The sequence below is a fragment of the Phaethon aethereus genome (assembly GCF_964289735.1).
Source record: "Phaethon aethereus genome assembly, chromosome: 6".
Lineage (NCBI taxonomy): Eukaryota > Metazoa > Chordata > Aves > Phaethontiformes > Phaethontidae > Phaethon > Phaethon aethereus.
The window spans coordinates 32,007,020-32,062,530 of NC_138580.1; the positions used below are offsets into that span (position 1 = coordinate 32,007,020).

General features: G+C 38.7%; 2 protein-coding genes across 3 annotated transcripts; one reads left to right on the forward strand and one right to left on the reverse strand.

Annotated features, from left to right (window-relative positions):
* Positions 1-2,498: 2,498 nt before the first annotated feature.
* Positions 2,499-33,473, forward strand: RFTN2 (raftlin family member 2; the record flags this gene model as incomplete). Its single annotated transcript, XM_082001327.1, has 9 exons — positions 2,499-2,637; positions 7,794-7,977; positions 10,067-10,178; positions 12,263-12,575; positions 15,570-15,770; positions 19,871-19,992; positions 21,123-21,226; positions 27,889-27,967; positions 33,204-33,473. The coding sequence occupies 9 exons, from the start codon at positions 2,499-2,501 to the stop codon at positions 33,471-33,473; spliced, it is 1,524 nt and encodes a 507-aa protein (XP_081857453.1).
* A 7,730-nt stretch (positions 33,474-41,203) lies between these two features.
* LOC309406109 (MOB-like protein phocein) lies at positions 41,204-49,821 on the reverse strand (the record flags this gene model as incomplete). 2 transcript variants are annotated; one of them, XM_082001144.1, is made up of 8 exons in its annotated part: positions 41,204-41,518; positions 42,448-42,559; positions 43,377-43,456; positions 45,013-45,099; positions 45,356-45,398; positions 46,955-47,055; positions 47,572-47,634; positions 49,762-49,821. In XM_082001144.1, the coding sequence occupies 8 exons, from the start codon at positions 49,819-49,821 to the stop codon at positions 41,387-41,389; spliced, it is 678 nt and encodes a 225-aa protein (XP_081857270.1). In that variant the 3' UTR covers positions 41,204-41,386. The 2 variants fall into 2 exon arrangements, with proteins under 2 accessions (XP_081857270.1, XP_081857271.1); XM_082001145.1 differs by lacking the exon at positions 47,572-47,634.
* Positions 49,822-55,511: the final 5,690 nt, after the last annotated feature.

The following is a 55,511-nucleotide window of genomic DNA, read 5'->3' on the forward strand; positions in this document are numbered from 1 at the left end:
CCCAGAGCCTTTGCGTTTTGGGTCACTGGAAATGGACTTCCAAACTTTATAAACCGGACTGTAGTTTATATCCACTTTGCAACAGGATACTGTAGCTATTCAGGCAGTTCCTTAAGCAGCTCTTGAATCCAGGAATTTTACAATCCTTTTCTTCTCCCAAGACATTCTGGTGCTCTGATGCAGTTTTGAACTCCTGTGATGGACACTGCTAGTTCTTGATTGGTTTTGTTTTGTTTTCTTCTGACCTGTGGGATCTTTGGTTCCACTGGTTCAGTCTACTGAGTTTTGAGTCAAGTCTGCAATGGCAACTGTTGACTGAAGCTTATAACTACTTAACAAATCTTGGGTTACGCAAAATAAGAACCATTGCTTTTATTCATAACAGTGTTTCTGTGTTGATTTCATGAGAGTTTGTTTATACTATGACAAATCCTGTCTTGGTGAAAGCATTGAAATATTGTTTAAGCCGTATCACAAAGAGTTCAAAATACAATATTCTGGCCTCAGTAAAAATGCAGCTATCTTTAGTTTCAAAAAGTAACCAGCTGGCAACTGGACTAGTGCTGCAAGAAGTTGTTTTACTTGCAGCTTAGTTATGCAACAGCTTTATACAGGTGGATACAGTGAATCTCAATGACTGTGTGGAATGAAGCAGCAGGATTCGCAAGGTTGAGTGGACAGTTTACATGTATGTCTGGTATAGCAACAATTCAGGGATGACCTTTACTGAGGGGGGAAAAAAAAAATAGTGTTTGGGAGCAATTTCTGCATAAGCAGATGTGCGGGAAGCTGAAGAATTCTGCTTATTTGGTATGTTTTCCTAAATTTTAATCAAGACAACACTGAGGGTTTTCCTCTTGGTTTCAGCAGCTGGGAGCTTGTCTTAAAGGCTGTAGTATTGAAGTTGTAATCATTGCATAGGCTCCGCACTCAGTGATTTTTAATTTTTTCCAAAGTTAAGTAACTTTAATGTGGATTTCAAAGGGGATATAGACTGCAGACTAATCATTCCTGGTAAGTTACTTAAAAGCTAGACCACTTTGCTTGCAGTACTGCAGGAAGAAAACCACAAATGGTTAATGCCTAACTTGCAGTGATTGATTATAGAAAGCGTGGGCATTTTTTTATAAGTTTAGTATTCTTCAGTGGCAAAAAAAAAAAAAGAAGTAAAAAGCTTTTCAAATTTAAATGTGCCGTTCCTTTAATCCAAAATGGTATTATGAGTCTCTGATTTTCCCTAGATGACTTTTAATTTGTCTAGATACAGTCTGAAAATAAAGAGGTAAATTTTTTAACTGCCCACCCTGACAGTAACAGGGCCTTAGAAAATCGATCACTGTTCCTTTGTTTTCCCATGCATTATCATGGTCTTGCATCAGGTGCAATACAGTTACAAGTGACTTGCAGTAGTTAATGTAAGAGTAATGAGAGCCCTTAAAATTATACTAAATTTTCAGGACTTAAAGAAAAAAAAAAAATTTAAGAAACAGTGTTGAAAGTCTGTGGCTATGCTGACTGAGGTCAGCCTGACAGGAGAAGAGGCTTTCAGTTGCTCAATACCCATGAAAACTGGGGAATGAAGTCTTGTAACTACATTCATATATAACATTGAAAAAGTCTTTCTCGTTTGAAATGAGGAATATTTCAGTGTCGGTTTTTTGGTGTTTATCAAAACCAGTTACGTAAGATGACTAGCAATGTAGATTCTTACTGGTTTTCTTGACATGAAAATTCTCTACTACATATTCTGACATTATTACAGTATATTACATTATGTTCATGGTTTTTTTCCTTTGGAAGAAAGTTCCTGTGGAAAGGAAATAGGAACCTAACTTTGTGATCTAAAATAAGGACTAAACTGCTTTTCATTTACTTTTCTACCCTTTGAGATGCCAGAAGCAATTTCCTCTTGAAGCTGACTTCCTTTCTGGAAATGATTTTCGTCTCCAACCATGTTGAGGCTCTCTTCTCATTCTTTCATTCTGACTAACTTGCTTTTTTCTCTCTGACTTGCTACTGCAGTTGAGTAGAACTTCTGGAGGTAAGTAATTACAGACTAGTTTCTCTCTAACTTTCTTTTTCGGTTGTTCTTCCCCCTACTGCCCCCCCTTACCCAGTCTGTCTAGAAGAACAAACAAAGCACTATTGGTGTCCTCTGCAAGAGAGCACTGATAGGGGGCTGGCTGTAAATTGACGTGGCATGGAAAAATCTCTGCTAGTTTGTAGCAGCTCTAACATTGCTGTGAAATCAATCCTAATCTTAACCAAGTTCGTAGCTTGAAATCGTCATGGGCTTACTGTTTTTATACAAAAAATGAATGGAAGTTGCCTTTGCTTTTTGATTTGGGAAACGGACTTTTTCTGTGCTTGGATTTATGGCTAATAGAAAACAAAATCGAAGGGAATTATTTGGTTACTTTTTTCCCCTGTAGTGAGAGCGACAGATCTTGCTGCTCCCCCTACCTCTTCCTGTGACTTAATCATTTGCAGATCTTGCCATGGGGTGCGGACTGAGAAAGCTGGAAGACCCAGATGATAGCAGCCCTGGAAAAATCTTTTCTACATTGAAGAGACCACAAGTTGAAACAAAGACGGATTCTGCTTATGAATATGTATTGCTGGATTTTACTTTAGAAGGTATCTTTTTATGTTATATCTTTACTATTCTGAGAAAGGAAGGAATAAGATTTAACTTAGTTCTGTCTTGTTTGACTTACAGTAAATTTTAGATACTTTTATTAAAGCTAACCAAAATGTAAGACTTTTATTTTGAAACAAAAATCATCACGAAGGTCCTCACTTAGATAAAATTACAATGGAAACTACTGAAGTATTTTTAACAACCAAACCCTCCAAATTACACAACTGTCCTTGTGAAGGAAGCTGGCTAAAAACTGTTAGAGGTTTTCCTAGTTTCCCGTGAGTCAGATACTACCTTCCGTACCCGCTTTGAGTAATGGTTGTCTGATTGCAGTGTGATGGTTCAGAAAATACACTGTGCCTGACCATTAGTTGAATAACAATTTTTTAAAATGCGCTCAACTTCTGAAAACAGGCTGCTGTTGTCCTTGTTACTTTATGCAGAAGTAAGTCTGTTGCTTAGCTGTGTAGCAGGAGTAGTTTTCCCTCTTATGCCCACCCCAGTCTCTTGGCAGATATCTCAGGAGTCTTACAGTTTCATCTTACTATTTTTTTCCAAATACTTTACTCATAGTTGTTGAATAGTCTTTTGAAATCGGGACCAGAATGAAACAAAATTTGTATGCGTAGCTAGAGGCAGACAGTGCTCTGTGGGATACTTCCTTCCCGAGGGTGTCCCGTCTCTAACAGAGCAACTCCCTGTTCCACAAAGTTAAAAACATAAACAAGCCCAGATGGCTGCCCTCTGAGAACAGACAGCTCAGTTTTGCAGTCACTTTGTAGTAGCTTGCATTTTTTAACAACCCAATCTACTGGAACTTCTTAATAACAAGGATTTGAAGTAAATGCAGTTGCTAGAAGGGTTTGATAAAGGGAGAAAGCATAAGTGCGTGTCTTGTTACATTTTTAGGAACTTTTTCATGTACAAAACTTGTTCTCTGGTTAGTTTTAACTCTAAAGGACTGTAGTAGTATTTCATGTACAAAAGTATCAGTCTGTTCACTGAAAAACTGCAAGATGCTAATAGAAGCCACATTCTACTAAGTTACAGTACTTGACATCCAACTGTATTTGTGGTTCTGTTGATTTACAGAGTTTCTCACTGGCTTGTGCTTTTTGAAGAAGCAAAACTTAGAGTAAGCAATACTGGTAATGTACTGGAAATAAAGCTGGGCTGCCTAATGCATACATGAATTGCCTACTAATCTACTGATAGTAGAAAAGATAAAACTTTTTTTGAGACTGAAGAGTATTTAGTGTTCTTAGATAGTCTGTGTTCTGGATAGTTTTGCTGTGTTTTAAAGTAACAAGTTTCTGGAAGTGTTGTGTAAAGGATGTGTTGTAAAGATGGCTGTGCCTTAAGAAAAAGCACATTAAACAAGTGCAAATAAAGGTGCATCTCTATTATTTTAATAACCTATCAGTACAGCAGTAAAGATTAATTTTCTCCTGTGTAGTCTGATATTCAAAAGTGCTTAACTTCAGTGACTTGCTGTGGAATTAGGAATGCTAAATAACAGTGAGATCAGTTTCAGCTAGTGGCCTAACTTTTTTAGGTTTCTAACTGTAAGCAATTGGATTTGTAAACACAGGTATGTTTCTGTTGAGTGGTTCTAGCTGTGTCTGTATTTGACCTTAAAGTATCTTTTGTATGGGGTCTTTACTCTTTAGAGCTAAGATAATGAATACAGGAAAAAAAAAAGGTATATATACTATCTTGGAGGTGTTCCTGAATTCTGTTTGCTTATGAAACATGCAGATGGCTAAAGTACTGTGGAGAATATGTTGGGCTTTTTTTTTTTCTTCCTTCTACCTCAATCAACTCGCTGACATACTTGTTGCAACTTGAATATCCTTTGGCTATATGAAACTTCAGTGAGAGTCTTTTATCACTTTAGACCGAAGTTAGTTTTCACTCTGCTGTCAAGTTGTGTTATGTCTTCATGGCACTCTGTGTCTTCTGATTTCAAGAGCAAGATCTTCCCTACCATCTGAAGATCTCTGTTTGCCTGAGTGACTTGTTACCACTGGATGTGGCACCAAATAAAAGAGAAAATCTGCACGTAGCTTACTGTAGGATCATATAAAGGATACTATGTCCTGCATTAAGATAATGCATTTATGCTTGTTATACTTTTATTTCAGTTTAATATGCCTTATTCTCCGCTTCCTCAGATTTATGCTATGTGAAGTTGAAATGAACCTGCTGGGGAGACTTTTAGGAGTCCCTGATCTTCTCCCAGGCTATGATGCAGATTAGGTCAGCCATGCTGTAGTCTAAATTTGCTGGCTGGAGTCCCTGTGCATCTTAACTAGTTATCAGCAGTGTGTTGTACCTTGGCTTCTCCCTTCCTGGTCCGTAAAATACTCCCATCCCTACTGTAAAAAAATCAGGTTTTGAGTTCTGTAGAGGTTCTTGTTCATCAGGAGAATGCCAAACACAAAAATTAGACAGTCTTTTAGCCTATAAGGTGTCCCTGTCTGTGGCAGGGGGATTGGAACTAGGTGATCTTTTAAGGTCCGTTCCAACCCAAACCATTCTATGAATCTATAAGACTCTGATTTTTGGTGGGATTGGATAGTAAAAAGGAGAGGGAGCAGTGGACTCTGAAGTGTAATTTTAAATGCCTATCAAAGATTGTAAGTTCTATGGTCTCAATCATGAGTCATATCTCACTTACAGAAACAGCTGGTATTTTTTGAGGTTAGTTTAACCATAAGGTAGGGATGGTTTAAATGCTCCTACTCAAGCAGAATGCTTATGCCTTTTCCACATCTCTCCTTAATAGGGAAAAGAAGGCATGTTGATGCAGCCCGTTAAGATGATGTGCTGTGAGGTTCTTGACACCCTAAATAACAGTATGAATACATATAAAGTAGCTGTTTTGTCATCATCTTCAATATTGTGAATTTGAAGCTTACTATACAGCTAGCAAATTAGCTATAGTTCTGTTATTGGTAAAAGTATTTTGGCTACCTGCTGACAGCCCATCAGGAAGGAAATTTTCTTAATAAAAAATGGTTAAGATGTTTGCAAAGTGCGTGAAGTGATGATCACATTGCATATATTCCTGTTTTTTTGGCTTGTGGGCTTTAGAGCAGTTGTTTCATCAATACATATGTACTGTCTCCTGGATTTACTGAGAGTGGAATCATGGGTTGGAGACATTACAAAGGGCAAAATACCATCTGTCTATGAAAGGGAGGGCTGTGATGTACCGTCTGCTTAAAAATAAAGGCAGGTAAAGTAGCATAAGAAAGTGCAACAGCCCAGAACCTATGACTGAGAATGGCAGAGTTTACATTAATGGGTTGAGTTTGCTAGTTACCAGCAATAAGCCATCAATATATGTGTTAGTGATACTTTTTGGTAGTGTACATTTCCCATGGTACATGTTATTCTGCTTTCTCTTGATAGCTTTTCTGAGCTGTTAAGGCTCTTACACTGACAAGCAAAGTAGGCCTTCATTCTTTTTTCCCTTTAGTAAAAGTTGGTATTTAAAAGCATTTGCGTGTTACAAAACATTAGTTTCTGGGTTGTTGTGTTGTTTTCCTTTTTTTAAAAAAAGTACTCCATAATGTGTGTGTATATATCACTGTTATCCCCATTTTGTAGTGGGAAAGCAGTAGGGGTTGAAGCAGTAGGGGTTCATCAATCATGAACCAGCAGAATTCTAATTCAGTTTGCTAGAATGCAGGATTTAGGCAAACTAAAGATGCATGTATCTGGTTTATGATACTTTAAACCAGTAGGATAGGTAGACTTAGTGACTTGCTGTGTCTTTGATAAAGTCTATAAATTCCTTACTATTGCCCACCTACGATATAGGGCAGGTAGGTAACAGGATGTAAGAACATGAAATTAACTCCTAAGGAATGCATTTACAAAGTGGCAAATGAGACTTATGTAATTGCATTTGTCTATTTTCTGTAATTTTTAAGAAGTGATAGAAAAGAATCAAAAGAAAATTAGTGTATTTAATTGTTTTCAGTTTATTGTATGGTTTGAAAGGCAATGTTGAAAGCAGCCTTTAAAATGTTCGTCTGTTAGTGTTGTGAGATCTCTTAATTCCAATCGAGGTATCCTTTAATACGGTTGAACACTGGTCTAAGTGCACTGAAAGTCTTGCAAAGAGAGGGACCCATCAGAATACAAAAAGCATGGCACTTGCAGCAAGGATCACTGATAGACCATCAAATTCCAAGCCAAGCTGTCTTGTCATAAGAGTTCATATCTGTAAAAGATGAAAATTTTGATGATAACAAATATATGCTGGCAAAATTACTTCTCAGTTACTGTCTGTATATAAATATTGATTTCCTGCTTTGTGGAGGCTCTTAGAGCATCTACAATTCCAGCTGGAGTTGAGGGGAACAGGAAATACTGACCATCAGACATACTGTGACGGAATATGATAAGCTATTACTAGTGAGGAATCTCCATTTTCTCTGTGCAAAAGCTGTGGATCAGATCATTCAAAAAAGGTTCTCCAAAAAGTTTTCCCTTTATGTAGTTTCCCCCAATAGCTATGTAGTACCTAGCTGTTGCCTATTGATTGGAAATGCTTGCGCATGCCAAGAGGGATGCTCCTTGGAAACTAGTAACACCACAGAGCTTCTTTAGATGACGTGCTTAGGTCTACTGGAAAAAGGAATTGGGACTATGTTAAAATTTCAATCTACAATCCACAGATTGCTTCTAAGAGATCGAAAAAAGTATTTAAGAACAACAAACCAATTGTTTTAGGCTTAAATTCATTGTATGGGAATTTACGTCACAACTAGGGTTGAAGGATACTACTTTACTATGTTTAAGGTTTTGGCTAGGCAAAATAGTTGCTTTAAGTTCAGACCTATTGTGTGTTTAGATGTTGATGTGCAGCTCTTAAATTATCTTGGCAAAGCTAGATCCAACAAAAAGTGTTGCCAAATAGATTAAAAATAGATATTATTAACTTGTAAAAATATGTACTTCAACGAGTTGAGTACTGTTGAATCAGCTGTGAATCTGCTTTTTCTTGTACCAATAAAACTGTAGCTTTTTTAGTAAATGCCTTGGGATAGATTTTGTGTGGTTTAAATAAAAGGAACTCACCAAAAGTATACGGACATACACAGTATGATGTGCTTCTCTTCTGCTTTCATGCTTTTAGCTTCCTCAAATCCAGAAGTTATCAAGATCAGTTCTGTGTTGGATATAGCATCTAAGGTGGAAGAATATTACAGCAAAGGATATGTTGTAGGAGCTGTTCATCCTATTATACTGCCAATTGGACATAGAAGGAATTTTCCTGCAAGTCACATGTATCGAGTGGTACTTTCACGACTAAAATTAAGGTAACAGTGAAATAATTTGAATATTTGAAGTCCATTATTAAAGCCATTTGTAAGTGGATTGCTCAATGTGCGTAATTTAATACCAATTTGAAATGAGCACCTCAGAGAATCAAGTAACTGTTCCTTGCCTAGAAAGGTAAGCAAGTCGGTAATGTTTTTTCAGTAACACTAAGCACACAATAGGCTAATTTTTACTTTGCCTTAGTAAATGTCCAAACAAAAATCCAAAGTTGCTTATCATAATTTTTGGGAAGATAAATTGTTAGTTTACCCTTTTATTTTTAAAGCACTTTTATAACTATTATCTGTCTAGAACGTGCAGCGAGTACAAGATTAAACAAAACACTAAGTAGTAAGCTGCTTTAAATTCTCTCATGTCTGGTTTTTCTTCATTTTCAAAACTTTCATGATTTCTCTTTTCCCATAAAAGAGAGCATTATTCAGGGAAAATTGCCTATAAAGTGTGAATTAGTTTGTCAGAGTTTATCTTTCCTTCTTAAGAAGGCAGTAATCATTCTGTGATGGGGGGCATCAAAAGCTTGGTTTTGACACTGAGGGAGAGTTAAGAATTTGTTTGTGTTCCAGCTCCATAGTCTTCATTACTTTTGTTTTCACAGCATTGTGATCACCATGTGATCATAAAGAAAATGTGCAAAGAATTTTTACTATTGGCTCCTTTGAATGAAAAAAAATAACCTTTTGTTCTTATTGTGAATAGCTAGAAAAGTGGATTTCTTACTGCATTAAGAGCTGTCATGCTTCCTCTTCTCTCCTGAGTCCTATTGCAATGCACAGAGGTTCTTTCATTTTCTTTTGGAAAATGAGAAGGGTGTGAGTTGGAAGATGCGCCTTGCCACTCCAGTAAAGCTTCTGTAAAACATGGTTCATTTGAGGGAGCTTCTTAAACACTTTGCTTAAACAAGCATTGTCCATGGTATTTGCTGTTCATACAACTTGCCTTTATAGAAGTCATCTGCAAACAAAGTGAATGTTGTCCGTGTGGGCAAATGCTTGGGTAAGAAAAGCAGAATACTTGCTCTCTGGAGCTGAGGTTTCTAAGAGCTTATATTGCCAGTGTGCAGCTCCCGCAACTCACCTTATCCCTATAGATGTAGGATCCTTATGAAGTGGTGGTTTGAACTTCTAGGCCCTTGAATAGGTGAAGGGCAAGACTGCAGCCTGCAAGTAAAACTGTTGAATGTAGGTTGCCAGTTTCCTATGCAGGTGCCATGTGTACCTGTGTTGTTTTTTCTGTAGACAAATACACCTTTTCTCCAACTGCTATCTGGAAAGTAAACTTTTATATTTGTGTGTGTCACTTTGATGTTTCATTCTAAAGCAAAAGATTGCATGAGGGAAACATCAAATAAAGTCCCATTATATTATTGATATACTGATATATTGTGATATATATACACACACAATATATGTATATTGTCCAAGTAACAACCGAACTGGCTTTAGATAAAACATGATTAATACTATTCTTCAACTTTAAATGGGAGTTAAAGCTTGTTGGATCCTCAAATCTGAACGATTTAAATATTACCTAACCCAAAGTAATTGTTGATGTATTATATTTCTAGTATTTGCCTACATTGTATTTCATACAGTAGCTGCAACTCTGCTGTAGTTACGAAAACCGAACAGCAGCATGTTAACAGTGTAAAAGTACCATTTCTATTCAGAGTGTGTGTTTTAGAAAACTGAGTCTGTTTTGTGCTTGCTACATTTATAGCTTAAATTTCTATTTTTTGCATTTTCAGAGATTTTAGGGTTTGTTTATTACAGAAGCGGGGCTGTTTGTCAGTAAAGCTTAGTTACCAAAAGATATCTATTGATAGTCTTCAGATTAAATTCCTTTAAATACTAATATTCTTACCCTGACATTGTAATACACAGTACTTGCCACTTTGTAAGAAGCAGGACAAAATGCCAAAAACTGCCGCGTTATAAATAAAATATAAACGAAGAAGCATTGCCAGGATTTCATTCATAACTATTCCAAAAGAAAAAAATTCTGTATGCAAGTATTTGCCCAAGTTAGCAGCAAACTACTGACAAAGACTGCTTTCTTTCTGTGTTCTAGCCAGAAGCATGCAGCACCCAGAGGACAAAGGCACCCCAGGCTGGTGATTGAGGAATGTCCTTTAATGTATGAAACACTGACAAGTGAGGTGGTGAAAGAACTATTAGAAAAGGTAATGGAGAGTTTTTTCAAACTTCTCTTCAGACTTTTATTTTTATCTTACATATAAGTTTTATATTTAGTGGTTGATGGTTTTGTTAGTTTTGAGTTTTAACCTTGGTTTGTTTTATAAGAAGCTACAAAGTCTTTTCTTGTTGCGAAAGTAGTCACTTTTCTTCACTAGTTGCTTTTTCTAATTTAGGACTTACAGGACTTAAGCCCTGTAAAGCTTTGGGAGACTGGCCGCTTATACCACTGAAAGCAGAATCAGGCCCAAACTCTCTGTCAGTCTTTACAAGATGCTTGTATGATAGCTTTTTCTAGAATTAATATAAATATTAATAAAATAATAAAATTAATATATTAATAAAATTAGACATCTGAAGTTTTGTGTTGTTCTGGGTTAAGGAAGGCATTCCTAATGAACAAGACATATTACTTTTCTAAGCAATTTTTTTCATTCTTTAGCAGAAATATCAAATACACAGTAACTGTATTAAACATTTGGCACAGCTTTTGAAAATACTGTGTAGTTTAAGAAAACTAAACTTCCATTGGAATGCAAGTTCTAGTTCTTTTCGTGTTTAACTTCCTCTACAAAATTAAAAACTTAGTGAAACAGGAAACCATTGTTATTACAAGAGTTGGAGTGATATCTTTTACATTAGTTGCCACGGAAAGAAGTCAAAGAAAAAGCTTATTGGAGATGTTTAATGTTCTTTGAAATTATCACAGAGTTGTTTTAAATTTCTAAATGGCTTGTTCTGAAATCTTCAGGTGTTTCAAGTTTAAAGGCGGATTCCATTACACTATATGCATATTGCCAGTTTGGTTGTATAGCATACCAACAAACATTTAAAGGAAAATATACTTGAAATTAGCAGTGATTGTCTTGCAAGGAAATCTGGAACAGAAGTAGTATGTGAAAATAAAATTATTTTTAAAATGCTCCCAGTGTTTTAAAAAGACTGAGCTGGTAATCCAGTAGAAATTTACTTTTTTTTCAAAGATCTGAACCCATAAGACTATGGCATATCAGGAAAAAGATTGTGGTCATTACCTCTCTTTATGCATGTTGCTTGTCACATTTAAAATTATTTTGGTTGTCTTGGAAGCAGTAGCTCTGTATAATCAGTGATTGGCATATCATGTCATTACTGTACATACATACTGATGGTAGATAATAACACTTCAGTCTATCACGGTACTAAAAAGGAGTTGTAGTACCATCAGCTATTTGAGTGTTATTCACTCTCTTGAATAACAGTTCGAGTTAACTGGGTAGAGATCCTGCTCTCCCTGCTGTCACTAATCCAGTATTTCCCAAGTGATTTCTTCTTTCTGGGCTGGGTTTTCTGTATTTTCCTGGAAATGCTTTATTGCACAGGGGAGCTTGTTGCACGAGATGGCAGTGGGATCACCTTCCTAAACAGCAGCACTCCTTACGCCAGCAAAAGCCCCCTCTCCAAGAACAGACACGTCCCATAGGTGGCATGTATTCTACAGTTGTATTTGGAAACTTGAGTGCAGAGAAGAAGACCCACCACTGGCTGAAAGCAGAGTTAAGAGGATTTTAATTTGCTTCTAGCTCCCTCCTTTCTCTGCTCCTTCACTATTCTCAGTAATAGTGAAGCTGAGTAGCCTCTAAGGGAACCAGGGGATAATGAATCATGATACATGACAAATGGATATTTCTGTAGTATTTGTGGCCAGTAATTTTAATATGACTGGTATCACATGTTTAGAGAAAGAGTACCAATTCTTGCACCAGGCTATACTGCTTATCACTATGACACAGCAAGTAAAATACTTTGGTTTTGTTCTAAATGAAGGATTTTGTATACACTGAAGTCAGTACCAGTGTTGCCCACCTCATTTGGCATGAGTCCAAAGACATACTGGAAGACTTCCATTTACTTTGAAACATGGGCAGTGTACAAAGACAAGCCATCCTCCTATAGTAGAGTGTTGTGTCTCTTACACTCTTGAAAATCAGTGGTTTAGTTAAACATAACATGTATATACAAGTTTTGGGGTTTTTAAAGTTACGTGCAATTCTAAAATCACTTTGGAGATAAATTTCTGTTATAAATACAGGTTAATGAAGCTGCTAAAAGAGGAAAGAAGTTTGTGGGATTCGTAATGCAACATTTTCCTCAACCTAAAGCCTGTAATGGAACAAGCACAGATGGAAGTACAGAGCTGGAATCAGTGCTGGGCAGAAGAAACAGGGAACACAGAAGAAAAAATTCTGATGAAAACTATAAAAACTGGAATGAAGGGACATTGAGTGGTCACTCATCTGAGAGTGGGATAGAGGAAGAAATGCAAGGAGACAGTGGTCTGTTAGAGGATGCAGATTTCCAGTTTGGAAAAGAAGTCAGCCCTGTTAAACCACGAAAAGGAGACGGTAATAAATGTTGCTTGTTTATTGCAGAAAATAAGGTATTTTACTGAGGTGTTGTTTTAAAAAGGTGTTGGAAAAAATAACAGAGCAGCATATTTTATTGTATCAAATAGTGGGTTTGGAAGATGAATCTTTCTTAAATGCATACATATTTCTAAAAAAGTTTTCAGTTGAGGAAACAGAAGAAATATTTACCTTTTGCTCTATGTGTGTGTGAACTGTGGTAATATATTAAAATGATATTTCAGTTTCATATAGACTTACTAGAATTATTATAAATGCACTGTCAAAATTCTAGTTTGTAATTTAAAGAAAAAGAAAAAAAAAACAAAAAAAATCACCCATGGTGGTGTTCTGATTTTTAAATGTGGTGGTGTTTTGCTTTATGTGTGTACAACAAATATGTGACATCTTAGAAGGATGCAGTTGCTTTAAAACCTTTTCCTAAATGCATATAACTTTCACTTACTTTTAATATTAAATTGTAAACATGTAATGGATTTCCAAGAATATGTTATGATTCCAGTTCTCCTGCCTATTTCAAAATTGACAACAAAGAGAGCCCCTTCCAGCTAGAGCTGTAATTTTGTGTGCTTCTAGCCAACTCACATAATGTAGAGCAAACAAATCCGTTCATAATGGATTCTTTCTGGTTAACATGCCTTCAAGAAGCATCCTGAAAGAGATCACTTAAACTAATGCATTGACCATGAAATCAAAGAGGATAATTGTTACAAAATGCATTTACATGAGAGAAAAGTAAGCATTAAAAAGTTGTATAGGAAGGAAAAGTATTGTTGAAAAATGTTGGTGCTGTGGTAGAAAACCTAGTTGTAGAAGAATCTGAGGTAGTTTAGTCTGTGTGAGAGATTGCCTGAAATAGTGTCTCCTGATTCTGAAGCACTAAGGCCTCCTGGTTTGCCTGGAAGAAAAGGTGAAAAGGAAGAAGAGAACTAATGCAAGACAGTATTGTGTAGAAAGCAGGCAGCATGAAACTCTCATGTTTTGACATAATAGGTTATTCCCTGATGGACCGAGATGTTTTAATTGCTCTCAAAAGCAAACTTTTCACTTTCCTGTTAAGTTAAGCACCCTCTCCAGTTTGTAGGCTGTCAGGATAATGACTGTAAGCACTGCGATAATTAATGTCCCTCTTATTTTTAACACGTGAATTAAAGCAGTTCTTGTACAACATGCTGAGTCTTTATAGCATGATCTATTAAAGCTTAACTCTTTCCTTACAGCCTGAAATAGTGGGTTTGCTATATGTAGCAGAATAGAAATCCTGTAAGTAAAAAGCAGGAAATTCTTGGTTCTGTTAAGGAGTTTTGTTCATGCAGACTGGTGCAACCAGGTAGATTAGCAGCCAGTGTATCCCTTGCATGCAGTGCTCTCCAGGAAACTTCAGAAAGCTTTGGTAAGAATATGTAAGGCTTCTCTACTACTAGTTAAATACTCAGGAAAGTTATTTGAGTTCATAAGACAAAACATCTGAAAACCTAACCATCTTTCTTTGTAAATGTTCTATATAATCATAATTTTTAAAAAATACTGATGGGAACTTTCAAAGAAAGTCTTACATGCATGTAAATGTGTTCTGCCACTGCAGTATGCCATTTCTAATTAGGTCTGCTCAAAAGATGCAAAACTGTGCAAACCTCTAGATTTGGAGGTCATAAAATATGAATTTTGGCTATTTATAAATACACCGCTTGCAGAGGCAAATTTCTGATACACATCAGCAATTGAATTGGGAAACGTGATTATTTTTTTTCTGAAGAACAAATCTAAAAGTGATTTCACTTTAGTATATGGGGAAGGAAATCAAGGTTTGTGAGGATAAACACATTTATGCTACTGCAACCACCTGCGGAGGTGAAAAAATAAAACTGCATAGAAAGGAGTCATGTCTTACTGATAAAATTCAAAATTTTGTCCTGAATTTACCTTGTTCCAGGCACCTGATATTACTTCCAGGGGGTGTGGTAACACTTCTCAAAAGTGAGAGGGATTCTCCCAGAGTTAGGATTTGGACTGTAAGCAGTCTGAACCAGCTTTGGAAATCTCCCCCTATTTCTGGAGCCTTAGAGAGACTAGCATCTTAAGGCGGGGTGGGGGGTGTGTGTGTGTGTTGTAATCTAAACAAAGCTCCTTTGTTTTGGCAATGTGAATACTTCTGCTTTCTAGAGGTTGGTTTGTGTTGATTTAGGCTCCTCAAATGTTGAAGTATTAGACAATGTGAGAATATTTTTTGGCAACTGCTTTGTGTTATTTCTCCACAGCAGTGACACACATGAGTGTATTTGTAGAATACATTTCTATAGCTAGGACTTCATAACTTGTCACCAGTGATTTCCTAAAATACTATGGATTTGTGAACTTTTAATTTTTGATGAATGCTTGTTTGTTTATATTAGTGCTGTTAGAGACTATGTAATGTGTTAATGCCTACATATAAAAAGCATTTGAGGATATATAGGTTTTGTGTGCTTAACTCGGATACTCATCAGTTATTGTGTGACAATATACTGGTACTTAAGTAATCTTTAGAAAATAATGGGTAACAATCAATACTGTACAACACATTCCTAATATTTAAAAATTTAGAAAATTACCTTTAATCTTCAGTTACAGTATTTTCAACTATTTGTAGTCAGAAGTTCCATGAGTAGTAGAAACGAAGCCTGTTTCCACTGGGTTTGTTTTTTCTTAGCTCTAGTGTATTTTCCTAATGCAAAACCCACCTACCTAACAGGTCCAGTGACAACCAAGTGCAATATGTTCAAATTTTTCTCATACTGCAGGTCATAACCCCCTCACACCTTGTCCTGAGTGTGTTTAGGGCTCAAGATGAGTGCAGTCACATCAGGAAACAATTTTTAAAACTGTTGCTTAGAGTTAGAAAACTATGTTGAAATAAGGGATTAATAATATGTTTTTTTAATTTTGGTGTACTGTGTTCCAGGGGTTCATTCTTCCTTTTTTTTTTTTCCTCAGACAAGCTCTACACAGTCTTCAATGTTTTTGATGATGATTCTACCTGCTGGACCTATCATGAAGGTGTTTTGTCTATGAAAGTAACAAGAAAGGGGCCAGTTATTAGTACACTGGAAGCAGACTGGCTAGAATTAACCACATTTTATTATAAACAAGGATTGTCTTTAATTGATTCTTTTGTACACTGGGAAACTTCTAAAGGTGAGTACTGTCCCAGGATATCATGAAGCTTTTACTTGTTTATGTAGAACTACATAATTTGAAAAAAGTAGATCATGTTCTGTGTCTTGGTGTGAAGGGTAATGTGTAAACATGTTTGGATAGTCATTGTAAATTTATAGAATCTGATACCTGAAAAGGGAATAACTTATTTCCTGGGCATTTATAGCTCTGAATAATTGAAGTTTCTGCTTTGTTATATCAAACTGACAATTTCCAAAGCAGAAAAGTAGTGTAGTGTTATAATGAAATAAATGTTTGTGCTAGTTAGTTCTTCTTTAGTTTGAGTTTTTTAAAAGAAAAAGATAATAAGAGGGGAATCCTTAGATCTGTGTTTCCCTGATGTTCGTGTTCTGCTGATCACTGTAGACACTGTGCTGCATTCTGAATATTTCTAATGAGACAAAAAAGCACCCTGAGAACTCAAGGTGCTCATTTACCATTAAATCCAAGTCAAACTTCCCGTGCTTCCTGTTTCTCAAGCTCTTTGGGCTTAAAAATTCTTTCCAAAACACCAAACCATTAAAATTTGACTGCTGATCCTGAAGTTTCAGGATGTTTCTGCAGGTTTTTCTGGTCAGATGTGGATATATGCAGAGAGTAGAGAAATCTGTTTGTCCTTACCCTCAACTGTAGGCAGATCCTCCAGAACCTTTTTATACAGCTGGGAGAGAGGTTTTCCCTGGTCCCCTCTGCTTCCTGCACTCCTCCACAGGTATCTGTAAGCTCAGTTAACACTCAGACTGTTACAATGGTAGAGGTTCAGGCCACAGCATTTTCAAATTTCCTTGTTTGTTCTGCCAGTTTCAGTTCAATCTCAGTTTTTGTTCTGGAGAGATCCTACTACCTCTCTTGGAGTTCCTAGCCTTCATCTTCCTGATGAATGGACATGAGCCTGCTGTCAGCAGTGCTGCTGCTGGCCCAGGCCCATCGCTGCGCACCCTGCTGTGCCCAAAAGCCTGTGCTATGGCAGAGCTGTGAGACGGTGCTGTACCGCTGCTGACAACAGGAGCAGCTGTTGTGTTGGCTGTATGCTTGGCTGAAGTATTTTGAACTCTCAAACTCTGTTGTTGGCAAAATATGTAATTGAGAGATTCATTTGTATTTGAACTGAATTTGTCTGAAAGCCAGAAATTGAAGTGTTGCAATAAATAGTATGTAGCTACTGTTGTGCAATTATTTAAAAATAATGTGAAAAAAATGGTAGTACTCCAGTGTTAGGGGAATAGACCAAAAGAGTTTGACATAATTGTTTCAGAATATATTAATTATTGTAATAAATGTTTCTTGACACAAACTTAGAATTTTTTTCCTTGATGTTCTGATTTAAAATAATATGCATTCAGCAACCCCTTTGCCAGGCCTGGATTAGTGAAAGGCTTAAATTAATTAATTAAAAAAAAAGAAAGTTAGATTTTTGTGGGTTCTTCAAAAATCAAACCCTGAAAATAACGAGAACTCTTCAGTTTTTGTTGTTTTCAGTTTAGTTTTGAATGTAGCTCTGCAGTAAAGTACAGTTAGTGATTGTCAGAGGAGCACAAGTGCAATCAACATAACTATATTTACCTCAGACTGAATTTGGCAGCTAGTCCGTCTGAAACTGCATATTTGGTGCACATAAACAGTCTAATGGCACAGTTCCTGTTGGCCATCTTTTTTGCTCTTAAGTTATAATTCCTCTCTGTTGAAGTCAGTGGAAGAACAAAGTTTCCTTTGGGGGAGGAGAGGTGAGAAATCAGACTCCTAGTTTTCAATACAGATTTTTTTATAGCTGGAAAATAACTCTCTAGAGATATGTTACGATTCACTGAGGGGTGTTTTTGGCAGCTGCTGAAATTAATCTTTGCAGCTGTTGTCCAACAACAGTTTTGCAGTCTTCCCATTCCTCTGTAGCTGTCTGCTCTTCTCTCTGTGAATAGCTATCTCATTTTTAATACACGGGTTATGACTTACATAGGGATTTCATGCTGCCCCTTTGCAGCAGTTGATGCTTGTGCTTCAGCCCCACTTGACTGGTATGTGTTCTGGTTAAACTCATGAGTGGGACGCTGCTGAACTAAACTGGATAAATTCAAAGGTACAGCCCACTACGTGGATGGAATTCTGCAGCTGATCAAGTGTCTGTAACCACAGTAATAAACTAGTTTACTACTGAGTTCTTAAGCTAAAATGTTCGTTCTTGAGGTGAACGTTGAAGAGTTTTATAAGCAAATTGAAGTCTGGCATTCAATAGAGAAAAACCTAAAATGCTTTTTTTGGGGGGGGAAAAGTATTTAAGCACTTGTAGTCATTACTAGAGCTACTTCTTGTATGTCTGCATGTACACCTAGTTGTCATCTTCACCTCACTTGTTTGTTTGCTTTTAGACTATGACATGTCTTTAGCAGTAGTTGTCCTTTTATACAGCTTTGACATGAGCAAATTTTAACTGTTGTTTCAATAAAAACACTGGATACAAGTCAGGCAGCTGCAGAAATCCTCCTCTGGTTTGGACTCTTAAGTTTGCAGAGTCAGCAGAATTCTGTTGCCACCAAGATGAAAATCCAATATCAAATGTAAGGCAGGAGGAAATTTTATTGTAAACAGAATTTTTATAAAAAATCATTGCCAATTCTTAAAAATTATTAACTTATATATTCTGCTGCCAAAAGAGGATGCAGTCATAAAAATAATCCGGGTAAGTTCTCTTTTAGCAGCCATTTGGATCATTGTAGTGTTTCCTACATTTGTAGCTGCCTTGGAGGCTCTCATGATCATAGAAGTACCTACATTTTAAAAATAATGGAAAAAAGACATATTCTAACATGTTGTAGGTGGACTGCCCGTTTTAAGTATCTGCCTGAACACTGAGGAGAGATCAAGGTCCATGGATTTATAAGATTGAGTATTCGTGAATTATTAGGAGCTGTTCAGATATGAATATGTTTGTGCCTGAAGCCATATATTCAGTTCCATGTACAATCACATATTTATGTGTAATCTAAAAATAAAGGTACATGACCAATATATCTATAAATGCATGGAAGAGATATATGTATGCAAGTGTCTAAATAGTCATAACTCAAACTACACAAACCTGCTACATGCACTATAGTAAAAAATAGTATGAATAAGTAGTCAGTATTCTATGGTACATTAACAAGCGTGCTCAAAAACCAGGAATTCCTGGTTTACGTAGTACAATTTCTATGCCAATCTGGTCAATTTTTAAACCAGACCAGTTGTGTTCCATAAGCTTTCTTTGTTTGCTAGGTGGTTTGGGTTTTTTTCCTCTAAGTTACCTGGCTTCTCTGAAGCTGTGGCAAAAGCTTGCATCTCTTCAGATCTGTGTGTGCAATATTGGAGAGGATTTAAATCTGATATTTTGAGGATTACATAATTTTACAGTTCAAATTTAGTTCAAGACTAGGATGGTTGGCTGTCAAGGGACATCTGCGCAAAAGGCTTCCCGATGGCTCTTAGGAGAAGCAAAACCAGAAAATGAACCAGTATTTAATGCATAGCTTTAGTTTGGGCCAGCCAAATACTGTCAGGCTTCGACAAGTGACTCATGGAGTTGCGCTCTGAAACTTCCTTCCCATCAGGAATCTTCCTACAATTACTTCTGTTTCAGGCTCTTCCTGTAGCCATTTATGTATTTACTTAAGTAACAGTAGTTGGGCTTTGCGCTTCATACTTCATTTTTCTCTGTGCTCTCTCCCACCACACCAAAAGCCATGTTTATTGTCAGGTGTACAATATTGAAGTTGAATAAAGATGGTTTGTGCCCATCTGCTGCAGGGAATATGTTGGAATATGGGAAACTGGAGTTCAGATTCGAACACGGAAGTGGCTAATGCTTTTGAGAAAATTAAATGGTTCATCGTTTAATTTGTATAGAAAATAGGGGTTTGAATAATAAGTTGACTTGCATACTTCATCAAGTTGTAACTAGATGGAGATGCAACTCAAATTTGAGTTGTTTCTCCTGGTTTTATTTTAGAGGACTGTTCAATGAGAAAAAACAAGCCCATGTGAACATCTCAGTAAGATATCAACGTACAACTTTATATTTCAGTTCATATTTGTCTTTATGTTCACAGGGGACTATTTGCCCAAATCTTTAGAAGGATCATTTATCTATGAAGAAGAAGGTGCTGGGGTTCCAGGTTCTAACAGGAGAGGAAATGATGCAATAGTTGTTGAACAATGGACAGTCATTGAGGTAAATCAGTGATTATTTAACAATGCAATTTCCTACTTCTAGTTTTCTTTTTTTTTTTTTATTAGAATGCTTGTACTAGTGTTTGATAAACATTCAGGATGTTTTCTTGAAGCCACCTGCATAAGCTAAACTAAAGCCTTGAACCATAAAAATGAAGTCAGGCCTGTGGCTATTGGTCAATGTGTGTAAAAGAAATATGCCACAGGGGTTCTGGCTTGACATTTACAAGTATTTGTACCATCAAATGCAACCACCAAAGAAAATGTTGTGGGTTTTTTTGATGTATGTGTTTCAGACCAATTTAGACATCATTTCAGCAAGTGCAGCTCCACTGACAATGTGCTGCAGTATTTAAAAAAAGGGGGGGGGGAGAGAAAAGTAGCAAAAACTAGAAACAGAACAAGAAAAAAATGATAGTGAATTAGTGTGGTTTTCGGATGTATATTCTTAATAAAATTTTACTGCTAAATATGAAAGACTTCATTTTTCCTAATAGATTTTGATGTACTACTGTAGCATGGTACAGCAATAAAATTAATGGATTTTAATATTGTAAGATTTGTGGTATGAATTAATGACATCTGAAAGTAATCGTTGTTGGAGAATACTTAAGGGTTTACTTTTTATATATTCAGTGACAAATACTTTTACTGAAGTGAAAAGAAACAGCATAAAACTAAGACCTTGTATTTTTAAAAACAAAACAAACAAACCACCAAAACAATGACTAAACCCCAAAAACTTCAGTATATGGCTAGGTGAGATGCTTATTGTCATGTGGAGTAAAAATGTAAATATATCAAGGTGCCTATCCTGGTGTTTAAAGAGTTGTAGGCATTAATTTAGCAACATGACAAGTTTGACAAGTGCAAAGTGCTTTGAATGTCTTGCTGAATCAGGGCTCATATGTAAAGCGAATATGCTCTGTCAGTTTTCCTAGTTTTCTGTAGTCTTGAACTTTTCAAATTGTTTTCTATTTGAAATAGTGAAACTCCACCAAACACAATTCAATGTCATCTCAAAGGATTATCTCATCATAAATAAGAGAGGATAGTCATTGTAATTTGTGTACAAATGCAAATAAAACCTGTACAGAGTCTCTTTACTACTTTTTATAATTATTAATGTAGGGGTGTGAAATTAAAACAGATTATGGACCTTTACTGCACACGCTAGCTGAGTTTGGATGGCTTCTGACCTGTGTCCTGCCTACACCTATTGTACGACACGACAGGTACCCAAACAATAAATTACAGCTTTTTTGGTGCGTAAATCTCTGAGAATTATCTAGTGATTACTGGTGTACTTAAATGTAAAAGGAAGAAAAAATGCTAATATTATTAACTGCATATAAAACTTGATGTAAGTAGCATTATGGTGGAATCTTTTTTTTTTACCACACTCTTAGGGCTGCTGACTTCAGTGAGTTTCAAACTAGACCAATAATCCTAAACTTAAAATACATTGTTTAGAGCTAAACATTAAAGATTTTATTTAGGAAACTGTTTCTTATCACATACCTGGTCCTCAGCAATTGGGCAGTAATGGGGTTACTTATATGCTTCAAGTTTAAACAAATGTTGAAATGTTTCGCTAATTTAGGACCTTGGTTGAGACTATGTGAGAAGTCATGCTGTCACAAGACAGTCATGCAGTGTTTATTGCAAATTAGGGGGAGAATGTGCTAATCCAGCAAGTTATTAGGCTGTTTCTCTTCAATGTAGACGTTATGTTTCACCTCAACTATAGTACCAAACTACTGAATTTTAGTTCTCTTACTCTGATATTTATTTAGATGACTGAAGGGGATCTATATATCTAGGAGGAGCTAAATAGTAGACCTGGATCCCCTATACGGTTCCAGATTTTCTTCTTTTTTTTTAACCAAAAAAGTGTTGTCATTTTCTTCATGGCGTTAAGCTAAAAAAGGCAAATGAAACAATGGATTAAGTATACACCTGCTCTTTTTTTTTTTCCAAATTCTCCTCTCATTAGATTAAGATTGCCAAGGTTTGAAAACAAACAAATGTACTGAGACGTGGCTTAGGGCTCATTAAGGACAATGGAAAGAGTGGGTGACTTCAGTAATCTTTGGAACCAGACCTCACTATATTAAATCAAGACAGCATGAAAAGTTCTAAGAGAACTGTTCCAGGAAAGTGGAATTTTAGTCAAATGATTTGACATAATTAAATCCACTCACCCATATGAGAAGGAGTTTTTTCTGTCCAGGACGTAGGTGTTGGGGTGGTTTTTGGCTGTGGGGTTTTTTTTTAATTTTTTTAATTGACAGGTTAAATGGAAAAACAGAAGAAATTATGGCAAAACTATGTGGTATGTTCCACTGTTTTGTTTAGGGATCTCTATATGTTTTGTTTTCTTCTGAACTGAACTTGTAAGGCTACCAGCCCATAGAAGAAGCAGTTTTCAGAATATGAAACGAAAAGGTTATCCTTCATTTCTTCAAACAAAATACTGTTGTCTAAATGCATTAGCTTTGAACATGGCAACTTGTAAGGGTATGTGAACCACTGAGCCTGGTTTTCATAAACAGCTGAAATTTTTGGCCAAATCTTAGAGCTTGAGAGTAATCCTTCAGGATCCAGACCTAATTCTTGAAGGACGTGAGTGGACAATGGGAGAGAAAGATTTTAGTAGGCATGGTGTGCTGTGGGTCATAGGATGAGAGAGAGGTTTTAACCTCAAACTTCTTCTGTCCCATGAGCAGTGTAACTGTACCTGTTACAAACCATCCCTGTAGGGTTTGGACAGTAGGAACAAAATTGTCCTGAGCAGCTGCTGGTCAAATGCTCTGTGAGTATCAGTCTCTGCTTGCAGGGGGCAAAATAATGCTATTTTGTATCCTGTAGATTGCAGAGCAAAGGCAGGGCCACTTAAAGGAAGCTAAGTGCTATAAAGAGAAAAAAAAAATAGGAAAAAGTGCTGGAAGAAGTGTTAACAGATTCATTAGACTGGACCTGCTCCTTGAATTAGTAAGAAGGTAATATACTACCAAGATATTTAAGTTGTATTAGATGTCTGAAGTAATGTTGCTTCTCATGTGAAACGACCAGTCCATTAATCATGCAAAAGGGGGTTGTACCCTGGCGAAATCTGAAGTTGGCTTAATTTTTTATCAATGCTAGAATAATGCAAACTAATGAAAAGCATTTATTTTCTGGCCTAAATGGTTGGGTGGGTGTCTGCATGAATTGTCTAATACTTGTTGTCCTAGTGAAGCTTGTTGAGATACTTTTGGAAGAAATAGGATAAATCACATTTTGTGTGCATGTAGTGTATCTAATATACAGCTATTCAATTTTCCTTAAAAAAAAAAAAAGGAGGAGGAATCCCATGAACAACAATTCCTAATTAGGAATCAAGAATTCTTAAGGGTCCAAAAAAGAATGTTTTTTTGATACTGATAGGCTAAGTAGTGATTGATAAATACTATTTTTAGGCATTGATGTTGATATTTAAAGAAGAGAAGAAATTCCTGGATGGTTACTAGGTGTCCGGTATGAAAGATGCCATTACTGTGGTGGTGGATTATCCTAGGAATGCAAGTTAAATGTCTCAATAAAGAAGGACACTTTATGCTGCTGAACAGCTGGACTTTTCCCAGGCTTGGAACTCTGACCTCAGAACCCAGCCTGAATATTAACTGGCTTCAGAAACACTGAAAAAAACAAATGAGCAACATTTTGGGATGATCTGGAAAATTCATGTCTTTGTATTTTATTTTTTTAAAAGTAGTTTGTACAAAGTCTATAAAGAAAATTCTATCTAAGAATAAAATGTTAGCAGGGCAGCCTGCTCCCCATTTTTATTCACAATAATATTTTTGCTCTATTCTCGGTCTTTCTCTTATTGGAATTTATAGCAAAGCTTTCCTTCATCTCGCATCTCTGTGATCTGTTCCTGGCCATTATGCGCACTGCTTGTCTGCAGATGAAGAGTGTGACCAACAGGCTCTGAGGTGTGACGGGATTGTCATGCACTGATGTGTTCCTTTTTTGGTTTTTACAGGGTAGGGTTTGAAACGGTTTAAAAAAACACCAGGCTGTCATGCCTGTTCCTGTGTGGTTTTGTTGCTGTTGCAAGTTTTTCTTTTTTATAGGTGTTCCCCTCCATAAAATAAATGTCCTGTGCCACATGATAGCTGAATGTATTGGATCACTGCTCCTTCCAGGCAGGGGCAGCACTCTGTACACTTATTTAGTCCTTTAACTCCTACCACAAGGGCGAAGTAATGTTGGATGCAGGAAGCATTTGTTTGAGAAATGTTATCTTTGCTGTTACAAGTAGAGGAGTGGTAGCTGTCATATTCTTGAAACATGCGGAGTTGCTTTTTTTTGTGCAATGTTGTTGGAAAAATAAGCACTATGGGCTTTTGGGGTTTTTTTTGGTCAGCACACTGTAAAACCCACAGAAACTCCCTTCTTCTGTCAGTTATTCTCTTTGTTTCAGGGATATGAGAAAACAGAGCAGGAAAAATGAAGTGCATATGATACAATGGTAGTTGTATCCATCCATATTTTGGGTATTTAAATTTTGTCAGCAGTCAAAGAATTTTTTGATCAAAAAAGAATATAAAACAGACCTATAATAATATTAGTGAACTAAAGAGCCTCCTGCATTATATACAACTCTTACTTATAGGTAAATATCTTTAGGACAAGAATTTGACAGTAATTATGCCAAGTTCAGAAGCTATACAGGAAGGATAAAATTTATAGGCTTTTTAGGACTTAAATCGGGGGGGGGGGGCTGGGGATCATTAGAAGCTACTTTGCTGGTAACTTAGTGATACTGTAGTTACTAATATGGTATTATCATGACTTTGTAGAATTTCATACATGTTGGAAATAGTTCTAATTTTAGACTACAAAGGTTTTTAAATGTTTCGTTAAATAGATCCTTTAAGCCAGCAGTCTTATATCCCAAGCTGGTGACTATCTTGTAACTGAAAGTCTAGATGCAGTACAATTCTACAGGAGTGCAAACCTTTATTTTGAGAAAAGCAAAAAGAACTGAATGAGTAAAAAAATTTTATGACCTTGCTCCTTTTGTTCATTTTTCAGGAAACTTTGTCTAACTTTAAGTGCTTTGTGTAGAAAATGTCTATGTGTATGCATAAATAAAATAGACCTGTAAAAATCAGAGCCATTGGCAGCAATAGTTAGCTTCTAGCTTGATGATTGTTTTGAGGGACTTTTTAAATACATACATATAATAAGAGGACAAATTTATTCCCCATACAGAATAAACAGACAAGCAAATTGCTGGTGTTTTAACAAAAGAGTCTCTGTTGCTCTCATCCCTCTTAAAAGAAGAGACAGAAAAAAGGCTTCAGCAGCCTTACTCTGTCTGCAGTGACCTTTATTTCCCCTCACTGATTGCTCTAGTCCCTGAAAGTGGGCAACACAGGCTGTCTATGAGCACCAGAAAGCAGGCAGGCAAATACAGTGCAAAAACACCGACTTTGTGGTTATTAATTTATCATGACAAACTACTTAATCTGAGTTTTAAAAATGCCCTGACTTATGAGGCAAAGAGGGGGCATGGAAATGTGAGGGAAGCTATGGAGTGGCTTGCTCTAAGCACTTTTTCTCATTTAAATTCTGTGGAAATTCCACTGTCGTTGAGTTTTTTGTGAATTAAGCTCATAGCTGCTTTGTCGTGTGCAGCATTTTAATAAGGTCAGACTTAGAAAATTGCTAATTTACTTATTGTCTACTCACCATCGCGTCCTTTCTCTTTCTAGTAGAATCTCTACAAGCTGTAGCTTAATGTTTGGGGTTTGTTTTTTTTCTCTGAAGGAATGCAGACACTGTTACAAAATAAGATGTAGGCTCTTCTCCATGCCAGGGACTGTGCTCGGCCTTCTCTTCTAGAAGAGAGATTTTCCAACTGATACTATCAAAACAGACATAACTGAGGCAGGGAGGGATGCCTAGCCAAGTGGAATAAGGTTGCTGGATTGCTGTTTTCCTTGTCATGACATAAAATTGTAATACTTTCTTTTAATGACAATAGGTAGGGACTCTCAGGAAACCTTGTTGGAAGGAAACTGAGTTCATTCTCCTGCCTGCTTGTTTTCCCCACAAGCTGGAGCTGAAGATGGTTCTCTGTCCTCATCCAAGGAAGACGTGCAAAGATATGCCATGACCTAAGTTCAGATGGACTGAAAAGAAGATTGTGAGGGGCCAAACACCATCACAAAACCACTGACTACTGGTTAGATGTAGCTCAGTACACTGGGGATAGTGTCTTTAGTGTTCTTCCTCAGAGCTTACTTTCAGAAGCTCTACTGGGGCAGGCTGTTAACAAGCTCTTCCTGATCTCATAGGAACTGGTTTAATCTCTGATTTTTCTTGGAGCAAGTCCCTCATGTTAAATGAACTCTATCAGTCCTAGCCCTGGTGTGAAACATGAACCAGTTATCTGAACTTGATGTGGTGTTAAGATTGTGACATACCCATACTGAAGTACAAGCTTACGTTATTTTAGTGGTTTTTTCCATAACGTTATACGTAATAATACTGTTTTATGATTGATAAAATAGGTAGAAGCGTAGACACTACAAATGAACTCACTTATGTCTGTTTTGTGTTTCTATTTTGCCACTTTTCTTTAGTGCACTCTTACATCTGCAGTCACTCTTCTGCCAAAGTATTTCAGTGTCTTTTCTTTGTATGCATAAAAATCTCATTGAATAGCGCCCAGAAGTAGGAGTTTGGGGTAGAAGAAGAGTTTATCAAAATGTAGTATCTGATATTTAGAAGAGCACGGGAATTTTGTAAACCTGCCAATCCTAGAGATCTGGTCTCAAAATTCTTGCACTTCTTCAGTGCCACAGAGTTGCGCTTTGTAATACACAAGCAATCAAACGTGCTGACCTGTATTTCTGATGGAAAGGTAATGAAAATAAGTACATTCTCTTGAAGTTTTTATGTACCACAGTACTATAAGTGTGTAACACTTTTGAAACATCATATCCGTAACATCTGATCTGGTTTTGAGGGACAACTTTACCTTTTCACATTTATTTTTCTAAAAGTGTTTCTTTTTGAAAAAAAAATCAACAGTGCTTCTTTGAATTGTATCTACCACAACAGTATCAACATCTGTAAAAGTTTCAGGACTAAAAACTGAAGTTCCTCTTTTTTTTCCTATTTTATTTATCTTACTACTATGTTCTCTTGTCCTTCCTTTGCATGTACCTCCCATGTACAAAACAGCCAGTGTCACTTAATCTCATTGTGCATGTAGAGCTTATAAAAACTGAGCTGAGTGCTTTTATTCACAGTTGGTGAGACAGCAAGCTTTTCCTGCTGTGTCAGATGTTATATTACAGGAAAAAGGAAGACACCTTTCAGTTAGCAGTAAATAGTGTTACTTCCCAAGTTTCATACCACAGTGTTGAGATATTTGTTGAAGCTGTGGATATATTGAGATTGGGCCTATTTGTTTTGGCATTAATAGGTGGGAATACGTTACTGTGTTGACAACAAAGATTAGATGAAAGAAATACTCTTTGAGGTTTACTTCAGGCATAAAGGTGCAGACTTTGATTAAAAGTAGAAGCTCTGGTACTTAAACTTTCAAGACCAGACATATTTAGTAACTCTAATCATAGTAATACAAATTTTTATTGTATACCTATTTTCATGTGTGACACCCCAAACCAGCTCTAGGCTTTTATTTTTTTTCAAAGTGTCATTACAGAAATGTTTAGGAATTAATAAACTAGTTAATGCTTGGTAGTCTGTCCTCTTCTTAGTCATGGACTTACATATAGATACAACTTAGAGTTCACTCTGAAAGGTATGAACATGTTACAGTGACTATTATTGCCTTTAAAATATTGAAAAGGTTTTCTTTAAATTTTAGTGAAGGGAATCTGGCCACAAAGCAAGTTGTTTTTCTTCAGAGACCTGTTATGTGGAATTCTGCTGTCCAGACACCAGAGGTGAGTAACATGTTTATGGTATTAATATAAACAAATTAATATTTCACATAATGGCTAGGTACAGAAACAAATTAAACTTTAAAATTAATGGGGGGGAAAAGTGACAGAAGAGGGTCTCACTTGAGACAAGTTCAAGTTTGTGGAGGGCTTTTGCAGCTGAACTCATATGTTTTTTTTTTTTTTCTTAGCCGTATACCTCTTAAATTAAACCATAGAGAAAAGTATAAGCATGCTAAAACCTTGTTTTGTGCTAGGAAATTATTTTGTCTCAGGTGGATGAGGTTGGCTATGCTGTAAGTATTCCTTTAGAAGTCTTCAGGAAGTCTTAAATGTTCTGATTCAAATCCTGGATCTGTTGCACATGAAAAAGAAAAGATTTTATTTCAACCTCCAAAATATCTACTTTCCTACTTGTAGAAGAATACAAGTGTCAAGCTGTGCTAAGGGATACTGTAATCTGGAGGTTAACAGGGTTGAAGGGGTGTTAGCTGTTGCTGCATGAAAATGTGTGACAGAAATAGAGGATTTAAAATTCCTGCAGCTGGAGTTGTCCCTTTTGAGTGAGGCTCCCACGATAGTGGTTGTATAAAAGTGCTTTGAGGATTAAGTAACTGGCAGTTGCTGCATTCTGCTCAGAGTCAAGGTCACAATTATTGCACTGGTATAGGGCTATAGTAAATCCTGTGGCCAGAGAAGGGTGAGCTGGTGTCCTTTTTCTCTCCCAAGTCTTTCAACATCCTGTAATGCATTTTTAGCTTTTATTTCTGTTGTTCAATGGCCATTCAACCTCTCTCTAACTAACATGGATTTCCTGTGATAGTTTTAAGCAGCTATGAAAACTATGGATGTTTTCACTCACGTCCAGCACCAGAGAAGTAACTTTACGAACTCTGTCATTCATGGTAGTATATACTACTATAAGGCAGTAACACCTTGTCTCTTATTTTTCCATCTGTATAAATAGTTCCATGAGTCTCTAAACTATTTGCATTCATATTTGATCTTTCTCTGTCCTTTTTACCTTCTATCCAGACTGTTACTATCACCTGTATTTTCTTCTGCTTAGTGTTTTTAAAACATACTCTCTGTTTTTTTGTCCTTCTCCAGGCTTTTGCTTATCTCCAGCCTAACTTCCTTCTCACTGTGTGCCCTGATAATTACTACTTCCATGCCTGGAAGAACTGCATTCAATATGGACAATTGATATCTGTATTATTTTTCATCTCTACTGCAATCTCAATTCCCAGCTAGTTCTTGTACACTATCCATAATTTATTTCCTCATTTACAAAATTTTAGCTCCTTGTTTTTTCTCTTCAGTGTTCTGTGTAGTCTCGCTTGCTAATGTCTTAAGCTCCTCTTCCGTTCATAGTGTCTTCTAAATTCTGCCAGTTCCTCATACATTTTTTTCCCTTCAGTTTCCCCCTGTGTACCATGCATCTTCAGCTTTTAGCTTTCAAAGCTTCTGACCCCTGCTGTCATTCATGACTTTGTAATCTTTACATTCTTCCCTAATACATTTCTCAAAGTATGTTTTGGAACACCCTTTTTATATCAATTGTAAACATACAAAACCATACTGTTATGTCAGTTGTTATCAAATAGTCACACTTTTCCTGATGTTTTCCCACTTTTTTTAATACTCTGTATAATAAGGGCATAGACTCCTAAAAGGAACGCTCTTTCCTTGGTAAGGCACGTTATTTCTAGCTATATAATCATCCCTTAAAAGGCAGCATAACTGCATGACACAAGTTAGAAGGGATAAGACTGGATTCTGCCAAGAGGTGGAATAAAAGCAGTTCTGTAAAAGCATGTCTGAGGAACTGATGAATCTTTGAGATGTAGTTTAAAATAAAAGTAAGAAGCATTATGCTCAGTTTAAATTGTCACCCGATGGTGAGGTGAATGACCTTTACTTCTTTGTTTTAGACAACAGGAATAGTAGTGTGTTTTGTAGTCATTATTTTACCTTGTTTTAGTGGGAAACCTTTGACTTGAGCACTAACATGCTGGAAGTAAACAAGAAATAACTCATTTGTACCCATTTACATCAGGATTACTGTGTTTAAAATCTGAGCACACTTACTATCTAAATGTGCTCCTTAAGTACCAGTAAACGTTTTACTTCACCACCAGGAAATTTCAGTATGCTGAGGTCATTTTAGCATGGAATAAATAGGTAGTTCAGGCTGAAGCTGAAATGTTTAGCAGACTAATATTTTTCCTTCTGTCTTTCCAATTATGTTGTTTTTCCCCTAAATTTTAATCTTTTTACTTCATTACATTTTTTACAAAAATGGCTGAATTGGCAAGCAGCTATTACCTTCATGACAATTTAAATTCACAGATTTGTTAGCAATACCTAACTGGTACAGAATGTCCTGTGAGCTTTGCATTGAGTAGCTAGATCTCGGGTGCAAAACAAGCTACTGAAATTTTAACTTGTGCTCTAGAAATTTTAATAAATACATGTATCTAAAATGTCCCCTGGACATTGACAACAGAGCTGTACAAATTTATCAAACCCTTGCAAACTTTATAGTAAAAACATTTAATTACGGTGATTCTGTATTGTTGGGCATGACATCTTCATTTTCGTTTGTACTGTATCTGTTTTCATTGATGTTCAAATTACATTAAAGCTGTTCAAAAAAATTTCATGTCTGCAACTTAGGACATTTTTGAAACACAAAAATACTTAAAATATATCTATATCTAAAGTCTTTTAAGTTAAAAAAAAATGCATCACACTATGTCTATTTAAGCATAACCTTAGCACTTGGCTACCTTGAAGAATGGTACGTATGAGAGAGTCAAATAGGAAATCAACAAGGCTCTTTCATTAACTGAATCTTAATAAGAAAGCAGCCTCATACAGACCTTCTCAAACACTTCACTATCAAGCCCTCAGAGCCCAGTCAGATCCCTTTCCAGCTTTCCACAGCGCAGCGGCATCTGGCTGTGGCAGGAGCTTTGCCTCGCAGGCAGGTCCAGCTGTTGCACCTCTGTGACTTGCGTTCTGGAGAATGGCAACACAGGGTACGGGTTGCTTTCTGTACTTGGGATTCTTCTTTTTTTAATTGTTGGGTTGAAGTTAGCGTTGCTATTTCTAAAGGAAGTTTTGCCTCAGTAAGAATTGAGGGGAAAAACCCCTATTACCTGGTCTTATTCCCACAGGGTCTCTTTTCTGAGGAGAATTTTATTCTGAGGTATATTTTATGTCCTCACAGCTCATCTCTCTGCCTTCTTGTTTGTTCATGGGATAGTGCATTATGACTTGGCTTACTATTTATGTAGTGGTTCAAAGGCCTCTTGGATTAGAAGGGCTATACTGTCTCAGTGGGCTCTTTGTTTATGAGATACCATTTGCTTTTCTAAGAAAATAGTTCGAAGGCGGAGATCCAAGATTGAACCACACAGTGCTTGAGGGTTTTCTGTTTTTTTCCTTTATTTCCTTTAAGCAGACTTTTCCATCCTCTTACCATGGCATCCAAGCAAAGCTTATTTCCGTGTGTTTCTCCTGAGGTGACACTGTTTCCCATTAGCCTGGTTTCCCAATGTCTCCTGTAACAGCTTCCCTAAAGGCATTTCCTTTAGCCACAAGGGCCTTTGTTTTTACTGTTTCAAAAGGGTTTGAGAAAAAACTTAGCGATGTATAGAAGTGGGGCACAGACCTTGCCAGGGCATGGCATAAACAATTGTGGGGTGGTTTTGTTTTTAAAGCATTAGCATTTGTGCAAATCGCCCTGCAGGAGGGCTGGTGTCCTTTACCCACTGACACGCAGCTCTGTGCTGAGGCTGGATTCCTTCTTACCTAGATGACATCCTTCTGTGGGCAGGGCTGTGTCCCCTGGCAGAGCATCTCCTGGTTTAGTGGTGCTTGTGCTGAGAGCAAGGCTCCAGGCAGACAGCCAGGGCACTCCTGCCTTCCTGCCTGTGCTCTTCTGTTGTGGCTCCAGGTGCTGATATTGCCTCTGGACGTGCATCATCATCAAAGATCTGACTACCTCAGGTAGCTGCTGATGCTAAAATTAAACTTTTTATTTATTTGTAATGCCTCAGAGGGACCCTTATCACAATCTGATAGGTCTATCGATGGCATAAATCACAATCTGTGTATTTTTCTTTGGCAGCCATCATTTCAACTAGAATCATGTCAGGAGATCCCAGTACTAATGTCAGACTGTATTTATACTGAGTTCTTGCTGCACAAGGTCTCTCTAGACTCCCTCTCAAATGGCTGTACAGGACAGCCACTGACTTCTATCTGCATAGATCCACCATGTGGATTGAATGCAATTCTCAAGAAATTTGCTGTTATCAGAGGCGGCCTCTGAAGGTCTTTATGGGCAGAACTGGAAAGATAGGAAAGCATAGCAGTCTCACCATGAGATGGATCAGTGGGAAGTCTTCAGCCCTATGAAATGGCCAGATCACAATCTTAAAGAGTTCAATATGAATTAAACTCCATTGACATCTTTATCAAAGATTGCACTCTTGTTGAAGCTTCTGGACAGAACTGTGGGGAAGTGATTAACATCCACTAACTTTCAGAACAGCTTGCAGGTGAGGGCACTAGCCAGACATTGTACATGGCGGGATGTAGATAATGCTAGTGAAGGAGGGTGAGCGTCTGCCTGCAGTGGTAGCTGGAGATGGGGGAGCTGTCAGCTACGTGCCTGCCGCTGCCCAGCCCTCCCACCCCTCTGGACAGGAGGGACCTCTGCAGCTGAGGGGAGGCTGGCAGCAGGAGCTGTGCCACCCTCAAGAATTCATCCTTGCAGAGCAGAAGAAAGCGCAGCACCCGCATGTGCCGTATGGCAGAAAGCGTCGGTCAGGGTACATTAGACGTGTACACTGGGCACAGAAATCATGCTTTCTTCAAACAGCTGATTTTAGCGTGGGTTAAGACTTCTAAATCATTGCAGATCTGCCAAGTACTATGTAAGAACTGAGCATTGTTGAAGTACTTTTTCTTTGCATTCATTTGTGATTACTTGAATCTCTGCTACATCTTGTATCTTCTTTTTCTCTCTTGAAATTTATTTACAGAAACCAAAAATGTATCTGTCAGATTTTTTCTTCAGAAGAGTTCATAGTTGAAACTGGAGTGTTAAATGCTGCCTTAATTTTAAAATGCAGCTCACATTAAATCCGTGCATGACTCATTGCAAAGTGTTTGGCTTCCTGCCTCCTCAAATAAGCTAACATTTAAACATCCTCTTGTATTTCAGAGGAAATCCTTAAGGCAAGTTATTGGGGAGGAAAAAGGCAAAGTCTCTAGCAGAAGTATCGGATTAGACACAGCTACTTCTTGCCCTGTAGAAATTGGACAACCACCTGATGAGTTTCACCTATCTCCTTCTAAACAATGTTGGATCAAGGAGGGATCTTCCCAGTATGGAGGCTTGCCAGGATTCACTAGCAGTGATGGAGTATTAAGAGAACTGGATGACGGACAATTTGACCAGGAAGATGGAGTCACTCAGGTCACATGTATGTGATAAAGTAAGTAACAGCATCAGATGGACGTGTACATAATTCACAAAAATGTTTTAAAAAGGGGGGGAAAAAAACCCATACTACTTTAAATGCATTGGTATAATTCTATGAGTTTTCCCAGACTCCTTTTGTATTTTTGTGTGTTTCTTTGTTGTGTTAATCCTACTGTAGTAATAATACTACTGCAAAATAATTTGGTTTTCTGTCTCTTTACTAGCATAACTACATGACAGCGTGCTCTGCTAACTTTTGACAAGCAAGGAAGCAAACGCTGCAAAACAGTGACAGTTTGAATTGTGTAAGAGAAAGGAATGAGGATGTTTAGTATTTCCCACAAGCTGGAGGAGTGCTTTCTGTTTGGGTTTGTTTTTTGGTGGTGGGTTTTTTGGGTTTTTTTTTGATAGTGCTGTAAATATTGGGGGGGGGGGGAGGAGAAATGAACTGTCTAGCTGTTGTTCCTTTTAATGTAATTTTTACTTTACTTGCCTTGCATAAATTCAAAAGCCTGGAGACATGGCAGTCTTACACTAGAGTGTTAGTAATTTAAGCTATGTTCAGACTTGGTATGTACAGAAAACCTCTGGAGTCTGTGGGCAGACACTTGCTTCTGTAATATAGTTTCACCTATGCAAGTTTTACCAGGGTTCCTTGTACATCTAAGCCAAAAGCTATCTGAACATGTTACTTGCATACCGATGTACTCTTAACTTAATCATGAGTGGAAATCAAGAACACTCACCCTCTGAAAGATAACTTGCAGTTTATGAAAAAGTTTGAGCAGCTTGCCGAGAAGCACTGACAGAAAGGTGCACAGTGGTGCCGATAATACATAGAGTAGGCTGAACTTAATAGGTAATAATAGATGATAGACTGTGTACAGATATGCTGATGTATAATATAAAAAATTTCTTAGCTAAGGTAAAGTGTATTCAACTGCATCAAACATGGAAAGAATGTTCAGAGGCCAGGCTGAAGCTGCTGTACCTCCATCCTCACCATGGGGAAGAGCTGCCTCTGTTAAAGGGAGGCTAACACTGGCAGGGCTCTTGGGGGAGAGGAATTATTTTTATGCTGCTATCTTTAAATTACATTTTACAGAGAAGCTGAATAGTAACGCATCTCCAGAGATAAATGTGATTGTAACTAAAAATTGCATTTTTCGGTTAGTTTTAGAAGCAAAAACTATAAATGCTCGTCACACGCTAATGGAAAATAATTTGGTCAAAATGAGAAATTGGAACAGAACTAAGCAAAAGTATTCATAGCTCTTTTCTCTCCATGCTTGCAGTACAGCACACACATCACCCAGGGGTTTTGATACCTGACTCTGTGTCTTACACTGCAAACATGGAGAGGCATGTTGTGAATACATTTAACTACACTACCCCACTTGCCTGGGGTGGTATCCCATCAGCTGCCATGGGAGTCTCCGTATCAGCAGTGGTAGATGCTGGCACTTAAACACAGTGGGCAAATTAATGCAGTGACAGGAACTGCATTAATTACTAACTTCAAACAAGTACCCTGGGAGATGACCAGGATGGTGGAAGTTAGACTTTGATCTCTGTGGCAGGGAGCTGTGCAGAAAGAACGCTGGCAGAAGCTGCTTATTTCAATAAGCAAAAAGTAACTCATGAAAGAAGAAAGTTACACTTGCTATGATAAGCAAAAGTAGTACAAAGCCTTAGTGCTATTTCAATTTATTTATACAAGGGGAGGAGGAAAAAAAACCCCAAACCCTTTCTACTTGCATGATTGTTATCATGGGAGCTTGAAAAGATTATTGCATTGGAGCTGCTTTCCAGTTTCATTATGAAATTGTTGTAGGTAGGCTTGTTTATTTTTCACTTTGGAAGATCAACTCTAGCAACTCTGTTTAGCAGATTTGTCTTTCGTTTGGCTTGAGTTTTTCTTCCAAAAAATCCATAGCCCTGGAGCTGGAGACATTCCTTCAACTTTGTTTTCCTATTGCACATTACTGAAAAGGACAGCTTCTGTTTTCTCCCTTGAATTTTTTAAGAAAAATGCTGGCATCCTGGCAAAGCAGCTCTGGTTTGTGACTTTTAAGAGCCAAATACACACCAGTAGGGCAGCAGGAGGACTGTGCATGCAGCGGGGAGTGATGGGAGCGCAGGAGTACCTGTGATAGCAGGCACAGTAGGAAATCCATTCTTGCCAAGGCTTCTGTCCCTGCTTTCCCACCAGCATCTCCAGGTCACAGATGTGGGGCATGAACCTCACGTTCATTTCCTCCCTGGGGACACCATGTGGAGGAGGATCCCCCTGCTAATGGGGAGAGCACTGGGCTGGGTCTACCCAACTGCTGCTTTCTCATGCAGCCCGCTTACTCTGAGCAGCAGTCATGATCATGCAGTAGCAGGGATCTCCTCCATGGTACATAGGTGTGGGAAAAAATTATGAAAATACATGTTACATCTGTCTCTAGCTGAAAGCCAAGTAACTTTAGTATGTTAAAAATAGGGTAGCAGCTGGTCTTGTGCAACTTGGAATATGTTGCTCTACTTCTAGAAGCATTTTTCACAAGTAATTTAAAACTTGTGTGTGTAATGTTTACTGGTGGCTCTCTATACAAGTCAAACTTGTAAAAGCAGAAAAAAATTGGTCAAAGAAACCTAGGAATTTTGTATGTTCCAAGTTAAAGCTTTTACTGATCTTTTATAAAGCAGTATCCCTACTTAGCATGGTTAACAGTAGTTAATCCTAAACCCAAACTGAACTACAACTACTTATGTAACAAGTTACAATGTATAAAGTACTAAATGAATCCAGTTAATCTTTCTAGGCTATGTTTACTGGATAAGAAGAATCGTTTAACTTTTAACTAAAATTTCTTCATATCAGCTGTTGAGAATGCAGAAAATTTAAATAAATTAGTATGTTTTTAAAATAATTTTTCCCTTATGACTAATGGGGTATACACAAGGGAGATTCCTTTTTGGAACAAGGGTAGAAATTGAGTATGCGCTGGATGTCCACAGGTACACTCTAGAACATCCCTGCTTTTAGCAAGAAAGGCTTTTCTTAAAATGAAATAAAGCCATATTCTTTTTCAGTAGCCCACAGTTTTAACTGTGCTTTAGTCCTTGCTCTTGAATCTCACAGGTGTTTGCAGCAGTCAACCTGAGTGAATCTTTCTAGTCTTTTTAATTCAGTGTAATTATGCTAAATTGCTTCCTCTGAACCCACTCAGCATTTCCTATATAGTTAAGGACAGCTGTTGTTGTTTTATTGCCATTTGTCTCACAGTATGTAAAGTTGCCCCTGCTGTAGAAACATTAATCTAGATTGTTTTCCTAGCTCTCTACTGGCTTTCACCTCACAGGGCTACATTTAATGGCTCTGTATTGGAAAAAAATAAAATACAATTCTTCACCTGGGGAAAAAAATCAACCTGACAACAGCCAAGCTCGAGAACTGTAAAGTGAGTGGCATGGAGAGGGTAGCAACAGAATAAATTCTTCAGCATTCTTTTTTTTTTGATACAAGAACTCAAGGGAGTCATGGAAGTGGTAAGTAGCAGGCTTGAAAGAAATCAAGGTATCTGTTCAGCTAACTGCAGAACTCCTTGCTGCAGGATGCTGTGTCTAAAACTACATGGATTTAAAAGGTGACTGAAAAATTCCTGAAATGGGCGGGGGGGGGAGGGCGGATCTCCATATTCTCTCTGAAATTCATGGAACTAGAAACTGTTGCGAGACTCTGAAAGCTGGTAAGTCTGACTGCATGCTCAGCCTGTTCTTTAGGTTATTGTAAGCACCAGTGCTTCATTCCTGGTGGGCATGTAGCTGAGAGCCTTCTCCTGCTGCAAGGCTTCCTTTCAAAAATCAGGGGGATTAAGTTGCTTGCTCAGCCTGTGTGAAGAGTGTGCAAGAATTATCTGACTTTGTGCACTAGTCAAAGAACACAGAATAAACCACTCATCTTCCTAGGGTGTGGATGCTGAAAGAGAAATAACTGAAAATGCTTTTAAAACAAATGTTGGATAATCTTCTTTGTAGTGAAAAATTCTGAAAGCCAACTATATCTTCCTTGGACAAGTGACAAGAGGAGGGTGCGTTTTGTGCATAGGGAATTCTAATTTAAGCTACTTGTTTCATCACGTACTCTTAAAGAAACTAGAGCATTAAGGTATGCTTTTATTAGTGTTGTGACCTGCACTGTCCATTAATGAAACTAATTTTGTAAATCAAGAGAGCTGTCAGAAAGAGTAACTGGCAAAATCTTTTTGTATATATACACAAACTGTTCAGTCTTCATTTTACCGGAATGGTATTTTACATACTTATCTTTTTATTGAAAGAATTGCAAATCAAACTTAAAAGCACAGACACATTCTCTAACAAAAAAGTAAGTATGCTTGCTTATTCAATAACAGGGCTTCAGTTAGGAGCCTCTGTGTCTGAACTGCAGTAAAGTCCCTTACCTGTACATGAACAACAGAAATGCCCTGCAGCTATTAAAAAGAGCAGAGATAGAAGGCAACCAATGGTGTTTGTGAACCTCTGCAAAAGACTGTTTATACTTTGAGTCTTAAATTGTTTGGAGAGAAAATCATATTCTAGTGTTTACAAGCAGGGAGAAATTATTCACTGTAAAAAAAAAAAAAAAAATTTTTTTTTGCTCCTAATTTGTCAGAACAGTGTATTTACATACCTGCTCAACTGCAATAAACTGCTGCTTAATTTCTGTGTTTCTGGTCTGTAAAATACTTTTTTTTCGTAAAGCTAAGATCTTTTTTGTATTTCTGATAGGAAGCTTCTCACCATTAAAAGCACTTACCAGATCAGCTGCAAGTTTGTTATGTTTGCCCCACACTGACAGTTGATCCACAGACACCTATCCTTAAGCTAGAATTAGTTTTTTGCAGTCCTGTCTGTATATCCATACAGCTCACAAGGCAAAGCTTTTTAGACCTACAGCCATCTATTAAAAGCTGATGACGTTTTCCTTGTTCTTAGTATATGAAAGTAAAAAGTGCAGGTTGCTGTCTTTGCAATTCCCTATGGCTTAATGTAGAGAACGGTATTAAGCTAGGACTTAGACTTTTCAAAGCCAAATTCCTGTATTGGAATTTTGACAACTGGTATGAATTGAAGAAGTGAATGTTCCTGACTTCATATAAGTGTAACTTGAAAGAGACAAAGTGGTTTAGAGGAACTGGTCTGGTGACATGTTCTCATCTGTTTAAGCAAATAAACTTTGACACCATCTGGGAGAATTAAAATCTTGAAAATAGCAAAATCACCATGGCTGACTTGCTGCAAGATATGCAAAGCCAAGCATCAGGAAAAGCCTTGGTGACTAAGGAAAAAATCATTTGAAACTTAGTTATCGTTTGCTTTACAAGACACCCATGCATCTGTGATGGGCTGTTGTCATATGCTTATTCTGGTACCTGGTCTAGCTCTCCCTTTTAAATTGTAGAACCAGCATTTTGAGATTTGAGAGATGTATAAATTTGAGGTCTGACTTCAAGATGCTATTTTTCTACTTCTGAAAGAAAAAATAAAACTTCACCGCAGCACACCTTGTAGCAGAGATGGGAGAGCACTGAACTTTCTTTTGGAAGCACTCAGTTGCCTGCGTTCTTGGATGACATGAAAAATGAGAATCACTTACCAAAATAGAGCGGTATGGGTAAAGAAACAGTTTAATTTTATCCTTTTTTTTTTTACAATATAATTCAAAGACAGTCTTGATTTCCCTATGATGTAGAGTCTGAATTAAACCTGTTAATATTTATTAGACAGATCAATGGTTTGCTTAGGCTAACTGAATTTTTATGGTACCATTCAGGCACGTGTGTGTACACAGTACTCATGTAAACAATAGCAAGGGAAAATACAAGCAGTGTTTCACTTAGACCTTATATAAAATCAGCTTAATATACCAAGTCAACTTTACAGTGCAAATCTGAATGAGAATAAACAGCATTAAAGCTTCCCAAGTTTTGTTTTGAAGTGAAATCCTTAAAGCATAAGAGGAAGAAAAGAGGTTTAAAATTTTAATGCAGTCCTGAGCACCACATCATTTTCTTCAATTTTGTAGAGGAAATGTAATTAGCAACACCAGTTACATGTTTTCCCCTGTCTCAGTCACCCTGGACAATATGAGCACGCAGAGTGTCTGTACAAAAGAACCACACTGCGGATGGTCCCACAGCAGCCTGTAACAGAACTAAACACATTTTACTACCTCCAGAATACAGTCCTCCTACCTGCAGTACAAACTTCAAGATACCGGATAACCTGGTCTATACAGGGCAAGCTATAGCTAAGTGTATAGACAGTAACTGAAGCTACTTTCACTTGGCCACCATCTTGTGCAAGTACCCTGCTGATGATGAAATACAATGATAAACATGAGACAAAACGAGCTGCTGAGGAATACAGCTGCTGAAGTAGTTAGGCTTAGTCTCTCTATTTTCTTGTTAAAATTCCCTTTACATCCAGGTGGTACAGTTGCTTGAGGTGTGCTTGATTCTTATAAACAGAAGTAGAATTTAAGGCATGTGTAGTATATAATGAAAAAAGACTTATTAAAAATAGGTGGACTCCCTTCTTTCCAAGTAAGTGTAATGTAGGAAACAAAATGTAGATTACAGAAACTAGCGGAGTTAGCCCAGTCTGATCTGCTCAAAGAAGTAAAAAAGGGTCCCTGGCAAGCTCAGAGAAAAACCACCAGCCAACTTTTTAAACAGCTAAACAAAATTAACATAAGAATACTGCTAGTGCTTTTAGACCCTGCATTCCTGTATGCTTAGCAGTATCTCTGCTATATTCATCTCTAAAATATTTAATTCTATCATTCTAGACATAACACAATTAAGCAGCACTCATGGAAATTGTCAGTTATTGCAAATCTGCAAACCCAACTTGAAATAAACATCTGATAGGGAACAGAAGCATGAATCCATGTCTTTCTGTCAAAGAAGATAATGCAGGTGAATGAAGAAAAACAAATCAACATATGTTGAAAACATGATTAACTCTTACAAAGAATCAGGTTTGATATTTCAGGTACTTAAGCTGTTTTTACTATGAATACAAGCAAAGACTGTGCTAGTGTGTTATGTAGTGTAACATGAGTATTTATGAGGTATAATCTGTAAGCAGTTACCATAAATATGCACAGATATAAGCCATTGAGTTTTCTGCCAGCATTCTTTAGAGAAGTTGTGGACTGGAGAACACCTGAAGTCTGCCTTAACAGGACAGACCCTGGCCCCTGCTGTGCACAAACCTCCACTGGTAACAAAAAACAAGTCCAGAAAGTACGTTAGCAGTATATCAAGAATATATATGTTCAATAGCATAGTTAACTTGTCCTTTTGGTATTACTAATACTATGGATTCTGTGAGTATTTGGATATACACATACAGGACTATGCACATCCAAAAGTAAATCTTCAAAGCCATCTTAAAAAAATAAAAGCTAAATTAGGAATAAGCTACACTGCAAGAAGCTTCCTGCAGAATTATATATTTAAGGTGATAATCTTTGAACTAAGACTAATACAGCTACTGCATTAAAAAATGGCTTGCTATGAAATCTTAATCTCACTTTTTTCCCCACCCAATCAGACACATCTTCAGGATTGTGATTCAATGATTGTTTAGCAGCAATTTTAGAGAACTGTAAATTCTTTTATTAACAGGCATTATAAACAGATACTACTACTTTTATTTAAAAACCATGAGTGCCACATTGATGAATATACAGCTCATGAATAACTTAAAGTATTTCCCATATTAAAAGGCAATGCACACAGCATACAAAAAGTATACTAAACAAAGCTATGAGGATACGTGATTGAAGTGTCTAAAATGATATATACAGTACATAATTAATGTTTTGTTTATATTCAGTACAGGCTTCTGTACTGCCATTCCCATCATGCCTCGCTTTCCCCTGATACTGAATTCTGCACTTCTTCTTCCAAAATTGGTACAATCAGGTTATCCTTGGACATCAGATTATACTTCATCACAAATTTAGTGAACCGGTGACACAAGAAAGTTTCATTCTGGAGATAAAAAAAGGGGAAAAAACAATATATACAGAAGGAATATTTTAAACAATTGAAGAGAACATACTGGGGAAAAAAAAAAAACAACAAACCTGCTTATATGTAATTGCCTCATTAGATTTGTAAGTCTTGGAAAGAAGTTGTAACGCTTAAATGGTAAATTCCTATTACTACTTTTAAATCTTTACTGCTTGCTTATTGTTACTGTAATTAACAAAACAACCTACTGAAGTTAGGCTTAAGTCACAGCTCAACTGAACAGCACTTAGCAAAGAATATATTCAAGTACCAATGTAGTCCTGATCCATTCTCCAAAAGAGAATTTTAAGGTATTGTGAAACTACTACATTTGCTATCCCCAGTGGAATAGGGCACAACCATTCCATAGCTTGTTCCAGCAACCTTAAGTGGGATTTGGCAAAGGTTTCCTTTTACATCCAGCTATACCTCTTATCTCCTTTATATCTATTAATTTCTACTCTCCCATTTGAGGAAGAAAAAAAAGTTGGAAGTTACCAGAGATGCACAAGCTGCCACCAGTTACTCTGTTTCTTTGCAGTTTTACAATTATAATTCCTTAACTGTTGGGTAATACACAAACAGGAAACTATTAAACTATAGCAAATGCTTGAATACATTCAGAAATCTTTAAAACAAGATCAATTTGAGTTGTTTCTACAAAAACTCTCAAATTCTGACCTTTTATCCAAATGAGAGAAACCATAACTGGGTAAACTAACTATATAAATTAATTTTCATATGTATGTATACCAATTCAGTTCTTATAAAACTGTAATCAATACTTCACTTGAATGTACATCTTGTGGTAGGATTAAAAGAAAACGTGTAATACAATTACATCACAGCTATAACTTCTTTCAGGTTATAAATGCCCTTCTTTCAAGATGCAATTTGAAACTACTTACTTCATATTCATCAAATATCTGCCGGTGATGAAAATAAGCATGTGAAAATATTCTGTAAATCCTTCGGCACACTGATCCTAATTTGGCTACAGAGGATTCCTTTATGCTAACCCTGTAAGCACCAGGAGAAAAGTTAAAACACGTCTACCAAACATGAGATACATGTTGACATGAATTCTGATTGTACCATATCATTGCATATGAAATTTAGGCTTAGCTGTTGCAGATACCTGTTTCTGCAATTGCTCATTTTTGCAAGGAAGATAATGTTGGTGCATATTCCACATTTAAAAATTGTACTCTTGACTACAAAAGCTTTTCCTGTAGTTAAACATCATCAGTTATTCTGGTAAGGGCTGGATTTCTGGTTTCTAGCATTGATGGGCAAAGAGAAAAAAGACTTCCAGTTGTACCTCCTTGCCAGTACAGGATTCCTAGAGAAGCATAAATTTGACTTCTCCAGTTAGGTTTCCATGATCCAACACATGGGCTGCCCATTCAAGACACTCAGTCTGTGTGTTCTGTGGTCACTGATGTCCCCCAACAGATTGGTGTTGGCTTCTGGAGGCTTTCAGTGGTGTGGTGGTGAAGTCCTTTGAGTCACTGCCTCTCTCTAAAGGCCATCCCATTCTTCAGGTTGCCACTACTCCAATGGATAGCCCCATAACACCAACAGGTATTAGTAAAACAGATGAAAGCTAAAAAGCACCCATCAGCTCCAGTAAATGGCAAACTATTTGAATAGGTAGGAATTCTTCCTTGGCTTAAAAGTGACAATAGCTCTACCACGTGACACATGCTGCAGCATTTCTGGTATTTTTCAGCGTAGTCCATGAAAAATGCATTCTGCATTTTCATGTGCTGTGTAAGCGTTCTGGTGCCACCTACTCCCTCCCTCACTCCCTCCTCCCAAAAGAAAGTGGGTTTACCTGCTGGGGAAATATTTATTGCTATTCAGAAGACATGCAGCTCCATCAAGTGTGTGTCTGGTGTAGTCTATAGCAGGACACTACAAAAATAGACAGTGAATGAGCATGTGTATGAGTGCTTGCATGACATTGTCATAGAACTTGTTTAAAAAAAACCATTTAAATTATATTTTAAGATTCTTTTCACTTCACTGTTCATTTTTATTCCCACAAGTTTCCCATAGCTTCTCTGAAGGTCTAACTACATTTCATCCTTAAGTGAGATTTCTTTTCTCCGATTCACAACCACGTAAATTATTTCAAGAAAAGAGTTACTATGGAAATGTGATTATGCACACAAGTAGTGAATTTTATGGATCTCCTAAGTAAAACTGTATAATAAGAATACATACTGGAAGTACACTGAAAGGAAAGATGATTCTTACCTCACAGTTCATTTGTTTCCCACATAGTCAAGTTGCCAAACTCTTACAGCCTAAATTAACACCTTATCAAAAAAACCCAACCAAACCTGCATTTAAGTATGTCAATGCTTTCTACCTTGGCAAAGAAAAACAAAGTCATTAGTGTAGCTAAGCTTGTAACAAGCCAAACGCTGGCTCTGCGATCAAGTACATGTAGAGGAGAAGGAAGCAGGCTGAGAGCAGGAATGTCTGTCCATTTTGCCATTCCCCGATTTCAAGATGAAGACTTCTCGGCTGCATGTTTTAGTCAGCAGTTCAAGGTTGCATCACCCACTATCTGACCATTAACCGATTGCTATTTGGACATGGAAAAGAGTAGATGAATGATCCATGTTCAGAGATTAAAAAGCAGCCTGAAGTTCTCCAGTCTAGCTGAATAAAACAAACTTACTGCATGCCAATACACCGAGTGGTGACGAGGGTTAAAAGAGGGAGTGGGAAAGAAGTTGGCCCTCAGAGACAAATCAAGGCATCTCAGGAAATTACAACAAACACACACGCAAACAAAAAAGCTTACAGGACAAAAAGGATAAGGTTAAGAAGAACCAATACCTTATTCTGGAAAGTGAAATACAAAGATAAATACAACAGACCTGCACTACTGCCATAACCAGTAGCAACAGAGAAAGACCTTCTGAAGGAAAAAAATAATAAAGTGCATCAAGCTGTTCAACAGGAGATTGGAACAAAGTCTGAAGTAATTGAGCACTCAGGTAGACAAGCTGCTGCCATGCTGATGACCTGCTTGACATGAAGCATTTTTATGACTCCACTATCTTTTAGGAGTAGCTTCCCTGAGAATGGGCACATGCGGTCACTTTCAGAGTGCCAGGCTTGTATGCCTAGTGCTACGGATTGAGGCCAAAGTTTGAAGGACAGCCTATTCTCAGCATGTACTCTGCTTTCCATTGAACAAAGACCTTTTTCCATTGTGTTTCAGGCTGTCTCAACACAAATTAAGAGATAAAAGGGGAATGTGCAAAATCTCCAATACTGTGGTAAAAAGCAGCTCCTTCCTACCTTATCCCATCCTTTTGTAAACTACAGAATGGAAAGCAGGAAACCCAAAGTGATATTCTTAGCCTACATAAGCTCCCATTTTGGCTAAGACACCAGCTATAATGGTCTCCTCATGAACAGATGAACTGTGAAAGAAAATCCTACATCCATACCTCTTTGGGAGTTTTATGAGCTGCGCAAAGAAAAATCCATTGTTCCGTTGCTGTCATCTGAGTACATGTCTCTGGGTGACACTCACTCTGTTAAAACAATTGTTCAGTTATGAAAACCATCCAACAGGAAAAATGAGCTGATCTTTACAAATCACTTCCCTGCCCTGGCCCTCACCAAAAAGGGTTATTTATTTGCCAGAAGTCTTTAAAACCCTAAAAAAGTCTTACTTCAAACCACTGCTTAAGTCTATGTGTATAAATTTAGAAGAAGAAAACTGTGTATCTTACAATAAAAAAAAGTCTCCTCCCTGATACAATATAAAAATATCAAGAAAAGAATTACCTGAAGCTTGACAGCTAGTCCATTGAGCTCAAGGCAGAATTGTCTAAAAAAATTTGAACACAGCAGCATCAAAATTTTTCAAAAGTGTTTTCCCACTAGAAGTATCTAATACAAAACAAGATTCTTCACAGATCTCTTTAACATTTTTGGAAATGAATCTTGTAAAGTGGTAAAAATAATGCAGAACATGAAAAAACTCATACTTAAAAGAATACCACCAAATAATTTCAGCTGATGTCACACCTAAAAGGCAATAGGCTAGGAATTAATAAAAGAACTAAAAGTTGAAAGAAACAGAATTCACACCAGCATATATTTTTTACTCAGCTAAACAATTATATTTTTAAATTCTTACCTGACAGTAGAAGCTGAGCTTAACAAATAATTTAGTGAAAGTGTCTAAGATACCAACTTCATTATGCTATTTCACAAATGCAGATTAAAAAAAAAAAACTTCAAGAAAAATAATTTCTTAATCATGTAAGTTTTAAATTCATATAGCTGGATCATTCCATCCTTCTAAAATACCCTCCCTCCAGATCACTTAAGCGACTAAAGTCCCACCACAGATCATTAACAGAGTGGGACTTGTAGAAATACTGCTTTCACTAGAATGAACCTGAAAGTGCATTCTTTAACTTGAGAGTATTCACCCCTCCTACTAGAAAAATCTGAATAAATTTTCCAAAAGTGACAAGTATTTAGTGACAAGTCACTTCTGTGAATCTACAGTGATTTTCAGTGTATGTGAAAGGACAGAGGAAATTCTTAAAATGTGTCTTTTGCAACTGTATGTGTTCACTTTTTCCTCTCTTGAGGATTCCCTGCATCTATTGGAACTATTCCAGACCAGAGGAGAGAAAAATAAAACAGGAGGCAAAAAGTTAGGACACATAAATCTAGGAGTAGCTTAGAACTATTCTTATTCCTGAAAGTGTATTTGATAAAGTTAGAAGACACACTTTTAAGGGGGAAAAAAAAAAAAAAAATCAGGGCACAAGGATACTAAAGTAATGCCAGGAAAAAAGGACTAATACATACATAGCCACAGGGTGTAAACCTACACTACAACTGAAAAATACCTTCAGGCACAAACTGCCTAGCCTGAACATATTTTTTATACTGCATAAAACAAGCTGAGAGAAGGACAAAAAGTTTTAAGTTTCCTTGCAACTTGAAAAAGAACTGTAAGACATAGGTACTCTTGCTTTCCCAGCAAAAGCCTATTTTCCTGCAAGTTCCAGAAAAAGCACTGGGAGCATCTGGAAATCACATTCCTAATTAGTGGCGGTGAAGAACTGATGATACTAGGAGAAAGTGCTATGGAAATTTTCATATTCAAAACATCCTAGTACAACTTCTGAAGTGAGGTACAAACATTTTCCTAAAAAAACATGAAAAACACTAGATCAGAGCACATCATAAACTTTTAGAAAGAACAAGGAATTCAGAAAATAATACCAAAATATAAAAATATTTCATAGTAGAAATACCACATTTAATTTAAGTCCCTTTTGATCTGTCCTATTCAAAAAGATTCACTAATAATGAACAAAACTTAGAACTGGGACACTATGTTGACAAAAGATGGATTCTTACCTTAAATGTTCATACTTCCATACACCTTCATCCTGGCCTTCAGGAGGTTCAAGGATCTTATCAATGTTGGAACAGTCTGCCCTAATGTTTTGCTGAATATACTAGGAGGGGAGGAAAAAAAGAAATCTAGGTCTTCTTGTCATTGTAGTAAGACAGTATGTTTAGGACATTACATCTTTGAGGAACTTACTTTTTCTCTTTACTTAGGAAGTGACTGATGGACTAAAAAGTTAAAGAGCAGATGGGCATAGTAAGAAAATTGGTATACCAGAATGCCGGATCTGAAAATTGCCTTTCCTCAATTAGAAAAGGTAAAAGAATGGGTAAATTTTACAGCCTTTTTACAACATCCTTCTCAAAACAAAAGAACCCCACAGGAAACCCCACCATTTTCTTAAATCTGTTTGATTTGTTTAAACCAGACATGGGAATTCTAGTTATTTCTGCATACACAATTAATAACTACAATGTTTTTAATATATGTAGGGTGCTTAAGAAATGTATTCCTGTGCAGCGACATTCTAAGCAGATAGATAGCATGCTCTCTTCCCTGCTTTTTACCAAAATACAAAACTTGGGAAACTGAACTTACTAACATTTCACATAGGTAAGAATACCTGCTGAACAGCTAATGTACTATCCATTTCTTCAAAGGATTCATCAGGCCAATTGTAAAAATCCTGTTAAAAAAGTTTAAACCAAATCAACAAAAATAGAAGGGGAGGAAGAAAAGCACACAACCTACAATAAGCTTGAACATGCAGGAAAATAAATGTAGAAGTAGTTTATACAATTCCAGGAAGCTACATCTTACCAGAAGCAGCACACGATCTTGGCAAAAGTAGGATGAAATGGGACTTGTACTCCTAATGTCACAATAGTGGAACATTGCTTCTCCCCCACATCTTGCTCTAACACCTATATAGCCTGTATTTTTAAAATGAAGTATTTGCATACAGTGCCCATTTTACAGGTTAGGCCATGTAAGAATGGTGAAGAAAAGAGATCTGTAGAAAGTAGCATTATACAATCATTATTAAACTAAAAATTCCAGTATATTCTAGTAGTAACACACCACTGAAAACATCTTCTCTAAGCTGAGATCATGTAACTCAGTGTTGGCCCAACTTGGTACTACATTCTCTTGGTATGTTCAGTATGCTGCATAACTGGACAGTTATCAGCTCTGCTAACCCATGGCATTTAATATTGTTAATGATAAAACCCTCCTGACATTTCACCTCAGATCCAGCTGTACTGCATTGTTCTGCAGCAATTCACATCTGGTGCAACTATGATAGTCCAAGCACACACATTTTCTTACGATGCATTTCTCACATCTAAAATTTAGTGCTACTCCCTCTTATTATCCAGAGATATTGCACATCAGCCTCGCATAGCCATCCTAGCAGACACAATGACTCAATGAAAATGTTCCAACTGGAAAGCTTAGCAATCTGTTCTTGAAAGAATCAGGTATCTCTACAGAAAGGAGTGAATATCCAGTGTTGAAATATCATTAAGTAATTGTATTTACATACTGAATAGCTATACCGCAGTGTCATCCAAAATTAACACTTAAATACACCCACCAAAAAAACTGTATGATTGCATCACTATACACCAAATTCTTCAACAACCTACATGAACTTTACAAATATTTCACCAAATCTAGGCCTATGGTCCAGCTTACTGTTTTTCAGAATACCCCAAATTTATGAAACAGAAGGCACACAAGGTTCCATTTCATTCATATATTAAACATGTATAAAATGAACTGATTTACAGGGTTGTGTCATCACTTTACCTCTGTACATTACAACAAAGAATAGTAGCTACATTTTCCTACAACACTGTGTCATACACTGCTCCATTTCTGACCGTGAGCTCTCCTCACAAAAGCAGAGTGAACAAGTCTTGCACAAAGGCCTCACAGAAGGTTACATCTCCAAAGTAATCTGAAAAATGTAGCTTATGGGTTTGAGATGCACCTTTTCAAGATGACCTTGAAAGCCCAGAAATGAATCGATTTTGTTTTAATTAAGAGAGAGGATTTGACAACAGCCCAGGTTCACCCCGAGAGGAGGGCAGGTTACGTAAGGGAAGGATGACTTATCTCTCCAGGCGCGCGGGCCAGGTATCATCTGCCTGACTACGCAGAACGCCCCAACTACGTCTGTATGACCACACAGTGATCTCGCTCGTCTGATTATGGATTTGCCATTTTAACAGCAACAATAACTGCTTCATCGACACGGATTAGAAAAACAGCCCTGCGCCTGAAGAAAGCCCAAGATCTGGGCAGCAGCGCTGTGCCTCAGCTAACGCCCGGTTACTTCACAAGGGCTCGCCGAGGCTGTCGGTGTCCCCGGCACAGGGAGCGCACCGCCGGTGACAGCCATCACGCTCCGGGACGCGGCTCGATCGCGGCAGACAGCTGGGCGGGACACGACTTTCGCTCCCGAGCCCAGAAGCACGGCGCTCGTCCCGCCGCGACCTTCTTCCCCGGGCCCGGCAGACAAGCACCCCCGGGGGGACGGCAGCCGCCACGGCCCCACGCCCGCGGCCCGCTCCCCCGCGGCTGGGTCTCACCCAGGCCACGGCCCGGCCGCGGGGAACAAAGCGATCCCGCGCAGCGGGGCCCGTCGCCGCAGCCTGCCCGGCCCGGCGGGCAGCGCTGGGCCTCGGTAGCCCCGGCGAGGCCCGCGGCGAGGCCCCGACTGCCGGCCGGGCCCGGCGCCTGGGCGGCGGTGCTGCCCGTCCCCGCGCACGGGCCGGCCGCGGGCCGCGCGGCGGCGGCGCCTTACCTGGGCCTTGGTGCCCGGCCTGTTCCGCCTCAGCACTGCCGTCCCCTCCGCCATGACCATAGTGACAGCGGCGCCAGGACCCGGATGCGGCAGCGCCGGGCGGGGCGGCGGGCGAGGGGGAGGAACGGGCGCTGCGGCTGCCGCCAGCGGAGGGAGGGAGGGGAGGAGCACGGAACAGCCAGTCGCGAGCAACGGCCGCCGCGCGGCGGGGAGCAGGAACAGCTGGGGGGCGGGGCGCGGCGTTTCTCGCGAGAGGACCCGGCAGCCCTGAGAGGTGGCGGGCTCCGCGCGCTCCGCCCCTTCACGCGCTACGCGCTGCTCCTTCTCTTGGCCGCGGGCGCTTGCCTGGCGGCTCGAGCCTCTCCGAGGGGCGCTGCCGTGCGAGCAGCCATCGAAAGGAAAGCTCTCCTGTGAGCCTTACATTCGTGAGGGACAACACCCCCGCCGCCACCCCTCACGCACCCGGGAGGTGGGGGCAGTTTAATGGTGGTTCCTGCCACTTTCTGTCCGGGGCGCTCGCTGCCTGCCCGAGGAAGCGCGAGCTGCCTGGTGAGGCCCGTGTCACGACGGCTGTGCCGTGACCCCGAACGGAGGCGTTGGTTCGGTGAGATGACGTCTCCAGAGATTAACGAGCTGCCTAGTTGCTGAGAAAATCCTTCCTTCGTTCAGATTTCATCCCGTTTTCAGCTGGATCCCTCTGTCAGGATCCGGCTGCGCATGCTCTCCTGCAAGGTCAGTCCCCGCGTGCTCCACGCAAGCCCCTGTGCAGCGCAACCGAGTCTCTGCGCTTTTGAACCATATAGGCCGTGAGGGTGTGAACTTCTAAAGAATAGTTCAAGTCCCCTATTAAAGATACACAGTTGTTAATGCTAAGAACAACAAATAAACACACCCCACAGCCCCCAACAACAGTGATTTGGCGCAAAGTGCTTCAAAGCAGGTACAGGAAGCCATTCTGGGTCTTCAAAGGCAGGATAGACAGACTTGCGAGTTTGGTGTGCAGAGGTCACAGACTGCTGTGCTAACGGAAAACAGAGTTGGCTTGAGTTTCAAGGTTTACTGAGTCAGGTGTTACATGTGTTGACTGTATTTGGGGAGAAAACATTAAAAAAGGCACTGTTGGCTTACAGCTGGCCGATAAATAGGTTCCTGTTACAAGCAAGTAGACGTTTTGGAAGACTTGAGTGGCTCATATCATTTCTGTAGGATAAGCAAGAAAATTATTTGGAAGCTGTTCTGTTTCTAGAGAATAGACGAGCAGAAAGGAGTACAGAATAGCTAAGTAAGGGTGAATTTGTTCAGTCTGTGAGAAAGAATTATGGAGCAACAAGGCAGAGGTGAGATACCTCCCCTTATACAATAAATAAATAAATGGTTGCAGTTGTGTGTTGTTTCCTGGAAAGTGGAGAATGCTGGTACCTGATGCTGTCCCTAGTTCCACTGCATTACAGGGTGAATGCTAGGTGTGTTTTTACCCCCCCCCTCCAATTAATTTGCTCTAAATAACATGTGCTTCCCCATGTTAAAACCTCTTCCTTCTACCCAATGAGAGTTAGAGTATGTGAAACATTTCTGGATTGCAAACGTTGAAAAATCTCTAATTAGGTTTTCTTATCAGAAAGCAAAGTCCATTTTGAATACTTATTGTGCTTGGACAATGCCGTGACCAGAGTCCTGCCTTGTTCTGGAGGCCAGGTTAGGGCTGGCAGCTGGACAGTGTCCAAGCGATGAGAAATGGGTAACGGGGTGACCTCCCGCCTGGCTGCGTGCACCCAGCCAACCAGGAGTTTATATTGACAGCAGTAGCAGCTCCGCTCGTGTTACACTGTAATGCAGAGGTGGCCTTCCTAACTTCAGGCACCTGAGTTCAGTTTGCTTTAGTTACTCTTTTACTCCCGGTCAGCATTCCTGCCTCAGAGATGTTAGCCGTTGGAGGCACGTGGTGAAACGCAGCACTTCCTAGCAGTTTGTGTAACAAACGGTGAAAAAGTTAATAACGTTGAGAGAAATTAGTGCACTGGAATGAAGGGTGCAAATGTACCTTTGTTGCCTGACCAACCTAGTGGCCTTCTATGATGGAGTGACCATATCAGTGGACAAGGGAAGAGCTACCTATGTCGTCTATCTGGATTTCTGTAAGGCCTTTGACATGGTCCCACACAACATCCTTCTCTCTAAATTGGAAAGATACAGATTTGATGGGTGGACTGTTGGGTGGATGAAGAATTGGTTGGATGGTTGCATCCAGCAGGCCGTGGTCAACGGGCTCCATGTCGAGATGGAGCGGTGTCCCTCAGGGGTCCATATGGGGACCAGTACTTTAATATCTTCATCAGTGACACAGACAGTGGGATCAAGTGCACCCTCAGCAAGTTTGCAGGCAACACCCAGCTGAGTGGTACAGTTGACACGCCTGCGGGACGGGATGTCATCCAGAGGGACCTGGACAAGCTCAAGGAATGGGCCCGTGTGAACCTCACAAGGTTCAACAAGGCCGAGTGCAGTGTCCTGCGCCTGGGTCAGGGCAACCCCTGGTATCAATACAGGCTGGGGGATGAAGGGATCGAGAGGAGCCCTGCGGAGAAGGACTTGGGGGTACTGGTGGATGAAAAGCTGCATGTGAGCCGGCAACACGCACTCGCAGCCCAGAAGGCCAACCGTATCCTGGGCTGCATCCAAAGCAGCGTGGCCAGCAGGTCAAGGGAGGTGATTCTGCCCCTTTACTCCGCGCTGGGGAGACCCCACCTGCAGCCCTGTGTCCAGCTCTGGAGCCCTCAGCACAGGAAAGACATGGAGCTGTTGGAGTGTGTCCAGAGGAGACAACAAAAATGCTCACAGGGATGGAACACCTCTCCTCTAAGGACAGGCTGAGAGACTTGGGAGAGTTGGGGTTGTTCAGCCTGGAGAAGAGGCAGCTCCAGGGAGACCTTATTGCAGCCTTCCAGTACTTAAAGGGGGCTTACAAGAAAGATGGGGACAGACTTTTTTGCAGGGCCTGTAGCGACAGGACAAGGGGTAACGGTTTTGAAACGGTGGTGGAACCCTGGCACAGGTTGCTCAGAGAGGTGGTAGATGCCCCATCCCTAGAAACATTCCAGGTCAGGCTGGATGGGGCTCTGAGCAACCTGCTCTGGTTGCAGATGTCCCTGCTCACTGCAGGGGGGTTGGACTAGATGGCCTTAAAAGGTCCCTTCCAACCCAAAGATTCTATGATTCTATGTCCTATACCTCATTTGATCACTTGTAATCCAACATTAATCTTTTATGAGATTGATGTTATAATTAGCCAGTCCCAAAATAAAAGCAATTCTAGCTGTTTAAATCCCTTAAAGTTCAGCAGCTTGTTTGGTTTTGGTTTTCTTTGGATGGTTGGGTTTTTTTCTATCATAATTTTCAAGGTTTAACTGATATCTAAAGCAGAGAAGAGTTGGGTATTTGACATTTCCATTTGTCCCTGACTTTTATTTCATGGACATCTTGCTTCTAAAGTGCAAATAAATCTGGCTGTGAAGAAATACCTCTCAGAGAAATATGTATCTGTTAGTTCAATCTGCAACTGGTGCAGGGGTTTGGAGAAAAAGGAAAGGAATCTGCAGTGTTTCTTAATGAGGGTGTTAAAGTCTGTAGGTCTCTTATGTTGCCCCTTGATAATTAACCCCATATTATTGGAAACTGTTAATTATTTTTGTTGTATTGGATTTCAAGTTGTTTTTAAACAAAATCTGATCAGCAGTAATTTCACTTTTTGGTTTTCACCTGGTCCTCATTGTCTTACGGCCTTCAAGGGTGAAAAATGGAATATTTGGCCAAAATCTTATTGACTATTCCTGTGCTGTTAGGGACCTGACCTTCCTTTTTTCCCTACTAGTGTGTAAAAGTTTAATCCTTTCTTTGCTATGGCAGGATAACACAACCAGGACGATGAAGGTTTTCTGAAAACAGTATAGCTGCTGCTAATGGAAGCTGTCCTGAAATGTTAGGAAAGGAGAGTAGCAAAGTAGGTAGAGCCCACCTTGTTTCCCTGATTCAGATAGACTGAAGAAAGGCTGGGAAGAACTGTACACCCCAAAAAAAAGCAGGTAGGACAATATGCAACGTTTTTGCCAGAATTGCAGCTTTGAAATAGTCTAGAAAACAGTGAAATAAAGAAGTCTAAATTCCTACAGGAACAACACAGCAAAGAATGAGCATTTGTGATTGATTCTGTCCTCCACTATAGCATCTGGGGGTCATAGAATTTGGCATGCAGTCGTGGAATAAAAAGCAGTAACAGCAGATGGATCACCTTGGCGATGTAGTAGTTACCTTGTCCTTGCTTGCAGTGATAGCCTCATGGAGCAAGAATAAAACGTTCTCTGCCGATCCAGCAGATGCTCAAGCGTGTCCTCCATTTCATTAGGCCTAGGAATGCTTTTTTTTTTTTTCTCCACATCCACTAATTACTTATTCTCTCTGAAAGTTTTCATGAAACTGTGACTTTTGGTTTTTAATCAGTTATGCAAACACTAGTAGATAGAGCCGTGGTAAACATTTTATGAAATAAGCATGATCTAAAGCTGCTGAAAATCTGCTGGGGCTGAAAGCATGGGCTGGAGGTAGGGTCAGGGGGAAGAGAGGCTTGCGTGGTGCACACTCGGCAAGGCTGCAGTGCGAGCTCAGCATAATGCTGCTGGGCAGTGCGCTGGTACGGCGGTGCTGCCTTGGCCGAGGAGCACCGCACGTGGGGGTGAAGGTGGGCAGTGCAAGGAGTAAGGGGTCACCGGCCCTCAGCCTGCACCCCCACGGAATGCGGCGGCTGCTCATACCCAGGAACTGTAAACATTGAGACATTATTTGCTGAGCGGGGATCCTCAGATTCATGTCTAAACATGTCTAAAACACACTATTTGAAGAAATGCTGAAATGTTATGCCTAAACATTTCTCTGTTGGGAGTCAATTCCTACTTTTTCTCATTGGGATGTGGTCTAATTTCCCTAAGTAGTTTGTAAATCCATTAAATACCTTCCCCTCTTTGCTATGTGACTACACCAGAATACCTACCTTATAATGGAGGATAAAGGCATGCTTGCTCTAGCGTAGTGGAAGATAATGCTTCTCAGGGAGTTTGTTTCATTACACAATCATCTTTTAAGATACTTGTAGCGTGATAATCTTAAGTTTCAGCTGTAAAGTACACTGCTCTAACTGCTAAGTGAAACTGCCATAGGGCGGATTTTGAGAAGTTAGTCTTTTATACTAAAACTTTTTTTTTTTATTTAACACCTTCCCTGTTAGTACACATTTCAGTTCAGTGGGATTTTAACCACTTGAATGGTATAACTTTTGCCTACAGCTCGAGAGTAGATAGGTGGCAACCAGCCACAAAGCAGCAATACCACAAGTACAGGGAGCAAAAGACATTACAGACAAGATTGTCAACTGTAGCTCCTAATGGAATAGCTGGGTGATAATTAGCATATAGGTTAACAAGTGGCTCCAGCTCACCTCTGTGCTGAAGTCTAGCTGTAGGGAGGAGGGACCCGAAACTGCCCTGGCAGAAAATACATTGTGTATCAAAGCTGAAGTCCCCCACTGCAGCTGCTGAGGTTCTGAAAAGTATTTTTCATTGTAGTCCTTTCCCGTTATCTCCAGAAGAAAATAAGGCTTATAGCATATCTATCAATGTTGATTTCGTAACAGCTTGAATGTAATGAGAAAGAAGTACCGTTTAACTACTGCCATTAAAGTTTCAGTAGCAGTAAGTAATGTA